At 40.1% G+C, this 72089-nt stretch overlaps 5 protein-coding genes across 6 annotated transcripts in view; all 5 read left to right on the top strand.

Annotated features, from left to right (window-relative positions):
• LOC113568674 (microfibril-associated glycoprotein 4-like) overlaps positions 1-396 on the top strand; it is a 3129-nt gene extending 2733 nt beyond the window's left edge. The window contains exon 4 of the mRNA XM_035535180.1: positions 140-396. Within this exon, the coding sequence (XP_035391073.1) occupies positions 140-396 (257 nt within the window). The remainder of the gene's footprint in view (positions 1-139) is intronic.
• A 13221-nt stretch (positions 397-13617) lies between these two features.
• On the top strand, positions 13618-17758 carry LOC118242762 (microfibril-associated glycoprotein 4-like). The gene is made up of 6 exons (XM_035535182.1): positions 13618-13690; positions 13967-14010; positions 14311-14520; positions 14989-15081; positions 15896-16067; positions 17502-17758. The coding sequence occupies exons 2-6, from the start codon at positions 14005-14007 to the stop codon at positions 17756-17758; spliced, it is 738 nt and encodes a 245-aa protein (XP_035391075.1). The 5' UTR covers positions 13618-13690; positions 13967-14004.
• A 5857-nt stretch (positions 17759-23615) lies between these two features.
• Positions 23616-32873, top strand: LOC113569202 (microfibril-associated glycoprotein 4-like). Its single transcript, XM_035535181.1, has 6 exons — positions 23616-23681; positions 23950-23993; positions 24211-24411; positions 24880-24976; positions 25993-26160; positions 32380-32873. The coding sequence occupies exons 2-6, from the start codon at positions 23988-23990 to the stop codon at positions 32634-32636; spliced, it is 729 nt and encodes a 242-aa protein (XP_035391074.1). The 5' UTR covers positions 23616-23681; positions 23950-23987; the 3' UTR covers positions 32637-32873.
• A 2373-nt stretch (positions 32874-35246) lies between these two features.
• LOC113589559 (microfibril-associated glycoprotein 4-like) lies at positions 35247-55865 on the top strand. The gene is made up of 5 exons (XM_027029276.2): positions 35247-35332; positions 35469-35669; positions 54688-54784; positions 55079-55246; positions 55624-55865. Exons 2-5 carry the CDS (start codon positions 35472-35474, stop codon positions 55863-55865), a joined length of 705 nt encoding a protein of 234 aa, XP_026885077.2. The 5' UTR covers positions 35247-35332; positions 35469-35471.
• Positions 55866-62179: 6314 nt separating this feature from the next.
• LOC113589566 (protein GPR108) lies at positions 62180-70376 on the top strand. 2 transcript variants are annotated; one of them, XM_027029286.2, is made up of 18 exons: positions 62180-62387; positions 63055-63177; positions 63512-63562; positions 64423-64508; positions 64658-64725; positions 64893-65026; positions 65125-65190; positions 65466-65567; positions 65749-65882; positions 67748-67823; positions 68326-68399; positions 68564-68681; positions 68892-69022; positions 69262-69305; positions 69401-69450; positions 69726-69809; positions 69975-70096; positions 70226-70376. In XM_027029286.2, the coding sequence occupies exons 1-18, from the start codon at positions 62295-62297 to the stop codon at positions 70311-70313; spliced, it is 1644 nt and encodes a 547-aa protein (XP_026885087.2). In that variant the 5' UTR covers positions 62180-62294; the 3' UTR covers positions 70314-70376. The 2 variants fall into 2 exon arrangements, with proteins under 2 accessions (XP_026885087.2, XP_026885086.2); XM_027029285.2 differs by having other exon boundaries at positions 64890-65026.
• Positions 70377-72089: the final 1713 nt, after the last annotated feature.

Here is a 72089-nt window from a genome sequence, read left to right as displayed (position 1 = left end):
TAATATGTAGTACAGTGAAACTGCAGCACTTTATAGTACTGGAATCTAATCATTTGTGATGTTATTGCCTTCGTAATGATTTTTGGAAGGTTTTGAATATAGAAAGCAAGTCTGTACAGACAGCTCTGCTTGTGCGCAGGTGACTCACTGACCATACACAACGGACAGAAGTTCTCCACCTTGGACAAAGACCAGGACACTTATGCGGATGGGCACTGTGCTAGATCTTTCCTTGGAGGGTTTTGGTATGGCGCTTGCCACTATGCTAACCCCAATGGAATATATCTGTGGGGAAGTGATGGCACTCATTACGCCATTGGAAATGTGTGGCGCCATTGGAAAGGTTATGATTATGGTCTTAAGTCCATCATTATGAAGATCAGGCCTGTGGCTTAAATCCATGTCACACAGTAAAGGTAATTTTATTTGCTAATATGGTGAGGATGGTATGTGACAGTCACACTTTATATTGTATGTTTCTTTTAGAACATATTTAACCCATTCATTCAGTTCTGGAATACTGGTCCACTGCAATGCTCAGCCAGTATGGCCACCAACATTGAGAAAAACAAGCTTATAAATCTGATACCAACAAAATCATGACTTTATCATTTGGGCTTAATCTTAATGTTCATATACCAAGCTTAATTTATAGAAGACACACACCTTACTCTAGCCATATAGCTAAAAGTAACATATGACAAATTTGCTGATTCAAGATGTGTTGGCACATGCACATTCAAGCAGCTTGTGGTAATTATCTTCAACAGTATTCACAGCAATTACATCTGCATATATATATATATATATATATATATATATATATATATATATATATATATATATATAAAGCCCTATAACAAGGCTTAAATAGAATTTAATATAACATAAAAATGACCGACAACATTCATGAAGCTAAACATGACTTAAATAGAATGAAAAGTAACGACATAAGAACCCCCAGGTGGGATGCATACTGATATTCAATACACACCACCTGAGAACACCACCACAAACATAAACAAAATATGTGACAAACATAATCACAACATAAAAACAAGTCCACCTGTGATGCATTCCAGTAGTGACAGCAGGAGGGGGCCAGCACTGAGACAAGGCTCTTGTGGACTTTGAGTTAAAAAGTTCTTCATAAAATATCCTGCAGTTTTTTGTCACCATCCATAAATGTATATAAATGTAAATAAAAACTTAAAATTATATGATGCTGTTTTTGCTTGCAAATTAATTTATATTCATTTTTACAACACAAAATATCACTCAATGTCACGTTCCAGAGACGGAGTCGAATGCAGTTTGGCGAATGCAGTTTATTAGAGAACATGGGTAGGCCATACATGTAATCCAATGAACAAGCAAAGGTCTTAATCCAGAAAAGCAGTCAGTGAAGTAAAACAAAACAGACAGGGAACAGGCAAAGATGGTAATCCAAAAGGACATGCAGAAATCCAAATAACCAGAAGTAACACACAAGAACATATGGCTCAGAAACATACCAAAAGATGACAAGACTTTGGAAAGTCACAGTGAACACACATGGCATAAATATAAAGACTAACAAGATACAGGTGAGTACAATAACAGACCTAGATACTAACAAGGGGGCAGAACAGAATGAAACCAAAACAATGGAACACAAAGAAACAAAACCATGGAGTAAATAAACAATATACATTGTAGCATTGCCATGTGAACCATGTCACCAGGAAGGGCAAACCTGGCACTCAAACTTACATTTATACATGTATCTAATCATCTAAGACAAATATGGATACAGAGAAAAAAGAAATATATAGACTTGTGGCCAAGATGGCCAAAGATTGCCAAAATGAATCAAAATATTACCCTATCCCCTTTAGTTTTGAATATTGGCAAAAATGGACAATTCTACAATAAATGCATTACAAAAGTTAAAAACATTCTGTACAGTATGTAATCGTGGCTCATTCTAGAGTTTAGTACCATGTATCTAGATCAGCAAGATGCTCTCAATCCCAAATCCAGCATTCCATCTCCTTCTTAGCTTTCCACTTGTTAACAATGCAATTAATACATTTTTAATGTATTTTTACATTTCTTAAAGTTCAACTTTAAGTGTATGTTTCTTTACTCACCTGATGAACACGTCTCTGCCTGTGACAGATGATCCTTCTGGACTTTGCCTGCAACAGTTTTCTTGCATATTATGCAAAAAGCACAAGACCACAGGACCTACACAAGCTAGAGGCAGGTCTGTCCTGGACCAAGCTTCTTAGCAACTCAAAAATGCCAGGTGAACCTAGTTATTTACCTTCAGGCAACTCGACTGGCTGTTTTCCAAAATTACCTCTAGACAGAAGACATGACATTACATAAAAGATGACTTCAGAAGGACAATGGCAACAGAACAAGACCTGAGCAGTCACAGCAACAGACCCTGAAGTCTTCCAAACTGCACAGAGTGAGTGTTGTACACCATCTTCCCAGGAAGATGGCTAGCTATATAGAAAAACTTTAACTTCGAAGTAGGCAATTCTATTTACTTAAATTAAGCATTAAATGATGTAACATCTATTTGTTCTGGTAAAGAGGATACCATCAGGACGATCTTGCTCACGGTCTATAATTCTGTTCTATATATTTCCGTATGTTCAGATGAACACGAGTTCCTTGAATCTGTGGAGAGAATTGCCGGCCAAGGTTATTTCTAATTTGTGAACTTTTTTACATTTTAATTTTATGTAATTTATTTATCATTTTAATTTTTTGTTATTTTTTATCAGCAGATATAAGGACACAAGATGATGATGAAACAGTTTATATACTGAATGAGTTGATACAAGGTATTACATTCTAGAGGGAGTCTAACATGTTAAAATACCGCATTTTGTCTAATAGATTATGCAGTGGATTAATTTGTCACACAGAGGCAGAATGGGTGAACCCCTCTACCGTCAACCACTATTCATCGAGCCCTCTGGCTGAGCTCACAATTTTTTCAGGGGACCTTACACTACCGGTGACATCTTTAGAAACGAATGCAGAGTTCACCGTGGCTTATAACAAACGTATAAATAACTCTAGGCCTGTTCAAGTTGTTGAGCCACTAACCTGTAGGCCACCATCACCTCGTAAGTATAATTTTAAAAGCATGATTATTAATCACATTTATACTAGAATAACTGAATCAATTTTTTTTTTCTAAGATGGCTCTAATGATGGGGATCAGGAGTTGAGTCTGTTTGACTAGGAGGATGATTTAAGAGTGCCTTCCCCATCATGTGGGTGATCTGATAAAGAATTCTAACTAATTACTGAAAATAATCAAATTTTCCCCACTCAGTTCCTAAAAGCTGTTATCAATTGTCTTTAGTCAACAGTGACACGTCCTTCCAGGATCATACACAACAATCGGATGTGGGAAAAGCAACAGCTGCAGCAGTATCACCTCCTGACGATCTTTTACAACTGGAACGTATGTTGTCTGACCTGTTATGAAAAAGAACTTCTGGATCAAGCATTTGCTAAACTGATCTCTACACCTGTATACGGTTCTGGGTGTGGGTTTGGTTCTGCATTATATGATGTGTTGAGATTTCTAACTCAGTGTACATCAGAAGGAATATTGCTGTTACACATGCACAGTGAATATACGGTATCATACTATGGTTCAGAAACGTCTGAATAATAACTCACTAGGTAATGCTTCAAAAAAATCTGAAAACATACAGGTTAGTCAAAATGACATTTTCTATGAACTGAATCAAAGTTTAATAAATTTACAAAATAGTTTATGCCAACAAAATTCTTTGAACCAATATGTATTACACGCTGTAAATCAGATGAATGAAAGTCTAGCTTTAACGTCAGAATCTGTTACTCAAAATGAATACGAACTGCAGAGTCCTGAAAACACACAGGTTCGTCAAAATGACATTTTCTATGAACTGAATCAGTGCTTGGCTGCGTTAAATGAGAGGCTCTTAAGTGATGAACGTACTGAACAGCTGGGTTCACAGAATTCTTCAACCAGTTTTGATAACGAAGAACAGAGTCCTAGAATGTATGAAACTGATGTAGAACTTCTCCCTTCAGATAATACTGAAAACCATATGGAAACGGAACAAACGGCGTATGGTGTAGATCCTGACATTAGAATAATTCGTAGAGAAAAGTTCAATAACACAGAACTTAGGAGGAGTGTTAATTTAGCCTTACTGGGTAACATTAACAGTTTTGCAGAATTTTACAGTCACGTTCTAGAGGTTATAAATGGCATGACGGATACCGTTAATGAAATAGCTGGTCTGAGAGGTGCTGTAAATTTTCTAATTCAAGGTCCTAATCTGAATGTTTCATCACATCTTGGGTTGAATAACGGGGTCGTGGAACTAGACTCTTTTCTAACCAGGCTCGAGAAAGGTATGCAGAGCAATCTTGAGATCCTGGCAAGTGATAGGTTGGAATTTGTGATTCAGATAGTGTACCCCCCCCCCCCCCCCCCCCCCACAAAGGCGGTGTTAGGAATAAATTATCACGCCTCTTCAGATCAGACATTTTATGAAAGAAGATAAGACATCTGTATTTTTTTACAACACTGACAGCAATCTGTTTTACCTTATGTGTCGCACAGCTTTTGAATCGTTAGGAAACACCTATTTGAGAAGTTCATGAATTGTAAAATAGTTGTGTTGTATCAGACGTTCAACAAAAGCGGTTACTCTTTTTTTTTTTTAACTAGCAGGAAATCCCATGAGAAAACCATTTTCTTATTCCTACACGACAACCATTACTACGGTGTTAAAAATATTGAGGGTCTTCTTGGGTTTCAATACGTCTGTCATTTTTGTTACAAAGGATTCACAAGTATGAAAAAACACAAGTGCGAGTATTACTATAACGTATGTCTTGATCCGGAATGTTATAGTTATATTCAGAATATGTTGCAGTGTTCAGATTGTCTAAGACTGTGTAGGTCAGATTACTGCTACGAAAAACACAAAGAAGAGATGGGAAACTTGTTGGGCGATACATATCCATTATGCAAAATAGGTTTCTACTACCCCAAATGCGGAACGGTAGAACATCTGAGCCCCTTTACCACAGGTAAAAAAAGAACATAAATGTGCTCAGCCTCAGTGCAGAGTTTGTAATGAAAAAATAGAATCGGAGGTCAAATATGAATGTTTCATACAACCGTTACAGGTAGAGATGGCGGACGAACGTTACATATTTTATGATACAGAGTCCAGACAGGAAACGGGGATACATATAGCTAATTTTATATGCTGCATGGGGTTTAATGAGGGTGTGAACGGCTGAAGGGGATGGGTGCATCGAAGCCTTTTTTAAAATGTTCCATCAAAGAAAATTCAAAGGATACACATTCGTAGCACATAACGCAAGGGGTTATAATTCCTATCTTTTGTTGAATTATCTGGTGAAAGAAGGGGTTACTCCTACTATCATAACGCTAGGGGGGGAAATTTAGTGCTTTGAAGATACCACTTATCAACAGAGATTTATTGACAGTCTCCCATTCCTACCTATGAAACTTAATGCCATTCCAAAAGCCATGGGGTTTACAAGACTGTTGCTTGTACACAGACACGGATAGCATCATCTTCAAAAGTCATAAAGGTGATTGGATAGTTGCCTCTCTGCTATGGCAGCGAAGTGTTTCTGTTAGTCAGGCAGCAGGTGGGGAGGACATAGCAGGTCTAGAGGAGAGAGGGCACAGAAGTTTATTCATGAGGAGGGTGTAGAAATGAAAATTTGTAACTGTATCCAAAGAGAGAGAAGACAGAGAGTCAGGGTGAGGAAGGGTGGACAAAATAGTAGAAGTAAGGGAAGAGGGAGTTATGGAGTGCAGATTGCGGCAGAAGGAGGAGGAACATGTCGTTGCCAACTAGTCAATCACAAATTCTACTGTTAACTGAGCCCTAAAACGTATATATGTTATATGTGACTATGGTTAGAGAACATCTATCAGCTCAAATGTAAGAGGAAATAAGAGCTGAGAGTGGACCTGGAGGGCTTTCAGGGGGGAATAGTTCATGACAAATACTCATCTTTCTCTGTGGATTCTGAAGCTGATGGTTACAAGCTCCATGTTTTTGGCTACACAGATGGAGGAGCAGGTGAGGTGCACACTGATAAAGTGACTGATAAAGTATTCAATACAAATACTTACCTTCATTGAAATTTTAGGAGATGCTCTGTCCTTCCAAAATGGACAGAATTTCTCCACTTTTGACAAAGACTAGGATGCCTGTTCTTCAGAGAACTGAATCTGTATTTTGGAGCATTTTCGTATAACAAATGTCACTATGCCAGTTTTAATGGCCTTTACATGTGGGGAGCAGACAGTTACTATGGCTGTGGTGTCATTTGACTTCAGTGGAAGGGATCCTACTATTCACTTAAGTCTGTTACCATGTAGATCAGACCAGTATCTTAAGCCTCATCAGAACTACATTTCTGATACCTCACTGAAGAAGGCAGCTTACATAAACTGTGGTTTTTGCTTGCTTATTCCAGTTTTACTGAGTCTATTAAATGTAGGCTTTTAAAGTCCTGGCAAAATACTTTATATAAATATTTTATATATTTATATATTTTTTGTAAATACCATGACTTGCGCAATACTTTTATTTTGAAAGTCATAATATTAAGAGTTATTTTCCACTTTGATTTCTCTACATTGGAAGACTAGGGAAATAATTGAAAACCCAAGTTTATAACTTAAGGGATTGTCCAGAGGAAGACTAACCTCTCTGCTGACCCGCCTCTCGCTTCCATTTACCCGCCGTCGTCACAGAATGTGCAGTCCAAGGGAAGCGAGGTGAGTAATCCCGAGTGGGCCCACCTGCTTGCTGCCAAGAAGGCGGCTATGGAGCAGCAACAGCAGGAGATAGGGGAGATACGCTCCCTTGTTCCGTCTCAGGCAGCATGTCAGTAGCCTGACTCCCAGCACAGAGCAGCGAGTCGCCCCTCCCCTCTCCCCACCTATGCTGGAAAGGATGAAGTGCCTCATAGCGACCCCTGAGACCTACAGAGGAGACCCAGAGGAGTGTGAGGGCTTTCTCGTGTAATGCGATCTTTTGTTTTTGTATCAGCCCCCCCTGCCTGACCACGCCAAAGTGGCTTTTGTAGTCTCCAGGCTGACGGGGAAAGCCCGCGTCTGGGGAGCCGCTCTCGTGGCTAATGCCTCCCCGCTTATGAGTGACTATGCCGGCTTCGTTCAGGAGCTTAAGGCGGTGTTTTATCACCCATGCCAAGGGAAGGTTTGCGGGCAGTCGCTACTCAGTCTGAGACAGGGACTCCACAATGCGGTGGACTACGCAATGGAGTTCCGCACACTAGCGGCTGGTACTCAATGGAACAAGCCGGCCTTAGTGGACGTCTTTGTGCACGGACTGACAGAAGACTTGCAGGAAGAATTAGCATGCAAACCAGAGCCTTCCTCCCTGAACGACGTGGTGCGCCTTGCAATTACACACGATCACCTACTACAAGAGCGGCGCAGACAGCTGCATCGGGGTTTGACACAGCGAGAGAACGATTCCCTCGCGGTACAAGGGGACAACCCCACAGAGCCCATGCAGCTGGATGTGGCAGGAATGTGAGGCAAGCTTCCGAACCAAGGAAAAGGCGAGCAGTCAGTGAGTGATTCTTTAAATCTATCACTGTGCAAGCTACCAGTTATGGTGAAACATCAGCATCATCAGCTCTCTGCATCTGCTTTAGTTGATTCAGGGGCAGCTGGCAACATAATGGACTTTGCTAGGAGATTGGGGATAAAGGCCATCTCTCTTCCTACTTCGCTAAGTGTGCGGGCACTAGACAGAGGACCCATGGGAGCGGGGGTCATAACCCATGTCACTCATGGGTGGAAAACCCATGAGTGGAAAACCGCTTTCAGCATGTCATCCGGACACTACGAATATTTAGTCCTGCCCTATTGTCTAGCCACAGCCCCTGCTGTCTTCCAGGCCTACATCAATAGTTCTTGGGTAGATCTGTTGTCACTTATATCGATGACATCCTGATCTACTTCCCCTCCCGGGACCAACATGTGCATGACGTAAGGGCTGTCCTTGGCACCCTCCTACGGAACCACCTCTACTGCAAACTGAAAAAGTGAGTTCCTCTGCAGAGAGGTGAGTTTCCTAGGTTGTGTCATCTGGCCTAGACCCCAGAATCGTAGGGAGTTACTATGTTTCCTAGGGTTCGCTAACTTCTACCGCCGATTCCTTGATTCCTTTAGCACGCTAGCTCACACTCACAGACCTGTTGCGTGGCCTCTCCAAGAGGATCAGATGGAACCCAGAGGCAGAAAGATCCTTCACGGAGCTGAAAGCTGCCTTCTGCACCGCTCCAGTTTTGTAGCAACCTGACCCGAGTGAGCCATTTGTGGTAGAGGTAGATGCATCAAATGTGGGAGCGGGCGTGGTGCTGTCCCAACACAAGGGAGCAACAAGGAAATTGAAGCCCATTGCATGCTTCTCTAAGAAGCTAAGCCCTGCGGAGAGGAACTATGGCATGGGAGATCGCGAACTCCTTGCCATGAAACTGGCGTTTGAGGAGTGGAGGCACTGGCTGGAGGGAGCAAGGCACCTCTTTTTGGTCATTACAGACCATAAAAACCTGGAATACCAAGTGAGGTAATACAAGGTAAAGGCCTTGCTAGACTCTAGGCGGCGAGGTGCACGAATGTACTACCTTGTGGACTGGGAGGGGCACAGGCCAGAGAAGCGGTGCTGGATACTGGCTTCCCAGATCTTGGACTCCAACCTCATCGCCTCCTTCCAGAGGCTGCATCCCCTGAAGCTGGCGCCACGGCGATGGGGCCTGCCGCGTGCCAGGAGGCTGGCGGGGTCTTCGGTGGGGGGAGGGTTTCTGTCACGGTTGATCAGCCAGCTAGCAGGGGAGACACACGCACCCCTGCTAAGGACTACTTATCGCACCTGCCCCGTTCACAATCTCCTGATTACTAATTGCTTTCACCCATTTCGCATTCACTCCCTGCTCTTTTTAACCCCCAGATCCGAGGAGATGGGGCTGCACATTAGCGGTCCTACTACGTCAAGTCGAACCACGCATAATTAATTGTCTAAAGGAAGACTAGCTCTTCTGCACTTTGTATTTGAGGTCCCGTGTTTCCATCATGGATACCGATGGAGAATAAAGATTACCTCTCTGCTGACCCGCCTCTCGCTTCCATTCACCCGCCGTCATCACAATATAACCAGGCAGACAATCCAAAAGGGGCAGACTAAATACTACAACATCAATAAACACTTAAAATATGTGAGTACATAATACAACATTTAAAATTACAGGAAATATAATATAATGTGTCATGTAACATTTTAATCACAGTCGTAGTTCCATGGACATTAACATTCTTACATTTGTGGTTTTACAATAGTGTTTTGCACTGTTAACCGTGCAGCCGGTAACTAGCGGTATCTAGTGGTTTAAATGCTTGCGGTTTAAATGCTTGGTGGACATTAGATTGTATGGTTTACTGAGCTGATAGCTAGCTAGCTACTTTACTGGGTATGATTCTGTGACCTCCTGGGCTTGGAGGTCTGTTTCTAGTTTTGGTTAAAGGGTCAAACTGCATGGTCTGCCCAGGCCCATAGCAACTTTGCTGGGCATGACTCTGTGACCTCTTGGGTTTGGAAGTCTGGTTATAGTATTATTTAAAGGCACAAAGTGCATGAAGTGTGCCCTGGCCCAGCACTACTTTGCTGGGCATGACTGTGTGACCCCTTGGGCCTGGAAGTCTGTTTCTAGTTTTATTTAAATGGTCAAACTGCGTGAAGTGTGCCCAGGCCCAGAGCTACTTTGATGGGCATGATTCTGTGACCTCTTAGGCCTTGAAATGTGGCGCTTTGAATGATTTAAAGAGTGAAACGGTCTGAAGTATGCCCACATTTAAAGCAAGGTTGCAAAGTAGCTAATAATACTACATATAATAATACTAAAATAATACTACAACCAGACTTCCAGGCCCAAGAGGTCACACAGTCATGCCCAGCAAAGTAGCTCTGGGCCTGGGCACACTTCACGCAGTTTGACCGTTTAAATAAAACTAGAAACAGACTTCCTGGCCCAAGAGGTCACACAGTCATGCCCAGCAATGTAGCTCTGGGCCTTGGAACATTTCATGCAGTTTGACCTTTTAAATAATACTACAACCAGACTTCCAGGCCCAAGAGGTCATACAGTCATGCCCAGCAAAGTAGCTCTGGGCCTGGGCACACTTCACGCAGTTTGACCCTTTGACAATTTTTGGCAGATTTCACCACGTTATTACGAACGTGGATACGTTATCTTAGAATTATAAGCAGTGTGAGATGTGAAGCTAAGTGAAGCACATGTGCAGAATTTCTAACAATAGCCTGTTTTGTATAGCCTGGCTAACTGAACAATCAGTGAAATTAAATGTGGTTGCTGAGCCTGTTGCAGCTGGGTCAATTTAATTTGATTTCATTGTGTTTAATTTTAAACTCAGCTGCGTGCCATGAGACACAAGTTTATCTGAGCATTTTTTGTTTTAATGCCGGCTTAACCTAGCCATGTTTTACAGTTATCTTGAAATAATTGAGGTTCATCGCTAGAGGGTGCTGTTCATCTTTTTTTTCTTTTTCTTTTTTGTATTATCGATCAGGAAAAAACTATAAAATAGATGAAGTGGACGTTTTCTATGTATCATATGGAATTTGAGTAGATGAGTGAATGTTACTATGTAAATGTATAAGAATTTGTGGATAAGATTATTATGAGATTATTTATAATCAAATGACTACACTGTACAACCACATCTTCCTTTTATTTACATATTATACAGATATTTACAGATATTTATATTTTACTTGCAGAGCAGCTCCTCATTGGTTCGGCTCAGAAGCTTCTTTTCGATGTCCTCTTTCTCCAGGTACTCCTGCAGGTTAGGCATCTCTTCCGCCAACCGCCTGAGGGCAGAAGAGACGTGGTGTGACGCGTAGCCTGCTGTTAAAGGCTACAGATATAGTACATCTGTGAGGCTAACAGCGCTTATTATATGAAGCCTTATAGAGGTGATATGGAATGATCTCATTCGATCAACCCTAATGTAACCCTTACAAACTTTCATGAACTCATTTGAATAACACGACCATAGCCCTCAAGAACTTTCCTAAAATATTTTAGGATGTTCTGAACAGATTATCTCTTAAAGGTTAAATCCCTTGCAGGTCTTAGTCCTGCTCGTCCCACATGCTCATGTGTGAGTGAAACAGTGCATAGGTGTAGAGACCTGGACTTGGCGAGATGCAGGCCTATCCTCTCAGTCTGGAGCTATTCTGTTACTAGAGGACCTGAACACGCTCCAACAGCATGTTCTTCTGGTCCTGATGAGCATCACAGGCTCCTTGTAAACAGTGTTGTTCAATTGTAGTTTTGGAGACATGATGAGTGCAATATGCAACCAACTGCTTTAGCTGAGTACAAGATGTATTTTTCCAATGCAGTTACAATTGTATGCTTTATGTTTCTGTTGATTCAAAAGGAAAACATTAATTTAGTTTAAAATTTATGCAGGTGTAATTATGCTGTTCTAGCAGAACATTCTGATAGTAATTGGTGTGTAATTACCCTCTCCTGGCATGACATTCTGTTAATAATTGGGGTGTAATTTACCCTCTCCTAATGTAACATTCTGTTAGTAATTGGTGTGTAATTACCTGTCCTAGTGTAACAATGTGTTATTAATTACTGTTTAATCATCTTCTCCTAATGTAACATTGTATTAATAATAGGTGTGTAATTACCTTTTCCTAGTTTAACAATCTGTTATTAATTGGGGTGTAAATACCCTCTCCTAACATAACATTCTTTTTGGAGGAATTGACTGTCGTGAAACAAATCAAACAAATGATGCAAAAATTTTAGTCTTTCATTTATTTATTGAGGAAAATGATCCAATATTACATATTTGTGAGTGACAAAAGTATGCAAACATTTAGGATTAGCAGATAATTTGAAGATGAAATACAAAACAGCTTCAATTTAGCTTTCTTTACATTTTTGGTATTTAGCAGAGTACTCAGTGTTAATCCCACGCAGTTCACCATGAGCATTGTTTGGTTCATTTTTGTTACGTTATAGCTCCATCATATAGAATTTCATACCTGTGGTCCTTATTTACCTATCCGTCATTCGGTCTATCATTTAACACATTATTTACTGTGACGGGTGGGGCAGAAACAGATGCTTGCGGACATAAGACAGCAGGTTGGTTTAATCGTTGTTCAGGGGTTGTGCAATAATCCAGTGTGATGACAAAAGGCGAAGATAAAGGACTAATCCAAATAGTAGAGATCTTAACAGTCTGAGTCAGACACCAGAAGATCAATCACAATATAACCATGCAGACAATCCAAAAGGGGCAGACTAAATACAACAACAAGGAATACTAAGAAAACATACGGTACACAAAAAGACAATCCAAAATAATGCTTGGTTTGCTTCTAGAGACTTTTGGCAATACTTGAGCAATGACTTAGTTAGAAACAGTCATATATAATCCAATAAACAGGACATACAGTTGAGTTCAATATTCTGGTGACACTGATCTGATTGGATGCCTCCGATTGGTTGAGTCGTTGACTGGGTGACAAACGGGTTGCTGGATATTGCAGTCTGTCAGGGGATTTGGCGTTATGACATTTACACTGTTATTGCTGGTTTATCAATAATTATTCCATTAATTGTAGAGTTTTGGCTTGTGGGTGGTACTTCTAATTTTTGGTAAATGATCAATGATGACATTGCATAGCAATTATGCCTACTCAGACAAAAGGAGTACAGGTCATAATAATGAAAAGTTTAATTGCTCAGAATTTGACTTAAAAAAATCTTGTCTTCAGAGAACACAGGATCTTCAGGAAAAGTAAAAAAGAGAAAAATTTTCTTAAAAGCAAAAGAAGCCAGAAGCATCTACACATGCTACAAAAAATGCCACCCAAATCCAGCCGCAAACGAGGATGTTTTCTAAAGTCCAGCCCAAATGAAGCTGTTTTCCTTTATTTATCCAGACTGCAGTTCAGGGAGGTCCATTATTCTCTCCAGTTCTAGACCTTCTCATCACTACAGCATATGTTAAGCTTCTGCTTCTTTTCAGTGCTCAATTCCACCATTCCTGTCCTCCTTCAGTTTCAGTAACATCCACTGTAACATCGCAGTCTCACCAACCATTCACTCATGCTATCAATAGCTTGGCTGCTCAGGAAGAAGTCTGTTTTGTTGGTTGTCTCGACTCTCTCTCTCTCTCCCTCTCCCTCATGTCGGTTTCTCTGTCTTTCTGACCAGGCTTGTAAACCTACATTCAGACGGATAATAGCACACATTAACACCATAACACCTTAACAAAAACAATGATATCACAGGCCTAAAGGCATCTCTCTCCGCAGGAGTATATTTGAGGACTGGGCAGCACAAACTGGAGATTTAGTGTTCAAAGGTCATATTCCTAAAGCTGACTCTTATGATGATGCAAACTGCTACTGGCAGCTGTGCAATTCATGAGCAAATATTCTGATCTGATCACAAAATGTGTATAGACTTTAAGGTAGGAAGGATTTGAGAATCTGTCAGGGATGGGAGTGTGAACATTTGAGACAGGGTGAGAGAAACGCTACAGGTGAGTCACACTTTGATCTGTAATGTACCAGGATGTTTTATTGTTCTGTGTAAGATAGCAGGTATTATAGGCAGCACAATTTACCTCATAATGCACTTATTAAAACTGGTAGATTTTACAAAATAAAAGACTAAGCAAAGTAAACACACACACACACACACACACACACACACACACAGAATTTAGTTTGTGTTTTATTTTTTGTCACAGGTCCAGAGTCTTAATTTTAAACAGACATTCAAGTTTGCATAATATTACTGTTTATTTGCCATCAAGGTTCAGATTGTGAAACTCTGCATCAGACTTGGGCTGAAATGACAGTAGGTCACAGTGTATTTTCATCTTTCTAACTGCTTATTCCAACTTGCTCTTTTAACTGGCCCTGAACTAATTTAAATTCACTATGTTGCAAAAATGGTTTATATTCTAAAGGTTTACTTGAAACTCTTGTAAAACAAAGAACAACTTCAAATGTAATTTTTTATTTGACTGAGTATACGAATATGCAGTTAATTTTTTGTATGTTTTGGGCTGCAGTTGAATTGTTTACAGTTGGCCTTTACTGCAGTTTCTGTATTCCAGTATCATATTTCTCAGTCTGCCTGTATGTCTTTCCTTAGGACATGGTGTTTCTGGGTCTAGTGCTCCCCCTCTTGGTGGGGAGCACCCCTGTTTCTCAGGAACTGTTTCCAACAGACTGCTCTGATGTCTATGCTAATGGACAAACACTGAGTGGAGTGTACACCATCTACCCTGCAGGTGAAACACCTGTACAGGTGTACTGTGACATGGGCTGTTTGATAAATGATTCACAGGATGGGAGATGGACGGTATGTTACAATGTGTCTCTCTATTAGAATAACTACAGTGTTGATTTTAGTGGACATCTAATCCAGTCATTAGAAAATAATTGCCATTAATGGTTATTATTGATATTTTTATGAATAGTGTCACTTCAAATGAAATGGGTTGTCTGCCTCAATAATTTCTGCTCACTCTGCTCATATAATGTTAGGTTGGGTGGTGTAAGTGGTGTCTGCCCCAAGGATGAAATAACCTACACCACTGCTTTAAAAAAAATTTTTTTTATAGCAGTTCTTTAATAAAGTAACATATTAATATGATCAAATCTGTGATACATTAGGACAAATAATTATAATAATAGAATATTTAAACTTTTCAAAAAGCAATCTGCTGTGTAATTGTTTATAATAAAAGATAAGATAAATCCTTCACAGTTTCTTACAGTATGAGAGTGTGGAGTCCATTTACATACAATATTACAACTTTCATATCAGGTGTTTCAGAGGAGAATGGATGGCAGTGTGAATTTCTACAGACCATGGAAGCACTACAAGAACGGTTTTGGGAACAAATACGAAGAATACTGGCGGGGGTGAGAATTTACAGTGGCTCATGCAGTTCAGTTGCTTTGGATAAAAGTGTCAGTTAAATGCCAAATAATAAATGTAAAATGGGTAATAAATAAGTAGAAAATACAATACAAATCTGTATTGTATACATTTTTGGAATGTTAATAAAAATGAAAGGGACACAGTAGGGCAGTTGAAGCAACAGTGTACACTGGGTTAAACAGACAAAAGACAAATATGAACAAGGATACAAGGATGACAATGAAATACAGGTGTGACACATTATGGGCCAACAATGGATGGGCATGAGGTAAAGCCACATCAGAGGAAGAGAAGGAGTGGGTCCATGCCATGACACTTGCTAAACAAGAATTATACCTTTTTAGAAAGACTCACAAGTAAAAAATAATAATTATAAATAAATACATAAATAAAAAATGTAGAAAACTGGTCTCAAGGACCAAGGAAAGAACCATGATACTGAGACTTCTATTCTACTTTCCTGTTTGTAATGCTACTTTCAAAATATATATATAAACAGATCCACACACATTGTTCATATTCATTAAAAAAAATTATATTTTCATAATTCTGCCACCATTTCGACATGTTTGTGAATGTCATTTAAAGGTTTTTTCACATAAACAATTGTCACATTTTATTAATCCCAGAGTGAAATTCACTTACAGTTTACACTGTGTTCAACAAAACAGCAGCAATAAATAAAAAAAATTTAAGTGTTCACATAACTGTATTGCTTCTTACGTAGAATACTGGCATTTTCACCTGAAGCTTCATTATAACCTTTATAACATGTGTATGTCCTACACCCTCAGGATTAGAAAACCTCTATCAGCTCACACGCAAGAGGAAGTATGAACTGAGAGTGGACCTGCAGGACTTTGAGGGTTTGACGGTGAACGCCCGGTACTCCTTTTTCTCTGTGAAATCTGAAACTGAAGGATACAAACTCCATGTTACCGGCTTTGTCAATGGAGGAGCAGGTGGGTGAGGGAGAGAGTGAGATGTTGAAGATTAGTTTAGGTGTGTAGTTATGGTCTTACTTTTCCCAATTTAATTCTAAACTGAATATATAGACTACATGCACTTTAAACTTTATGTAGAAGACTTTATAGAGAATAGGAAGACATTTCAGATTTGTCCTTCATGCTGTTCTAATAGCCTTTGCCCAAGCAAAATGTCTCTTTGAAATACGAAAAATGCAAGGCAAGGTAGAGCAAAAAAATATTCAGCAAAAATTGTTTCCCCAGTTGTACTTAGTTACCCCAGACATGTTTGTTTATATTACATCTTTGAATGTATGAGGTTACTGTAATCGCAAAAAATTTGAAGCTATCATACTCATAACCCTGGCCTTTTATAAATACATACCCAAATTCACTTTTTAAATGTATTTTTATGTAACGGCCCGAGTGCCGCAGGGCAAGGAGCAGGACGTACAGAATGACGAACATTGAAGACATCGGCAATCGCATCTAACACAAGCGGTGAACACACACAAAGGCACAAACATGAACTTTAATAGGGACAATAACTGTGAACATGAACGTGAACAATGACTGACAATAACGCACACACTGACAAGAGTTTAAATAATTACAAACATGACGAGACTAAACCGATTCAGGTGTGCGCTTAATAACGCAGGCGTGCTTATAAATATACAGTTAACGACGAACTCCCACTGCACGCGCCGGGCGATACCACGTGACCAGTGGTAGGGGCGCATTCCATGACATTTTAAGTTTAAGTTATTTATGAAATAAATTATTTTGTAAAAAATCTTGGATCTATTTAAAGTGAAGCTAGTTTACAATTACTTAGAATTTTTCAAAAGAAGTAGATTTGTTTATCCCAGATGTCTTCACAGCATTATAGTTCCTTTTTTTTTTATATTACAGTATCAGAACCACAATGACCTAAACCACAGAATGAAATCTGTGTGGTATCAGGGAAGAATGTGCTGATTTGGCCATGGATTTATATAAAATATTTTGGGGATGCTTGCTACCTAGATTAGCCTCATGGCTCAGTGCAAAACTACCAAAGGTGATGCTGAATTTGTCTCAAAGCTGACTGACTGCATTTGAAGGGAAAAACTGTAAATATGATTTTAAAGTTTTGTTTTAAACTGGATAAACTGGATTTAAAATATTAATAGTATTCTAAGTTTGTAGTAATTAATAGTATTACTCTATTACTATTCGTGGCGCTATCCACGTTTGTTCATATATACATAATTACAGTTAGGGAGAAAAAAAAGACTTTTACGTATTTATATATGTGGTAAGAAATAATACTGTAGTCCTTAAAAATACCTGCATTTATTATAATATCGTAACGTTTTTGTTATTGATGATGTGATAATGTTCTGAATGTGGACAGCATGTCCATACTGACACTTCTTTTGATCTCAGGAGACTCTATGTATGAAAGCAATAGACAGAAGTTCTCCACCTTGGACAAAGACCAGGACACTCATAAGGAGTTGAACTGTGCTAGATCTTTCCTTGGAGGGTTTTGGTATGGCGCTTGCCACTATGCTAACCCCAATGAGATTTATCTGTGGGGATGTGATGGCACTCATTACACCATTGGAAATGTGTGGTACCATTGGAAAGGTTATGATTATGGTCTTAAAAACATTATTATGAAGATCAGGCCTGTGGCTTAAAGGGGAAGTTCACCCATGATTACATCCGATAACAATAGTAACAATATTAATAACAATAATTCCTTTTTTTGTATCAATATATACAGTTTAACATTTTCAGTTTTATTCTCACTATCAGTAAGCATTTGGCAAACTAATTTGTCATCATGTTATACCAATAAGTCACTGGGCAAGACTCAACATTACATTCACCTCCATCTAGCAGAAGCATCAATATCAACCTAATAAAATAGCAAAAATACAGTCAACCTCGGGGATTTGAAATTAAGGCAGATTTTGTGTTTTTGGGCAAATTCTATAGGAAAGAAAACACAAAAGCATAAATGGTTCTTCACAAAGCTTACCAACTGCTCCGAACAATAAAAAGTATGAAATAAATTTCTTTGCTGGTAGTCTATGATTCAAAGATAATACAAAGTGTTTTCATTAAAAACATTTTAAGATTATTTAAGGTTATTTATTTCAGTTCCAACAATAAGTCCTTTCCTGTCACCATAGAGGATAGTCGAGTATGTCCAGTTGTATATCTGGCATAAGTTTTAATTTGCTTGAGAAAGTCTGCTCAACAGAAGCAGTGGATACAAATTGCAAACCAGTTGTGGCTCCAAACACCAAAAAAATCAGTTGCAAATAACAGGCATTCCCAGCAATACAATTTGCAGCGTTCCACAGAGGCTGTAAACCAAAAGGTGCCACTCATAGTTACTGAATTGAAAGTAACAGACAAACCCTTTTCCTGACTGGTACAGGTTTGCTAGCTTTGGGGTTGGGCAAATTTCCTAACAATGTCCAGCTTTTCTTGAAAAGTCCGTCTTGAAAATAGCTTTGTAAGTATGTCTGTGAACAAATCAATTCAATTTCTTCTCCTTTGTCAGCCATTGTGGGTTGAAAAAACAGCTATTAAATATGCACAAATAGATTTTAGCTTTGCAGGTCAGTGCAGATGCAGTTTGCAAACTCTGATGGTCTCTGACCATCAAATCAAAGGATGTGAAAATTCCAACATTATATTATGCCTGATAGATGGCCCTGGAAATTGATTAAAGCAACAGTGTCACTGCCATTTATTTTAAGCTACAGGTAGCCACACTGATTCTGAAGGCCTCAAGGCAGATTTCTTAGACCAAGGCAATGCATAATGGCTGACATATGATTGGATAAAAGCTCTAATATAAACATACACCACTGGAAGCAGCACATCCAAGAGAAAAACTATGAAATAAAGATAAAATATTGTAAACATCCTGTAATCCTTGCTGCTTAAAATTTAAAAAAGCCTCACAGAACTGAAAGGAAGAGCCATTGTAACTAGCACTTAGTAACTGATTCCCTTCTGGTCCCTCTTTCTAATTTTGTTGTTCATTTCATCAAGCCATATGTTCCTAGACTCTACTGATGTTAGTAAAATGTCAGGAATTAAAGCTATACCTGGGGATAATGGTCAATTTCAATGTGGAAAGTGTTTATGCTAATATAGCTCAAGAGAAAGTATTAGATGTATGAGGATTTATCTTCAAGTTCAAATTCAAAGAGGTTTTATTGTCATTTCAGCTATATACAAGTACACAACAAAAACGAGACAGTGTTCCTTCAGGACCATGGTGCAACACAAAACAACAGTGCAACAGACAACATGCTACACAAGTGCAAACAGTCCAATATAGTGCAAAAATGTCATTAAATAAACATTAAATAAACAATAATAAATACAGAACAGGACAAATACAAAATGAGTAGACAGTGCAATTATTTAGTGCAGTACACAGTACTGGGAATATGTAAAGTGAGTTGTGCATAGGAGTCAGTGACATGCTACACTGAACATAGCAGTCACCGGTAGCAGCCAGAACAGTTCAGAGTACAGTGCTGGTTTAGTACAGTACTCTAGCAGCAGGTAGGATAATGTGCAAGACTGCAACAGGAGTGCATAGTTTATTTGTGTGAGGTTTGACTTCAGCGCTAGTCCGATGCAAAACAATGTGTGAGTGTGTGTATAGATGTGTGTGTGTGTGTGTGTGTGTGTGTGTGTGTATGTGTGTGTGACTGTGTATAAGCATGTATAAAAGTGCCGATTTTGGAATCTGAATTGGAATTGGAGTTAGCCAGAGTTCAGGAGTCTAATGGCTTCTGGGAAGAAGCTGTTGCACAGTCTGGAGGTGCGGGGCTGGATGCTGCAGTACCTTCTTCCAGATGGCAAAAGGGTAAACAGTTCATGTGAGGGGTGTGTGGGGTCTTTCACAATGTTGGTGGCTTTCCGGATGCAGCGTGTTATGTAGATGTTCGTGATGGAGGGAAGAGAGACCAGAGAGACCCCAATGATCTTCTCAGCTGTTCTCACTATTCTCTGGAGGGTCTTGTGGTCAAAGACGGTGTAGTTCCCAAACCAGGTAATGATGCAGCTGCTCAGGATGCTTTCTACAGTACCTCTGTAGAAGGTAGTGAGGATGGGTGATGGGAGATGGGCTTTCCTCAGCTTCCGAAGAAGGTAAAGACGTTTCTGGGCTCTCTTGGTGGTGGAACTGGTGTTCAGGGTCCAGGTGAGGTTCTCCGCTATATGAACACCAAGGAACTTGATGTTCTTGACGATCTCCACTGAGGAGCCGTTGATGACACGGTCATGACACGGTCGTGTCATCAGCGAACTTGATGATGTGATTCGAACTGTGCATCGCTGCACAGTCATGAGTCAGCAGTGTGAACAGCAGAGGGCTGAGTACGCTGCCCTGGGGAGCACCAGTACTCAGTGTGGTGGTGTTGGAAGTGCTGCTCCCAATCCAGACTGACTGAGGTCTACCAGTCAAGAAATCCAGAATCCAGTTGCAGAGGGAGGTGTTCAAGCCCAGTAAGCTCAACTTTCCAATCAGATGCTGAGGAACAATGGTGTTGAATACTGAACTGAAGTCTATGAACAGCATTCTGACGTAGGTGCCCTTTTTATACAGATGTGTGAGTGCCAGATGAAGTGTGGTAGAGATGGCATCATCTGTAGAGCGGTTGGAGCGGTACGCGAACTGCAGGGGGTCCAGAGAAGGGGGAAGCTGGGTCTTGATGTGTCTCATGACGAGTCTCTCGAAGCACTTCATGTTGATGGATGTGAGTGCGATGGGACGGTAGTCGTTGAGACATGACCGTGGGCTTCTTAGGCATGGGGACGATGGTGGTGGTCTTGAAGCATGTTGGGACCACGGCGCAGCTCAGAGAGATATTGAAGATGTCTGTCAGGACATCTGCAAGCTGGTCAGCACATTGATTTCCCTCCTGTTGAATTTATCTGGGAATTAGCTTCTTTAGTCTTTAAGCTAAATTATTTCTCCTTTATAGGAGAAGTAGTTATTTTAGACTAAAGGGCACTTCTATGAGATCTACATTTGCTCTGTAATGTGCCTATCACTATATTTTTTTGACATAGAATTAAATGGATTTGATAACTAACAATTCAGACACAGCCAGATGCTTGCAGATTAAAAAGGTCTCAGTTTTATTTTGAGATGGACACTTCATGCAGCAGTCAAAAAACAAGAATGGGTCAGAACCTGAACTGTGTGATTACCAAAACCAGGGAGAGTCAGAGAATAGTCCAGGACAAAAGCCAGTAAATCATACATCTAGGCAGACAAATCCAAAAGAGATATAGCAAAACTAATAGCAAGTAAACAGAAGGCGACAGGAATAATGCTTGGCATACACTATGGAATTCAGTGGCAATACTTTGCAATGAGTAAGAGAACCAGGAAGGTATAAATAGACAGTGTGAATAAGCTACAACTGGAGTTAATAGTCCAGTGATGACGATTTGGTGAATAGGCGATGATTGGTTGGGTGTTCCTCTGGGGTGTAGTGATCCAGGGAAAAGAGTGGCATGAAAATAATAATAATCCTTTTTGTGGAAAAATCTTTACTGGTATCAATATTTAAATTATGTCATTTGCCTTTTTCATGGAAAGCATGAAAAATTATACGCTTAATTTAATTTCTAAATGGATGTCATCCTGATTGAAAGTTTTGTTAAACTTTTTTCCCCCAACAATGAGTGTCCATCCTTGACATGTGGATTGGGTTACATAATGATAGCCTTATTTCCACATTATACAAGAAAGAAACAGATTGCTACAGTTTTCTTTTAGCCAGCAATCTTCACCCTAGTGCCCTAAAATACAGTTTACCAAAAGGTTTTATAGACTGAAACGTTTCTTCTATGCTTACATTTTTTTCTAGAGAGAGCAGCAGTATGAAACAACACTTTTGAAACAGCTCACTGTGTAGCGGAGGCTTATAATACTGATTTCTCTAAATCTAGACCTGACCTATTTATATATGTGTTACCACATATACTTCAAATCGTTCATAATACAGTTTTGAAACATTGGCATATCCTGACCTCAGTTCAAGCCTTTATTGAAAGATTCATGGATGCGCCTCTTATTGTTTCCACTGAGAGTACACTTTGGATGGCTCATGGCAGTCTACCTGACACTGTCCTGACCTCTAGCCATTTTAACATGTTCTTGCTTTAGGATTGCACCTACCCCATTTCTCTTCTCATACACACCATGATGGAACAGTTGGAACCCTCCGATGTTCCTGGCTTGGCTTCCCATCCACCTGGTCTCATACACACAGTATACACAGTCTCTCCCTTTGTCACTCATGGTGCCAACATTCAAGGACTCTCACCTCCACCTTCCTGTCCCTCCCCTCTGCCTCTGGACACCCCTCCCCTCTCTTTCTCCTTCCAACAGTAGCACGGTCTCCACTGACCCCTTCTGACCAACAGTGTTGGTGACAGTCACGGGAACTTGGGCCTCGACCGATCTGGTATGGAAATATGATTGATGATCTGCATGTTTGATTTGGCAGCCTATTTATGCCGGATGCCGGATGCCGGATGCCGTTCCTGATACAACCCTCCCCATCCTCATTGGAACCTGTGCTGAGAATGCACTGGGCTGTGTCATATTATAATCTGTCCAAAACAAAACTACACCACTTAGTTGTTGGCTATAATATTACAGAGGTAGACATCTTGGATTATTGGAATTGCTCTCTTCCTTTGAAAACAAAATTGTTTCAGAAAGCTCAAAATTATTTGGGTGCAATGGCTTCTACTTCCTGCTAGATACAATATCTTTGCAGCTCCAGTGAAAAACTAATCAAGGAACTGCATAGCAGCATCCTAATCTGATACATGATTGAATGATGTATCTCGGTATCTTTGCACTTAAATAAAATTGGTGGTGAGTGATTTGTTTTTATAATCTTATTTAGAGTATAAAAAAAAATCACTGTTTTTATTTCTGGCATTTTTATTCTGGAATGTGTTTAGAAAGCACAAAATATTTGACATAAATATGAATTGATTAAAAAAAAGTAGTCTTTGTTTACTTACAAATAAATAATTTACTAAAACATTTTTATTTCTACCATTGAATGGATTAATTTGTTTAAAAGGTGTTACAAATTTAAGAAAAATTGCTTTTATAAATGTATAGTTGTATAAATGTATAGTTGTATATGTAGTTAATGGGATGAGCACAATCCTTTGTGCTATAATTTTTGTGTGTAAATGTGTGTCTTTAAGGCTACCACAATTGCAATGTTGCAATCACGAAACAGATATGTTGCAAGAGACTCCACAGAGATTTAGCAAGGTCAAAACATCTGTTAACTGTGCAAGTGGTAAGCAAATACTTCACTCTGACCCGAGAACGCAGGATGTTTGTGTGTGTGTTTGTGTGTTAATATAGTGTGCCTGCAGCTAAATCACATGTCCACACTCCACCCATGATGTCTCCACTTACAGGAATTTCCTTAAGAAATTTCCTAATGCTGGCACACATGCTGTAGTTAGGAGGGGTTTGAGGGTCAGTCAGGGTTTATAAGCATGTGAGTGAGAACACTTGAGACAGTGAGTGAAACGCTACAGGTGAGTTACACTTAGACCCTTAATGTACATGTTCCAGACACTTTCCTACTGTTTTGTGTAGTTTCGAAGGTAACTATGGTAACAAACTGTACCTCTCATAAATAAAATCACTTACAGGCAGCAGAGTTTACTTTACAAAAGGTATTAAAATACTCTAGTGGACAAACTGAACAAGGTTTGGGGAAAAAAGTGTGTTTATGTAACAATATTTCTTCATGTTAAATGGACTATCTGATTAACCCAGTCATTTAATTTGACTAACATCCAGGTCCAGACTGCTAATCTCTACTTTAGGCTCAAACTGAAATGACAGTAGGTCACATTGTCTTTGCATCTTTCAAACTGCATATTCTAATCTGCTCATTACCTGCCATATTCAAATATTTAAATTGACTTCTAATAAAATGTTACAAATTATTTTAAAAACATTTCTTATTAAAAAGGTTTTATGATTGCCTTTAATCAGTATGCACATATGCAGTTTTATTGATTATTGTATTTCTAAGTCTGCCTGTATGTCTTTCCTCAGGACATAGTCTTTCTGGCTCTAGTGCTCCCCCTGCTGGTGGGAAGCACCCCTGTTTCTCAGGAAACAGACTGCTCTGATGTCTATGCTAATGGACAAACTCTGAGTGGAGTGTACACCATCTACCCTGCAGGTGACACACCTGTACAGGTGTACTGTGATCTGGGCTATTTGGGAAGCCAATCAGAGGATGGGAGATGGACGGTATGTTAGAATGTGTCTCTCCATTAGAGTACAGACTGGATTTCAGTGCACATCTAATCCAGTCATTATAAATTAATCACCATGCTTGGTTATTACTGACATTGTCTTACATTGTATGAAATAAGCGTAAGATGTCACTGACAGAGGTACTTGTTAACTTAAAAGTTTATAACTTACAATGGCAAAAATGTAAAACATTAAAATGCTTTAAAAGTACATTAAAAGGATATTAATACAAAATTAGAAGAAGAATCTGATGGAAAAAGATAAAAAGATAATATTTAGTATTTATGATTGCTACTTATTAAATTGCTGCTTACTAAATTGCTGACTGTTGTATGTGTTGTTGAATTTTTATGTACAGCAGGTCTTGAATTTCAGCCTTTGTGGGAACCATGGCTGGTAATGATTAAAGATGTATGGTTAAAATAAAGTTATAATTATGAAATATTAATGTCTTTACCCTAGGTGTTTCAGAGGAGAATGGATGGAAGTGTGAATTTCTACAAACCATGGAAGCACTACAAGAATGGTTTTGGGAACAAGGATGGTGAATATTGGCTGGGTAAGCACTTACAGCAATGTGTATCAGGGAGAAAGGGACAGATCAGATAAGGGACAGAAAAGAAAAAATATAGATATTAATTAGATTGACAGAGCATTATCATTAGTTTATTGCCCTGTAGGCTTGTAGTTTCTATCTCCAGTTAAACTTCACTAAATCCCTCTTGCAGGTGGGCATATATTTAGCTTCACCCCATGGCCCAATAGAAAACTTCACTTTGTCTTCCTGCTGGTTGCCTCTGTTATGTGGCGGCGGCCTTTTAAAGTTCCGTCTTGTGTTCCACGTTCCTTGTTCCTCGTTCCTCCTTCAGGTGGTGTGTGTTGTGCTTCATTCGCCACAACAAATGGGCATTGTTATGTTATTGTGCTGTGCCTTTTATAAGCCCTTTTCGTTTCCAGGACGGTCGTCGGTCATTAAAGTTACGTTGGTTAGCTTTTGTTATCATTAGTGCACTTTTATGGTTTTTCTTTTTGGTTCGTTGAATTGAGCTCTTCGCTTGGAGACTCGCAATTGCTTGCTCCTTTTTTTTCCCTACATGTTCTGCACCCATGACATGACTTTATACGTTACAGGAAAGGGCCAAAACACCAAGTAATTATACTTACTGCGTTATCATTTCTGCTTTAAAATTAGTGTAAACATTTCCATTGGATCTGTACATAAATACATTAATTAAAATCTTTCCTCCTGGTAATATATACAATATAACAAATAAATAAATTGTGAGTTTTTAAGGTTTTTTTAAAGTTTTTTTTTAAGTTAGCAAACCTAAAAAATGTATGTGAAATGGTGTTAACATTTGATCACATTATGTAAAGTCATTTGTCTGATTAATTTTTCACTTGAATAATCACCTCTGGTAAGATTTATGTATATTAAACTAATAAAAAATCTGGAAAAGCACAGGAAGTTCTTACAATAAGAAATTAAGTATTGCTTCTTATATAATATACTTGCATTTTCACATGAAGCTTCATTAATAACCTTTAAAACATGTGTATGTCCTACACCCTCAGGATTAGAGAACCTCTATCAACTCACACGCAAGAGGAAGTATGAGTTGAGAGTGGACCTGCAGGACTTTGAGGGTGTGACGGTGTACGCCCGGTACTCCTCTTTCTCTGTGGAATCTGAAACTGAAGGATACAAACTCCATGTTAGCGGCTTCATCAATGGAGGAGCAGGTGGGTGAGGGTGAGAGAAAAAAAGTGGTTGAGGTTTAGTTGTTTTGCTTTTAACTTACCTATTAAGACATAGTTCACACTAGTTCACACAAGTAAATTGGAAAACACATGAGAGAGAGAGATGGAAATAGAGTAGTATGGATGTTGATTAGTTCAAGGGCATAGTTATGTTCTACTTTTCATGTTTAAGGCCCAGACCACATACACAGCATACTATCCCGAGCGAGAGTGGGGAGATATATATATACACATACATACATTCCCCACTCACGCTCTAGGAATCTGCTGAAACCATTCTCCCACTTTGAGGATCACAGCCCCTAGTGCTCCAATTACCATGGGAACCACAGTTTCCTTCACCTTCCACATATTTTCTAGCTCTTCTTTCAGCCCTTAGTATTTCTTGAACTTTTCATGTTCCTTGATCCTGATGTTGCAATCACTTGGGATCGCCACATCTATCACTTCAGCCCTCTTTTGCTGTTTGTCCATACTATGCCCAGTTGGTTAGCCAAAACCATCTTGTCTGTCTGTATTTAAAAGTCCTACAGGATCTTAGCACTATAATTTTCCACCACCTTTGGGGGTATATCCCACTTCCAGTACTCTGTTCTAAGTGCAGATGTTTTTGAACACTATATCAGCCACTTGGTTTTGTTGTTCCATGTACACCCTGCCTGCTGGCATCTTGCACCCTGCTGTTTTGAGCTGGATTGTCTCAGGGGCATTTTTGCACAGCCTGCCTCTGGGGGCCTGACTGGTGTGGTATATTCCAGCCTCTACTGAGCTCATGTTTAGCAATTGTTCCTGTGTTGCCCTGATTAGTGCCTCTGTGCTGTCTTTCAATCCAGTCTTTTCCAGCCTTTGGAAGGATTTCTCCACTATCTGCCAGTGGTACATACCATGCAGGTGTTTTTCCTCCCATGATGGACCCTGCTCCTCCTCATTTCTGTCCTCCGTGGGTTTCTGCTGTCTGAGTGACTCACCAAGCACTTCATCATTTGGGGTCATTACCTTGGTGTATTCCTGGATATTGGTTGTTTCATCCTGGATAGCGGCTCTAGTGCTCACTATTCCTTGGCCACCCTCCTTCTGCTAAGTGTACAGTTTCAGAGTTCTAGATTTTGAATGTCTAATGGATGGAACCCATCCTGAACTGTTAACTGAAGGTCAGACTGTCCTGATCCTGAAGGACCCCAAGAAAGGGTAAGTTCTGTCCAACTACTGTGCATTAACCTGCCTCTGTACAACATTGAACCTCCTATAAGGCATCACTGTGCCTAAGATAAGTAGGCACATACCAGCTGCTGGTCACTTGAGACAGTAAGACCAGCAAGACCAACCTGTGCACTGCTTGGCTTGATTACAAGAATGAATCAGTGTCCTACACATGAATCCTGGAAAGCTTGAGGCTGTATAACATCAACAGGAATCTTAGAGACTTCATCAAGAATGCAAGGGAGCTGTGGAAGACAACCCTAGAGGCCAACCGCAAGCCAATAGCATGGGTCACCATTAAGTGCAGGATTTATCAATGAGATACTACTGTTCTGCACTAGTGTGAACCCACTCAGTGAAATCATCACCAAGAGTGGCTACAGATACCAGCTATGGAATGGAGCAACTATCAGCCACCTCCTGTTCAAAGATGACATCAAGCTGTATGCCAGAAATGAATGAGACATTGACTCACTAATCCATCTTACCAGGATATACAGCAATGACATCGGAATGTAATGAAGACTGGATATGTGTGATGGTATGGTTACAAGGAGCGGGAAAGTGGCTAGAACAGAGGGGCTCACACTACCAGAGGGTAATATGGCAGATGTTGAGGGTGGCTACAAGTACCTTGGTGGAGAAAAAAAAAATTGTATGTATATGTGTGAAGTACACATACTTGTGCAACCAAAGTGCTTCTGAATTAGTAGTTGGTTCCACCTCCTCCTACTACTAATTCAGAAGCACTTTGATAAAGTGATAAAGAAGGATCTCTGTCTGAAAGTTACTGTAAGGCAGGAGGGTTGGTGAGCGAGGGCGAACACACATGCGACGTGCCAGCGTTATGCAAAAAGGGACTAACCTGGAATGCCATAATGAATGTGACAAATAGAATAGACTAAATAAATAATAGGTTTAATAACAAACAAACAAAACAATCACAGAACAGAACCAAAGACAGACAGCATTAATGGGTAAGGCAGCATAGACAACAAACAGTGAAAGTACAATAGTGGAGCAAACAGCAGAGAATTAAACAAGGAAAGCAATAGTGACAGTGAGGGTAACTAAACAGGGAGCGCGGGGAGAAAGTACATAGAAACGAGGAGCGAGATCAAATGGGAAAATACTAAACATATGCGAGTGCAGAGCTAAGACAAACGGGATCTTACCAGAGACACAAACATGAGCGAGGACAAACGAGATCTAACTAAACACACATTACCAAACCAATGACCGACCAACAAGAGATGCAGGAATGGGGTATACATAGGAATACAATCAGGGACAAACTAGGAACAGCGGGAGACAAAGGGGAGCAGACATGGAACCATGGAAACTGACATAAACCCGGAATTGACTAGGTTGCCCAGGAAATGGGGAATGCTCCGGGCTGTGGACGTGACAGAACCGCCCCCTTATCATGTTACTCCTGAAGTGTGAAACTAACCAAATTGGAAGGGACAGAAAAGAAGTCAGAAGCCGGGAAAAGACAAGGGACAAACGAAGGATCAACACGAGCAGTAAGCAAAGGGGCAGAGGGTGAATACCAGGAAGCAAAGGGTGAATACCAGGAAGGCGATGGGACCAGACGGTATCTGCGGGAGGGTCCTCAAAGCCTGCGCAGATCAGCTAGCCCCGGTATTCACCGACATCTTCAATCTCTCCCTGACGCTCGGTATCGTCCCGTCCAGCTTCAAGCGGTCCACCATCGTCCCCGTCCAGAAGAAACCTCGACCCTCCGACCTCAATGACTACTGCCCTGTCGCCCTCACATCAGTCGTGATGAAGTGCTTTGAAAAGCTAGTCAGAGACTTCATCACATCTTCACTTCCAGCCTCCATGGACCCACTGCAGTTTGCATACTGCTACAACCGCTCCACTGACGATGCAATTGCACATCTGCTCCACACTACACTGACTCACCTGGACGAAGGGAGGGGAAATTATGTTAAAATGCTATTTGTCGACTACAGTTCAGCATTTAACACTATCATCCCCTCCCTACTCACTATTAAGTTGGGAGATCTAGGACTGCACACATCCCTGTGGGACTGGATCTCCAACTTCCTAACAGACAGACCACAATCAGTACGGGTGGGCAACTGCGCCTCATCCACCCTCACCCTCAGCACTGGAGCTCCTCAGGGTTGTGTCCTAAGCCCCCTGCTCTACTCACTGTACACCTACGACTGCACAGCCACTTCCAGCTCCACCATCATTGTCAAGTTTGCTGACGACACCGTTGTCATGCGTCTGATCTCGGACAAGGACGAGAGGGCCTACCTGGAGGAGATTAAACACCTGGAAAACTGGTGCCAGGAAAATAATCTCCTCCTAAACGTCAGTAAGACAAAGGAGCTGATCGTGGATTGCAGCAAGAAGCAGGAGCGGCACTACCAACCTGTGAGGATCAGTGGAACCACGGTGGAGAGAGTAGATAGTTTCAGGTACCTTGGAGTTCACATCTCGCAGGACCTGTCCTGGTCCTGCCATACCAACTCCCTGGCAAAGAAGGCTCGTCAGCGTCTTTACCACCTCAGATGCCTAAGGGACTTCAGACTGCCCTCCAAAGTACTGCGGAACTTCTACACCTGCACTATCGAGAGCATCCTCACGGGGAACATCACAGTCTGGTTTGGGAATAGCACCAAGCAGGACAAACAAGCACTCCAAAGGGTAGTGCGTTCAGCAGAGCGCATCACTCACACGGAACTTCCTGACCTGCAGACCATCTACTACAAGCGGTGCCAGACCAAGGCCAGGAAAATTGTGAAGGACCCCACCCATCCCAACAATAGACTCTTCTCTCTGTTGAGGTCAGGGAGGTGCTTCCGCTCCCTGAAGACCAAGACAGAGAGGCTGAAGAGGGGCTTCTTCCCACAGGCCATTCGGGCCCTGAATCAGGGAAACTGATAAACTGTGGGGACCACCACCACCACCATGTAACATGACTGTATATCTGTACATCTGTATATATAGATTTAGATTTATACTCAATTACCCTGTTACACAACAACTGTAGATATGTTATTATACAAAATGGATCTGTACATTCTGTAGATTGTGTACATATATACCAAACCATATACATTGTACATTGTGTATATAATCATAATATACATATATTGTACATACATTGTTAATATATTTTTGTACATACATAGAATATATATATTTATCTGCATATATATATTTTTCTCTATGCACCCCTGTTTCTCTTCCTCAATTTGGGCAGAGCACTCTCCACCATTTCACTGCGCGTTATACTGTGTATGACTATGTATGTGACGAATAAACCGAACTTGAACTTGAACTTGAGAGACAAAGCGAGAGGCAGACAGAAGAGTAGGGACCGGTCCAGGGCCAGGACTATGGGCAGGGTTCTGGACAAGATTAGGGGCACGCACAGGACTCGGGACCAAACACTGGACAGGAACAGGGTCGTGACAAGCAGGGGAACAGGAAGCTCCCCCGTGACAAGCGGGGGAACATGGTTGCTCCTGGAAGCCCTCCTGCTGCCTCCACCGCTGGGTTCCCGCCCTCCCCGCCCCGGCCTGTGTCTCCTGTTCCCTGTATGCCTCTTATTTCTCCATTGTTGCCTGCTCCTACTGCCCCGTTGTTTTTGCCTTCTCCGTTGCCTGGTTTTGTTTTTGCTCCTGTTGTGTTGTCTGTCCGTGTGTCCATTCCAGTGCCCGTGTCTGTTTTTGTCTTTGGCCTGCTCTTTTTTGCATTTTTGTACTCCTTGTCCTGCCTCCCAGCACTTTTCTCGCTTTTCCCTCAGGCTGTTTCTGTTGTGTGTTCTGTTTCTGCTCCTGCTTCTGCGTCCGCACCTGCTGCTGTTTCTGCACCTGTTCCTGTTGCTTCTTTTCCTGTCACTCTTGTTCCTTTGGTTCCTGTGTCTTTGCCTGCTTTTTCTCCTGGTTCTTGTCCTGTTCCGGTGCCTGTTCCTCGTCATGCCCCTTGTTTGGCTCCTGTTTCTACTCCTGTGTCTCGTCTGGGTCCTGTCCCTGTTCCGCGTCTTGCCCATTCTGTTCTAGTTGGTGTCTCGTCCTAGTCCTGTTTTGTTTTGGTGGTTCTTGTTTTTGCGCAGCCCTGGTGTTGCACGCTTTGGGGGGGGGGGGGTACTGTCATGATCAGTCCCTCCCAGCTTCCATGTTCCGTGTTTTCCCACTCTTGTGTTTTTTAGTTCCATTCCATAGTTTCGTTTTCTCCTCCCCTCGTTTGAACACCTATCCCTCGTTTAGTTCATGCATTTAAACCCTGTCTTGACCCCTGTGTTTTGGCTGTTCATTGAATGTGTTAATGGTGATGAATGTATGTTTAAACTAATGGTTGTGAATGTGTTTGTATGGTTGGTTTGTACTCCATGTATCCTAGCCAACATCTTCGTGTTTCTTAGCCCTGAGTTTTCTTTAGCTTGCTTCTCCTGTTTGCCTTCGTGTGTTTGTTAATCATGTATCCACGTACTCTCCATGTTGGTAATATGACCCTGGACCGTTTTAGTGACTCTGATTTTGGATTTGCCCCTATTAAATCTCGCTCTTCTCCACACATGCGTCCGCCTCCTTACTGCTCAATGTTACAGAATGAACAGCTGGAGACAAAGGGGAGGAGATGGATACTGACGTTAACCCAGAAGTGACTAGATTGACCGGGAAACAGGGAACGCTCCGGTCTGTGTATGTGACAGTTACTCACCTGGAATTTCCTTCTTCGTATATATATATATATATATATATATATATATATATATATATATATATATATATATATATATATATATATGTGTGTGTGTGTGTGTGTGTGTGTGTGTGTGTGTGTGTGTGTGTGTGTACAAAATCAAGAAAGACCACATACCACATACAAGTACATATGTCCACATATTTTAGGCCCTATAAATATCTACTTTTATGTTGATAATTGTGTAAAGTTATTGTTTTGTAAAGTTTTGAATATAGAAAGTATGTTTGTACATACAGTTCCACTTGTGTGCAGGTGACTCGCTGGCCATAAGCAATGAACAGAAGTTCTCCACCTTCGACAAAGACCAGGACTCTAACAAGGATGGGAACTGTGCTAAGTTGTACCTGGGGGCATTTTGGTACAACACTTGCCACTCTGCTAACCCCAATGGTATTTATCTGTGGGGACGTGATGGCACCTATTTTGCCATTGGAAATGTATGGTACCATTGGAAAGGTTATGATTATGGTCTTAAGTCCATTGTTATGAAGATAAGACCTGTGGCTTAAGTCCTTGTGACACCCTAATTTATCAGACATGGAAAGGAATCAATTTATCAGACATGGAATTAGACATAGTGACACATTATATTGTCCTGTTTTTAACACTGATATTTGAAGATATACACAAACTTGTAATATTTGCATGTAATGAATTTTGCTTTGTCCATTGAAACAAGTGTTCATTGTTTCATTATACTTTTCATTATTTGTTCCTTATTCATTTGAAATATTCATCCTATTCAATTCAGTTGTCATTGTGTTTATTAGAAATCTGAGCCATTAGACAAAATATATTCAAGTAAGTAGTTTGTAACTTCTAGAAAATAAGAAAGGAATTAAGTTGATTATCCAATTGCTCCACCCATCCTAGGGTTTGATGCTTTATGCACAAACTTTATTCTACAACCATGAGCTAGAAATTGGTAATAAATATTTAAAGATTTTCTTGGGTTAATTGATTCGTGGTCCTACAGGAATACTTTCCCCCCATTTTAAAAGCAAAGGCTATTGAATATGCAAGAAACAAGGCATGCCATGTCTCCAAAATATATGTGGGGTGTTGGAACCCCTTACTCAGTCTAATCTACAAGGTGTGCAATAAAGATCCACAGAAAGGGGCAACCCCCACCCCCCAAACCTCTTTGAGGGGAGATCAAGTCTCAAACTGTAATGAATTAGCCTCTGACACAGAAGACGGATCGTTTATTAACACAACATAGACATAGACAACAACGGTGGCACTCACATATAACATTTATGGGGAACATGACTACACACTCAACACATCACAAGGATAACCTACACATTATTAAAGACAATAGAAACAGGTGTTACCACTTACGCGACATAGCGACAATGACCAACGGGGAGCATAAACTGACCGGGGTTTAAATAAACAGACAAACATGTGATATTAATCCGTGTATGCAATCCCCAGGGGGGCGTGGTTACAAATGACACACACGTGAATCCCCCTGCACGTGGTGGGCCGTACCACGTGACTCATGGGAAGAGGCATATTTCATGACAGAACCCCCTCCCAAGGGTCACGGCTCCTGAAGCATCCCAATCCAGGACATAGAACTCCAGGCCACCGTGCACACACACACACACACACACACAGAGACATTGCACTGCTATGCCCGGTGCCCACCCAACACAAGAGTCCCTGCCTCTCTCGGGGCAGTCCGGTACGCTCTACGTGACATGGGGGGGAAGCAATATTCGACGGTGATCCCTCCCCAGGGGCTCCTTGTCCCAAATGGACATGCGGGGGTGCACGTCTGCCCCAGTTCCAAACGTGCCACCTTCCCTAATGGTTCTCCTTTTGCCTGCTGCTCTAGGAGTGCCCCCGAGGAACTCTGAGCCATTAGACAAAATATATTCAAGTAAGTAGTTTGTAACTTCTAGAAAATAAGAAAGGAATTAAGTTGATTATCCAATTGTTTTGGGCAGACCTTTCCAGTCCTCCAGGTGAGTCCACAGAAGCGGAAGAACCCGGGCTCTATCCTCCTTGGCTGGAGACCTCGCCGACTCCACCTTACTACCCTCACTGCAGTCCTCATGGATCACCTTGGCTCTCCATGGCCTCGGCTCGATAGCCCTAGGCCCGCCGCAAAAATTTCCAAGGGGCGTTTCTCTCCACCTCCGGAGTTTCCGCGACCCTTGGTCGCGGTACTCTCTCCAATCTCCTGAGATCCAGGCAGCAGTTTGGGACGTGCGTAAGCAACTTCTTCCGGGAAGTCCGTTAATTGCCAAGGGAGTAGCATCCTGTGGTGCTTGGCCATTCTGTAACATTTGCTCATGGGGGGAGGAGCATTCTGTGACAGTTCTATTATTTGGTTTCTATATACTTTTATCAATTTTAGTAAGTCATTATAATGCACCAAATGATCAGAATAAAAATGTTTTTATTTAATTGTCAAGTATCTCACAAGTGGATTTTCTGACATTAAACCAAAACATAACTAAAATTATATTTATAAAAGTATTTACAAAAATTATACAATATTAACATCACAATTTACTGACAGTATGATTAACTTGGTCTGGAACTCAATCAAGTTGATTGTGCTTCATGAGACCAACCCCAGGTCTTCATAGATCTGGAAATTTAAACAAATTGAAAGATAACCCAAATTACCACAGCTCAAACACAGTGTCATCCTCACAGGAAGTTCCAGTTTCCCAATGCTGGCACACGTGCTGTAGTTAGGAGGGGTTTGAGGGTCAGTCAGGGTTTATAAGTATGGGAGTGAGAACCCTTGAGACAGGGTGAGAGAAACACTACAGGTGAGTTACACTTTTACCCTTAATGTACATGTTTCAGACCATTTCCTATTGTTCTGTGTAGTTTTGAAGTTAACTATGGTAACAAAACCTTTCAGATCCTGTTCTACTGTGTTTGGTTTCACTACTCAGTGTAGTCCTAAAGGTGGCTGTGGAGAATGTGATGGAAATGAAGTGTACATCTCAAGCTAACATGACTTGAACTCGCAGGTTGAACGAGGCAATATATGAAGCAATATGGCAATATAAGAGACTATGGTGAACAAACTGAAAAATGTTGCTGTGGAGGGCAAAAATATGTTTATGTAACAAGTCCATATTGTTTCTTCATGTTAAATGGACTATCTGATTAACCCTATTGTTTGCAGTGACTGCCATCCAGGTCCAGACTGTGAATCTCTGCTTTAGACTCAGTAGGTCACACTGTCCTTTTATTTTTTTAACTGCATAATTTGCTTTATTGCTAAAATGCCATTAATTAACACAGATTGCAAGATGCAATTATATTGTTTGTTGGATACTGTATTTCTCTGTATGTCTTTCCCCCAGGACATGATGTTTCTGGTTCTAGTGCTCCCTCTGCTGGTGGGGAGCACCCCTATTTCTCAGGAAACAGACTGCTCTGATGTCTATGCTAATGGACAAACACTGAGTGGAGTGTACACCATCTACCCTGCAGGTGAAACACCTGTACAGGTGTACTGTGACATGGGCTGTTTGGGAAGCCAATCAGAGGATGGGAGATGGACGGTATGTTAGAATGTGTCTCTCCATTAGAGTAACTACAGTATTGATTTCAATGCACATCTGATCCAATCATTAGGAAATAATTACCATTATTGGTTATTACTGTTGTATATCACTTCAAACAAGGGTAAGAAATCACTAATTGAGGTGAATGTGATAGAAGTTATATATACAGAACACTTATATTACATTTACCTGGCACTTTTATCCAAAGCAACTTACAATTATAACTGAGTACAACTTAAGCAGTTAAGGGTCTTGCTCAGGGGCCCAACTGTTCCCAACTTGGCAGTGGTGGGGCTTGAACCAGCAACCTTCCGATTACAAGTACCCTAACCACTGAGTTAACACTGCCCCAGTACCAGCCACAATAGCGCACCATAGCCAGGAGTCCAAAAAAGCAAAAGTGCCTTTGCTCTGTAAGTCAGAGAAATTAGCTGGTCAGTCCTGGACATCTGGCTGTGCTCTTGTGCACCAGCTTGACTTGTTCTCCACTCCCTGATTGTGCATCTGTCCTTATGATGATGCACGACTTGGAAAATACACTATGGGTTGTTTAACATGTACGGAGGGAGAAACAAATTCAATGCCAAATTTAATGTCATTTGAATTCACAACAGTTGCTATGATTTTCATTTAGTTGGCCCAAATCAATGAGAAATAAATGTTTAATGGCACCACCCTTGTCTGTGTTGCTCCCCCAAAGTATCATCTGTTTGTTTTTGTAGTCATGTGCTCTCTGTTGTCCCTCTCCTTGCTCCAACCACCATTACTGCCACGCCAGATACTCTTCTCACCTGTGTCCAGTTACTCTCTCGCTCGTCTCACCTGTGTCCAGTTACTCTCTCGCTCGTCTCACCTGTGTCCAGTTACTCTCTCGCTCGTCTCACCTGTGTCCAATTACTCTCTCGCTCGTCTCACCTGTGTCTCATTGCATTTCCTGTTTCACCTATGTATTTATTCCTCCTGTTTCCACTGCTTTCTGTCAATTGTTGCAGTCATGTTGAATGTATCTGCTTTACATTAATTTTTGTTCAAATGTCTTTGTGTAACAGATTTGAGCCTGCATTCTGCTCCTTTTAAGTGCTACATGCTAATCACAGTCACAAGATGTCTGTTAGACATTCACAATGCTAAATGTTTTAGCGGACACCTGGCATCTGGGGCTAAAGGGGAAATCCATGACATTTGGGCACGAATATGATTATGGGGAATGTAGTCCACAGGAGGCAGTCCACATGACACATTAGATCAAGTATTACAAATAACTCCTTCATAAGATATTTCCTTGATAGAAGTGCATTAGGAAATAAACTTACATTAAGAAATAAATAAAGATACAGGCATGCCATTAAATGTCATCTGTTTACCAGGAAAAGTGCAAGAAGACTTATTTTTATTATCAGGAATCTGGATCAAGTTAAGTCTCTTCAGTTCAGGTTATGGTATTATAGAAGCCCATTGATTATTATATATTATATATAATATATTATAGATTCGTATATATTATTGTAACGATGCCCAAGTGCCACAGGGCGTGAAGCAGGATGCACAGACTCTCTCGACGTGGTGAAACATTTAATGACACAAACATTTAGACAATGGTGGCACTCACACGTAACAGTTATGGTGAACATGAAGACACTTGTGTAAATGATTAACATAGGCTAGACAAACATATACAACGGCTAGACACTAACCTGAATACAAACATACAACTTCAGACACTAACAGGCAGACAAATAATAACCAATGGTGAGGCACGCACTGACGGGGGTTTAAATAGACAGACACACATTAACACGTAACCCCGTACAGGTGCGTGCCTTCACAGGGGTGTGGCTACAAACATTAGTGAACCCCCCTGCACACGGAAGGCCTTACCACGCGAGTCGTGTTGGGGAGTGTCCCGTGACAGAACCCCCTCCCAAGGGGCACAGCTCCCGATGCGTTCACTCCAGGACTGCGAGCCCCAGGCTGCCATGTACACATAGTATGGCTTTGCCTGGTGCGCACCCAACATGAGGCGGGCTAGGAACCGATGTCCCGGGAGAACTCAACAGGAGGGAGGAGGGCAGGATCTCTGCCTCCTTTGGGGCAGTCTGCCATGCCCTTCGTAACATGCGGGGGGGAGACACTCCCTGATGGAGACTCCTGCCTAGGGATGTGTTTCCTGATGCTTTCCCCTTCCAGGATAGCAAACTCGAGGGTGCCATACACACACGCACACAGTACGGCCATGCCTGGTGCCCACCCAGCACAAGGCGGGCCAGGAACCTCCCACCTGGGAAACCCTCACAAGACAGGGAGAGAGGCAGCGCGCCTGCCTCTTTCAGGTCAGTCCTACAGTTTTCCCACAGAGTGATGTGCCTACAAAAACAGACAGACAATGGGCGCATACATAGATAGACAAACGCGCCTTCACATAAACACTTTCGGCGCTGTGCTGCAGCACCTGCAGTCCACGCAGGTGCTGTAACCATGTCCCAAGCCTCGAGGAAAACGCGGGGGTGCATGTCCACCCTGGTTCTGTCCGTGCTCCTCCCCCGAACGGTCCTCCTTCTCCCAGCCACTCTAGGAGCGCCCCAGAGGTGGTTTGCTTCCGAGGCTTTGAGCGGATACCTCCAGTCTCACTGGTGAGTCCGCTGAAGGGAAGGTACTTGGGTTTCAGCCCTGCCCTCTGGAGCTCCCATTGGCTCCACCCAACCGCCCTCTTTACAGTCGTTGTGGGGCACATCGGTCCTCCTCAGCCGGGGATCGATATCCCCAGGGCCCCCCCAAGAAATTCCTGGGGGTGTCCCCTCCACCTCAGGAGTGAATGCAGACACCGGTCAAGGTCCTCTCCCAAATATCCACGGATCCAGGCGGCAGTGCAGGGAGTGCCTATGCACCTCCCACTAGGAAGTCCGTCCCAGGCTGAGAGAACTGGCATAATTAGAATAAATAAACAGGTATGGACTGTGTGAGGAGTTGGTGGGATCAGCATCGGTAACCGTGAGATTGCGATGCAGAGAGCAGTAGGTCATATCCAAGGTCAGAACTGGTAGGCAGAGTCCAGAGTGATCCGAAGGGCTAGGAGACAGGCGTAGTCTAGGGAGGAAAAGGAGGTCGGTAGCCAGGAAAAGCAACAGGGGAAGAGAACGCTCGGTAGGCATACTAGGAAAGCAATACTTGGCAAAGTGGCCCGGGAGAACGGGAGGCTTTAAAGGAAGCAGATGGAGATAAACAGGTGTTGCCTATCAGTACTCAGGAGAGGGGGATCTAGGCCTGGCTGTGGTAAGACTAGTGGGCTGGAGTGAATTCGTCATATCCTAGAAATGGCCAAGTTAATGACTTACTTACTTAATTATGTGTATTTTCGCACATCCTTCCAGAAAGTCCAGTTAGAGCAGTCTGGGTTTGTGGGAAGTCACCCAAATACTATATTTTAAGACCTGTTAAAGGTATTATAATTGATAACTGATGACAGATGACTGATCGCTGATGTGAGAGGGACAATGACAGAAAAACAATGCCATACGAGAAACGACTGCGATATGATGTGATATTTTCTCTTGACGTGAATACCTTTGTTTGTTTTTGGAGTCATTAGTAATTTAACCTGGGGTGTACAGATGCAATCTAAATCTCAAAACATTCACTGTACACCATGTTTCCTCATACTTTAGGAGATTCTGTTTAAGGTTGATTTAATTTCTGTGCTTTTGTTTTGTTTTACTTTAATCAGCCTAATAATTCCAATAAAGAAATATTTGAAAATAGGGAGAAGCATATCATTTGATACAATACACTGCGTGGCCTGCTGTAACGTTGAGCAGTAAGGAGGTGGACTTATGTGCAATGTGGAGTGAGATTTATTAAGGGCAAATCCAAAATCAGAGTCATTGTAGTAGTCCAGGGTCATAGAGCACATTCAAGTAAACAATGAACAGCCAAGACACAGGGCACAAGACAGGGTTTAAATACATGGACTTAACAAGACTAGAAACAAGGGACAGGTGTGGAAAATCAGACGAGGGGCGGAGAAAATGAAACTACATGGAACTAAACTACACACAACAGCACCTGCTGTCCTCCTCCCGTCCCTGCATCTCTTCTGTAGATAAACCCTCCTCTGGGTCATAGCCTTTCTATCGCTCAGTGCTTGTGCCTGTGGCTTTATGTAAAATAGCCTTTCTGCTCTTGAAGCTTGTAGGAAACCCTCTTAAATTCTGCTGATGGGATGGATTTCTGAACATCTCTGCCTACATGCAACATGTTGTTCTAGAAAGGTCACAGAGTTTGTCTTCATAACCGAAAGCAATTTTCAATTTGCGTGTCGAGGAATGTTGAGTTTGTGACACCATGCAACTTAATACTACACTAAACCAAATTTTGGCACAGCTAATCTTTTGACTCATTCTGTACACAGTGTGATTTGGAACAGCAGAGCTTGTCAGAGTCACGTTATCTGGAAATGATAAATTCCATCTAATTACGCATTAGCACAAGACCAATAGCTAGCTTGTATTGTAAGGGAAACTTGAACACAACTTTGTAGAGACACTTCATTAGGGGGTAAAATATAAAGTTTGCAAAATAAACTAAAACTTTAAACAGGTGTTTAACTGTCTTGAATGTGCTATTCCAACCACAAAGGCAATGGGAATACAGCTGCAGTGATGGATCCAGGGCTGTGCACTGACTTGCCGGAAGTTAACTTAATTTATGTGATGCACAATATATGTGTTAGCTTGGTTCTGATTGCAGACCAGTCCTTCTAAGGTCAGCATGCTACATTAGTGCCACTTGTGTGGCAAAACATAATCTGACCTTCATCATCTAATCTCTTTACACATATTACACTGTAGAAGACCTTCAGTAACAGATAATCCACCAACAGATTTGTTTATGAGCTATTTAGCGACCACTCCCTGTCTTCCAATCACTTAAAACCCTTATTGAAATTATGTACCATGATAACTCTAAGGTTGTAAAATGACAATGCATGCAAGAATCTACTCTTAAATCCACCTCATGAACTATGTGTGCATATTTACTGAAGCTGGAATGCTAAAAATTGTGGTCACAACCTGACACAAGAGTCTTTGAATCGCAGGCTCTTTGCCAGCATAGCAAAAGACCATATATAAAATAAGGATGCATTGCTCTGTACAGCTGAACGAGAGAAGATCTGTGGAGTGAGAGAAACTGTGGACTCCTTAGCACAAATCTTGCTAATAAAATAACATATAACGATTGATCTTCTGGATAATATATGACCAAGTGCTAATATCCCTGATAATTACATTTATTCAACCAAACATATTTAATCTTAATTACAAATAGTTTGAGTGATATGAGCATACCATGGTAAATATGTGAACTTCCACAATGGTTTCTCTGACCATTGGTCACATAAAGGTGAAATATTATTATCTGACAAAATTAACAGTTTAAAGCCAGTTTAAATTATAACCATTCTAATTTTGTGCTATAACAATTTACATACAATTCAATAAGAATGTAGTTTATCTTAATTAGTCATTATATTAGAATTATATTCTAATTATATATTATAGTTATAATAATTTTCTATTTTCCATAAGAATGTAATTTAAGTCTTTAATCACAAGTAATTAATTATATTTATTTTTTTATCTTCCTTATTTTTCAGAAGAAAATTGTTACAGATATGGTAAGTTTATATAATTTCCCACTGAAGTTCATTGTTGTCAGAAAGACATCTCAAAACCTCTTTGTTTTCTCCTCTGTCAGCGGCTGCTGCTGTGTCTAGTGCTCCCCCTGGTGGCAGGGTCCGTCCCTGTTACTAGAGGTGCCCTGCTGCTGGATTGTGATGACATTTTCAATACATATAATAGCTGCACAAACAAAATCAATGGCACCATCAGCAGGGGGATGTACACCATCTACCCAGTAGGGCCTGATTCCAATGCAGATGTACTGTGATATGTCATGTAATGGAGGAGGTTCTGACAATGGCAAATGGACTGTAAGTGCAAACATTAAACAAAGTAGACATTAAATTAAATGACTGAGCATTAAATAATCATGTGTGACTGAGCATACTCTGTTTTAGTATGATTGCAAATACTAGTGAGATAATAGGCTGTTGTAGCTTCATGTTTTGTGTACTGAATGTTTCTTGTTCCATTTTTGCTGTACTGCTCAATCTAATCTCAGTTGATTCAGCAGAAAGGTCATGGTAGTGTGAATTTATACAGGCCCTGAGCAGATTATAAAAAAGGCTTTGGGAATGCAAGTGTAGAATTCTGGCTAGGTGAGAGTCAGTAAGTTACTATGGAATTGTGTGGTTAAAATTAAGAAGCAAAGAAATACATTTTACTGTTGCTTCATCTTCAGTGTAGTTTTTGCAATATTCTGAAGACTGAAATATGTCAGCTTGAAGTGATATCAATACGAAACAAAGTACCTCAGTCATGACAGTAATGTTGCTCTCTCAATAACGGTTGAGAGGCTGAGGATGAACACATGCATGGAGTGATATTGCCTTGGAAGGAGTATAGATCATCAGAGTCAGAAAGATCGTATGAAACCATGACAAGAACATGGAAACAGACAGACAGGATTAAACAAATAATTAGAAGTTTAAGAGAACCAAATGTATAGAAATGAACTAACTCAACAAAAGACTAGAACAGGATAGGGCTGGGTATGAGTATCAAAAGGAGTACAACAGCAAACAAACAAAACTAAACATAAGAGAACAGATAAAAACTAGAAAGGCAAAGTTTGTGAACTAATTTTAAGTTGGCTTGACAAAGCGGCTAAAAATGGGGAAAAGGCTGTTTGGCTGATAATGTTTTGTCATTTTTCATAAAGAAAAAACTTTTTCATGTTTCTTGACAATTTTACGGTATAGCTTTGGATATGGCTACAGTCATGTGAACATAGGACTCGAGAGGTCTATAATGAATGAGCTGAAATTGTTTATAATTTGGCTGAAATTCATTATATTTGGTCTCCAACAGACTTTAAAGTGCAAAAATATAAACATTTATTTCTCTACTGCTGTAGAACACCTGAACAAGCAAATAAAACCCTATGTCCTGTTTTTTTAGAAAACATCAATACAGTTGAGACAACAGTTTTGCATTAAATACACTTTAGTTTATCTGATTATCTGATTAAATTCTGCTGAAAAAATCTGATGTTGCAATTTAGTTTAGGGCATTTAACATACCAATCTAAATAATTTGATCTTGTTGTTGTCATGGTTGGTCAGCCAGTTAGGAGGGGAGACACACCTACCCCTGCTAAGGACTACACATCGCACCTGCCCCATTCACAATCCCCTGATTACTAATTACTTTCACCCATTCCACATTCACTCCCTGCTCTATTTTATCCCCCAGATCCGAGGAGACGGAGCTGCACATTAGCGGTCCTACTATGTTGAGTCGAACCACGCATGATCAATTGTCTAGAGGAAGACTAGCTTCTCTGTATAGGTTCCGTGCTTCCATCGTGGACTACCAATGAAGAATAAAGATTACCTCTCTGCTGACCCGCCTCTCGCTTCCATTCACCCGCCGCCGTCACAGTTGTTTGTATTTTGTTTGTTTGTTTGTTTTTGTTTGATTATTCGGTCCAAATGGTAGGACTGGACAATTTATATACTTGATGACAAATCTGGGGCACTATGAGAGTGTAAATGACATTTTAAAAAGGGCCAAGCCTTTGCCCATTACTTCAGTTTCTATACTGACTCTGAGGTCAACAGCTACCAGCTGCATGTAACCAGCTACACTGATGGAGGAGCAGGTGAGTAAAACACTAAAGCCCTCAGCTGTACCCATTGATATCTACTTTCAGTCCCACTTAGCTGGCACCTGTAAGGCCATCCCAGAAGGTGCCAGCAACCAGTAATGCAAGCAACATTCATTAACTTTTTTGCACATTTACATTGATTGAGAAGTTAACTTTGCACAAATTTTAACTTTGCAACACATATTTAACAGATTACTGAGTCAAATGAAAAGGTGTTCAGATTTCACGTTATGTAAAATTATCCCTCTGTCCAAAATGTCCTGTATCTCAGGACGCCTTGTGTATTTCCCGGCAATTTTAAACAACTATGTTATTCTGGCACATGTCATCAGACTACAGAGAATCATGGTTGTTTGTTGAGAAACCTGTCAGGATGCCAAAATTGCAGCTAAATGGTGCATCAATCTCTGCACAATGCTCATTATATTATTCCTACCTGAAAGTCAGTTTACACTGTTGTTAAAATACATTCTTGTTAAAATACTGTTAAAATCATATGTACTAAAAAATAAATGTATTCTGCAGATTCTTTGTCCTTCTTGATGGGGCAACCATTTGCAACCTATGACCAAAGTCCATATGGTAGCTGTGCTAATGATTATAATGGAGGATTCTGGTACACCTGCTGGTGGTTGTGGTATGGCTTTCTTTACAATCACAATGGCAGGTACTACTGGGCAGATACAACTCCTCCAGGTTCATATAATGGAATTGTGTGGAGCACCTGGAAAGGTGCCTACTACTCCCTGAAAAGCACGCAGATGAAGATTCGATGAGTGGCTCTCAGATATTACAGGCTAGCCTTATCTGTTCAGAGCAAAACCAAGGCCAGTTCAAATGTCACGTATGAAATTAGTAAATTCAATTCGGTTAATCTGACTTTGATAATGTGTACTACTGTAAAATATTTAATTTGACTAATAATGCGTGTCTGAATCTGTACTATGTATATCTGTGTCAAGGCAGGGTAAATATATAATGTGACATATCTCTCTGGGGTAATGTATACTTTTGTCTTAAATATTTTTCATTCAATAGTTTAAATTGTATTATTGTGATTTGGAATCTCAGTCTCTTAATTTTAAATAACCACATAAAAATTAAGTAACACTAAAGTTGTTATATCTAGGTAATTCATTACTGTGGTGTGACAGATACTCCAAAAAGTTAGCAAAATGGTGTCTCTTATTGTCAAGATGCCTTGACAAGTGTGCAATAAATAGTTATTCAATAATTTTTTTTAATTCTTATTATTTTTCTGTCAGATTCATGACTGCTAATTCTTCCTGCAGTGAAATATCAACACGGTACCTACTCTGTAATATTCAGTCTGATCGGAAAAGAGGTGCTTGTATACAGCTTTTACTGTACATTCGGTTTCCACATAGCAGATGTTTTGTTCACAATATATTTCCCATAGGTAATGCACTTTCATTCACACACTACTGGTAATCAAACATTTGGGACTCCAGTACAACTATTTAACCACTTAGCAACAACATAGCAACAACTTGCGGTACCATAGCAACCACCTAGAAACCACCTGGAACTCCATAGAAACCATCTAGTAAAACCCTACAACCACTTGGGTGTACCCTAGCAACAACTCGGAATTCCATAGCAATCACCTAGCAAGATCATAGCAACCAGTTGGTAACACTCTAGCAACCACCTGGGATACCATAGCAACCATCTAGAAAGACCATAGCAACCAACTGGTATAACATAGCAACCAGTTATCAACTAATTTGTAACAGCATAGAAACCATCTAGCAACCAGCTGGGACTCCATAGCAACCACTTGGTAACACCATAGCAACCACCTGGGACACATAGCTACCACATAGAAACTACCTGGGAATTGTTTAAGCTTCACAATTTGCATTTTCTTCAGGAAATGCACTTTTTCATTTACAGTTATGGCATTTGACAGACCCATTTATCCAGAGCAGCTTACAAAACTGCTTTGTCATTTACTCATAGAATGTATCCCAGCCAATACAATAGGTTAGATTCCAAGATATCATTGAACTAGAGTGCTGTTGAAATAAAGATCAATGCTGAAACCTAGTGCAAAACACATAACATGCAACTATAACAGACAACAATAAGTGCAATAAACAATACCCTACATTAAGTACTAGAGTTTCAGTTACTCAACATAGGTGCAGGATCAGTGTTCATTTAAATATTCCACAATTAGATGGGTCTTCAGTCTGCATTTGAAGACTGCAACAGACTCTGCTGTCCAGACAGCAAGTGAAAGTTCATGCCACCATCTGGGAGCCAGGACAAAAGAAGCCAGTGCAGGGAATGCAGCAGCAGAGTGACCTGTGAACTTTGGAAGTCATGCTGTTGCATTCTGGACAAGTTGTAGAGGTCTGATGGCTCTTAGAGGAAAACAAGCAAGTAGCGAGTTGCAGTAGTCTAGCTTTGATATTACAAGAGACTACACAAGCACTTGGGCACTTTCCTGCGACAGAAAGGGCCGAATCATTTGTATGTCACAAAGGAGAAATCGGCAACATCAATTCAGACTGGGTCACTTTTCTAGATATTATTCTTCCCACACAAAAATTATAATGCTATTTCCTCTACAGTTTTAAAGACCCACCAAACCCACCAAACTCTCTAGAAACCTTTGTCCTATGGCTGAAAGAGTTATGCTTTCTAGAGCGATAACCTCATTTGTCACTCTTTTTTTCATCCCTCTGCCTGACCACTTTTCCCATAAACTTTTACGAGGCAATTTTTCAAACTGCTTCTATTTTGCCAAATTTCAAGATATGTCCAACAAACATGCTATGCATGTTTTATATGCTATAACCACCAGAATCAGTATATATAGTATATTTGCTCTGATATCACCTCCACTCATTCTTTATCCCTTCATCCTCTTCAGCTGTGGAGTTAGAACAAATAAATTGTATTGATTGAACTACTGGGCCCAGTCCCCAAACTGCACTTCATACTAATGACACTCGTATGTCCACCCCTTCTATTCTTTTATACATCCCGCCATTATCCCATAGAAATCCACTGATTTTATAACTCCTTCAGCTGTAGAGACAGAATGACAAAATTTGCTGTACCGATTGAACCGTTAGGTCTATTCAGTCCCCAGACTGCACTTTACACTGATGGCTCTTGTATATCCACCCCTCTATCATTTCATTCATCCCTCCATTTTCCCACAGGAACCAATTCATTTAATATCTCCCTGTTTTTACAGCCTGCTTTTTTTATTGGTTGAAGATGAGACGGTCACACTGAGAATGAGGAATTAAAAAGAGTTAATCTTGAAGTCTGTTTTTTGATAAATGCCTGTTTTTGTTATATATTGTTGCTACACAACCACCCCCCAAGATCATTAAGAGGAGGGTTATGAACTTAACTAAAGCCAGAAGGAAGTGGATTCATTCAGAACCATATACTTATCTGGTCTAAGTTTCAGTTCAACAATACATGCTCAGATTAAATTGAATAATTATTAAATAATAATTATTATTTATATTATTTCATTAAAAACAAGCACTTTAGATGACAAATAGAGTGTATGTTGGTGTTACCATAATCTAGTATAACATTAATACATTTCTTATCAAAGATTTTATGACCTTTCTTTTGGAAAATGTGAGGAATAGACACAGTGTCAATAGGTGGGAACCCAAGTGGTGTCTCAGTGCAGCTCACAGACAGTCGGTTTAGCCTGTTTGTCCACTGCCTGTCTCAGCTCTGCTGGGTGTGTGTCAGATATCTGATACACCTGCTTTTTTCTGAGCAGAGGGACTTAGGGATTTAGTCAGTTCTCAAGAACCCTAATTTAGGTCAGGTGAGACAATTACCGTCCCTGAAAAAGGTTGCCAGATTAATTCATATCCAGGACCTTTGAAACTGAAGCTCTCTGAAAACCCACATTGTCATAAATGTACTGCTAGTATGAACACAATCTTTATCTTTGGGTCAACAGCCCTATCACATTTCATTGTCCTGTTCTCTTCACTTATCATTATAAGCTTTTCACCTCCCAAGTGACTCCTGATTCTGGCAGCATTACCCAGATTTGTGATGACCGAAATACATATGATCAAAATTGCATTGCATGTCATTGATAGTCTTCTCAGCAATGTGAGACAATCCAAATGTGGTGAGCTTTTTTGGGAAATCCAAAAGGAGAAATAAATACCCAAGGGAGGGGTCAGAGATAAGCAAACAGGCGAAACATGGGCAAATCCATGAACAAATAAATTCATCTTAAATGTTAAAGTGAAAGGTTGTACAAACTAATGAGGCACATTAGGAAACATGGCCAAAAATGCATTATAAATGGTGGCAAAATGCCAGAGAAAAATATAGTGTATGCCAGTATGCATGTAAAATGAGCCATGTCCCAAAGAGCCAACTGTTTCAATCACATTTCCTGGCATTTCAGTTGAAAAAATATCTTGTATCTCTTGTAAAGTATGTTAAAACATGATCACTATGTAACATGTAAACAGTAAAGCCATGCAAACCCTCTGCAAAACATGTTCATTTCATTGAGTTATAATCTAGCTGTTAATAACATAGGCTCAACTGAATTAGCAAATTAGCTACCTAGCTAATGGAATTCTAAAACTGCCAAGTAAGCTGGACAACATTGATTGTATGCCTGCTCTTTAAGAGTAATGATGAGTGGTTTGAACCAGTTCACTTCCTGAAGAGCTGTTCAGTTGCAAACAGTCCTTTTTTAAATCAATCTTCATATGCATCTCTGTAGTTTTGAAGCATCTTAACCGATTAAGTGTAACTGAAAAGTGCCAAGTGTATGTGTGCAATACAGGACTTATTTAAGGAACAGTATCAATTGTGTCAGCAACTGCAACATGAATTGATATTTCAATGGTTTTTACTGATTTTTTTTTTTTGCAAATTGTTATTTACTTACTACAAAACTACTGACACATAATGATATAGAACATTTCTTTATTAACACAAGAAGTGCAGCTCATTTCCTTTCAAAGTTTCAGTAACACATACAATAACACATGGTGTGATGGCCTGTGCAGAAACAGTACCTTGCAGTCTTGGTGTGGTTCAAGTAGATGTAATGTGACAGAGAGTTGCTGTGACATTTGTGTGGCTGATGTGAATTCATATTTGTGACAGCATAGTGACAGAGGAGCTGTGATGATGTCTGCTCCACCTCCAGATTAGTGACATGTAGTGGCCCCTGGGTAATGTAGTTAATATAGGGTATGATATGGTCAGAAGGACTACTTGGGAATCTTCTCAGGTGAAAGACCTGTTGAGTGATGTTATGTCTAACCAGTCTCATGGCCTTAGACAGTACCTGTACTTATGAGAAGGCAGGAAAATTCCCGTTATATTACAGCAGCAGAAAGACTACAACAATTCCTATACTAAAAAAACTGTTATTTACTTAATTTTCCTTTTTTATACACTGTTTTTCTTTTTTGTGAGAATATTTACATTTACGGCATTTAGCAGACGCTCTTCTCCAGAGCGACTTACAAAAGTGCTTTGCCATTTACTCATAGAATATCCTAGTACAGTACAGTGGGTTAGAGAATACTAATAAATACCTATTGAGTGGAACCTACTGGAACCTTGAATGCAGTATTCTTACCCTGCGAACCCCCTGGTCTTCCCTCCCTTACACTCTACCACACATAAAGCAGCTCACAGGAGTGAGGCAAGTTTATTAAAGACTCTGCAAAGTTGTTGTTGTTGGGGTTTTTTTTATCCATGCAGAAATAAATATTTCTGCAAAGAATATTTTGCAAAAATATATTCCAGTTACCTTCCAATTTTTTTCCAATAAACTGACATTGACAGAAGTGTTTTCAATTTTCTTTATTCTCTGTCACCTTTACTATTCTGCTTGTGGGTAGGGACCCCAATTAGTAAGTATGGCACAGGGTGGAAATCAGATCACATCAACACAGCTTTACATGTCTGAACCTAAAGAGGTGAAAAGCTGTTAGGGGTCTTGGTCAACAGTGGAATTCATACCATGTTTAAACAGAGGCATATAAAATTCTCTGGTTAAATTAGAGGGTTAACCATCTTGTATTCGACTGGTTAACCAGGTCTAGCTAAACGCTTTGACTATACATGGCGGGAGCTAGTCAGACTATTAGCAATTTCAACTTATCAACTTATCATACACATTGCCTCCATTAAGTATAGGGAAATCTGTTGCTTTAAACTTTTCTCATCTTGAAAATCAAGAGGTGTAGTGAATCCAATTTTCAAATGAATTCACAGTAAAATGCCTGCAACAAATTTGTATTTGGTGTCAATTCAACCCCAGAAAGAAATATGAGCCATTTTGATTTGGCCTAATTTTCTGGAATAAAAAATAAATAGTAATTTTCTCTCACTTGCATCCAAAAACTGACCATTTGTATGCTTGTGCCATCTCTGTAACTGGAGTAGATCTATGCAGAGTGGAGTGAAGTGTGGGAGAGTAAGATGATTTCACAGTTCATAAATTTGCAATATAAGGTTGACTATGATCCCCAACAGTCAATTAGTGTTATCTGTGATATCATAGATAACACCAAATAAAGTGTAATTCCTAAACAGACATTAGGGGGCAGTATACAAATAATACAAAATGCAGAGATTAATTTATACACTGTGCCATGCCAAATAAAGCAGAAGTATGAACATAATCACATACCTCCTGCTAATATAACATTTTGAGTAAGGAGTGCAGGGCCTTTAACAAAAATGCGTTTAAATGACCCTGAGTGGCTCAGACATTTCTGAAGATTGTAGAATGATCAAGGGTTTAATCTTGAAGGAAGCTAATGCAAAGCGCTGTTACCTGTGGGTTTAAATTTCAGAGAGAAACAAGGAAAATGTGTGAGTGATTAATGATCAGTAAACAGGCGATTCGGACCAGGGAAGTGGTGGTGGAGTGTGAATGGTGGAATTGTGTGTACTGTATTCCAGCACTTTGAATTCAGAATAAGACACACATTTTTATAATTAAAATGTGTGACTAGGACTTTTCTAAACCTATGTATAAGTAAATCATTAAAATTTAAACAATGTCATTCAAATTTGATTTGAATTTGAGAAATTGAATTCTTCACAGTGGTGGCAATAAAAAGTCTGAGACATTTAATGCCCCTAAAGTCCATCACAGAAGCCACATATGAGTGTCCTTTTCAGATTTAGGACTTTTTTGCTAGTATCAACATTACATATAAAAACTCAAAAGACATGTAGGTTCACTGGTAGATAACTAGGACATAAACTGGCTATATTTGTGGGTCATCACCCTTGGGTCCATCGTTGTAAAGAAATCCGAGTCACTGAGCTTCTCTACAATGCCCCATTTCTCAAAACACTCCAAATGACTCCTCCTTAAAGGCAAGAGGGCTGAAGCACTGCTCTATTCCTGATAGTGACCATTTTAATAATCGGACATTTACAGTTTATCTGTATTTATTTTAATGTATGTCTGTGCGAACTGGAGTGACACATTTGGAGACAACATTTAGCAGAGGTGAGTATTTGACATATTTAATAACCTTTATTTTAAATGCTTTGCTTTTTGGTGGCATGTAAATTTACATAGTAATTATTTATATTATATTTTAGTTATTTAGTTATAAATTGAAATGTAGTTATAAATTAAATTGAAATTTAGTTATAAATGAAATTCTCCTTGCATTTCTTATTGATAGAAAAATGTAATATTTTAGATGTTAAGTTTCTCCAACAAAATGAATACCCCTCAAGGACTACCAGGGTGGTTTTACGTGAAGTGTAGAGTGAAGGTGTCTAAAATCCTGAAAAGAAATAATACTGAAGAATTTATTGACAGTTCAGTTCTAACACACCTGTTTCCTTTTCTGAAGGACTTTCAATGAGGTGTTGGATGGATGGATGGATGGATGGATGGATGGATTTATTTTGGGGGGTTTATTTGAGCTCTAAATGTTTTAAAATGATATTTTGAGTCACTAAATTACTCAATCTGTAATTTAAGACAAATGTAGTTATGAATAACTAATTGAACACACTGTGATTGAAATATAAATCAGACGTAACTCACATTTAGGGAAAGTGGGACATGTCATCAGGCTAGACCGATCTTCCTAAGACTTGTGTGAATGTTTTAACTGTCCAATGACATCTCTCTTTGGAAGTGGAATTTGCTCTTGCTATTTGAAAAGGTATCAATTGTCAAAAGGAAACAATTTTCCAAATGTTCTCCTTGTCATGAACAATGTTATGAAACATGTCTGGCTGTTACTATCTTAGTATAAAACTGTTTAGTGTTGTGCAAGTACATGAAATTCAACATATGACAACTTTAATATTTTTCTTATGTCTAAATCTGTTATTAATATAAATTAAAACCCTTTCACAAATTATACTGAATGATCTAACTTCAATTTTATGCTATTCATGTTCTAATCCTAAGACATTTGCTTAAAAAAGACTGCATGTGTAATTCACAAATTACTACTATAGTGCTGTGCAACTGTAAATTCCAATTCCTCTCTCCTCTCTGTTTTTACAATCCTCTCAGATGATTGGGTTGATGACTGTAGTGCTCCCCCTGTTGGTGCAGTCTAGTCCTATCAAAGAGAACTCTCTGCCATTGGACTGTGATGACATTTTTAACAATGGCTCCAATAGCAGTGGGGTATACGCCATATATCCAGCAGGATCTAAGAGACCGGTGAATGTGTACTGTGACATGGGCTGCAATGATAAGCGATGGACTGTGAGTGGAATAACACAAGCTTATCATATACATTGCATCCAGAAAGTTTTCACAGCGCTTCACTTTTTCCACATTTTGTTATGTTACAGCTTTATTCCAAAATAGATTAAATTCATTTTTCCCCCTCAAAATTCTACACACAATACCCAATAAGGTCAAAGTGAAAAATGTTTGTAAGGAATTTTTGCAAATTTATTAAAAATAAAAACCCAAAAAATCACATGTACATAAATATTCACAGCCTTGGCCATGGCACAAAAAATTGAACTCAGATACATCCTGTTTCCATTGATCATCCTTCAGTTGTTTTGACAACTTGATTGGAATCCACCTGTGGTAAATCCAGATGATTGGGCATGATTTGGAAAGGCACATACCTGTCTATATAAGGTACCATAGTTGACAGTACATGTCAGAGCACAAACCAAGCCATGAAGTCCAAGGAATTGTCTGTAGACCTCAGAGACAGGATTGTATCGAGACACAGATTGGGGGAAGGGTACAGAAAAATTTCTGCAGCATTGAAGGTCCCAATGAGCACAGTGGCCTTCATCATCCGTAAATGGAAGAAGTTTGGAACCACCAGGACTCCGGAAGCCACTCCTTAGTAAAAGGCACAAGACAGCCCACTTAGAGTTTGCCAAAAAGCCATGAGAAACAAAATTCTCTGGCCTGATTAAACAAAGATTGAACTCTTTGGCCTGAAAGCCAAGCGTCATGTCTGGAGGAAACCAGGCACCACTCATCACCTGGTATAGTCTTGAGCAGTAAGGAGGCAGACACATGTTCGGAGAGAAGCGAGATTTATTATGGGCAAATCCAAAATCAGAGTCGTTTTCGTAGTCCAGGGTCATAGAGCCAACGCGGAGAGTACGGGGAAACATGATTAAACAAAACAAACACATGAAGACACACGGGAAAGCAGGCTATAACTAAGGCAAGGGAAACACGAAGGCTAGGATAAACACAAAGGCACAAAGTGCCTTTGTACAAAGGTACAAAGAAACAACCATAATGAAACACATTCAAACAATAATTCAAACAGTCAAACATCCAAACAGTCAAACAAACAAACAATGAACAGCCCCAACCAAGGCACACAACAGGGTTTAAATACATGAAATTCACAAACTAGAAATGAGGGACAGGTGTAAGCAATCAATGAGGACAAAACAAAACTATGGAACAGAACAAAACATAAGACATGGAAAACACAGAACATGGAAGGGACTGATCATGACACCTGGCCAATACCATTCCTACAGTGAAGCATGGTGGCAGCAGCATCATGCTGTGAGGTTGTTTTTCAGCAGCAGGAACTGTGAGAGTAATTAGGGTCGAGGAAAAGATGAATGTAGAAATGTATAGAGACATCCTTGTAGAAAACCTGCTCCAAAGCGCTCTGGACCTCAGACTGGAGTGAAGGTTCATCTTCCAACAGGACAATGACCCTAAGCAATCAGTTAAGATAACAAAGGAGTGGCTTTGGGACAACTCTGTGAATGTTCTTGAGTGGCCCAGCCAGCGCACAGATTTGAACCTGATTGAACGTCTCTGGAGAGATCTGAAAATGACTGTGCCCCAACGCTCCCCATCCAACCTGATGGAGCTTGAGAGGTTCTGCAAAGAAGAATGGGAGAAACTGCCAAAAAATAGGTGTGCCAAGCTTGTAGCATCATACTCAAAATAACTTGAGGCTGTAATTGCTGCCAAAGCTGCTTTAAGAAAGTATTGAGCAAAGGCTGTGAATACTTATGTACATGTGATTTTTGTTTTTTTTAATTTTTAATAAATGTGCAAAAATTCCAAACAAACTTTTTTTCCTTTGTCATTATGGGGTATTGTAGAATTTTGAGGGGAAAAAAATGAATTTAATCCATTTTGGAATAAGGCTCTAACATAACAAAATGTGGAAAAAGTGAAGCGCTGTGAATATTTTCTGGATGCACTGTATAGTAGTTTATTATGCAGTAGTTATTATACTAAGCTTATTATTATAAGCCCCAAGGTTTTAATTTCAGAAAAGTAACCTGAACACAGTGCTAAGATAAATGAGAAAGCAATGTTCTAAACAAAGAAGTTTGAGTTAGGTGAATTTTGATGCTCTCGAATTAACAAAAAAAAATGCATGATTTGCTCATTTTTAATTGACATATCTGCAGATTTTTTATTTTATTTTTTTACATTTTTAAAAATCTTTTTCATTATAGGTAATGCCAGTGTAATTATCTTCAGATGTAAAGTTAAGCAAGTTAATAAAACAAATACCCAGCAAACCAAAAAATGACAATACCAATTGTTAAAGTAGTGCTACACTATGTTGTCATTTAATACACAGTGTTTTATGTATACAGTCATTTAAATGATGCTCAGTGATCCATTGTTCTTTTCTTAGCATCAGGTTCCTTCTATTAATGCCTGGATTTCCCCTTTCCTTCCTACTCTCACTCATTCTCTCTCCCTTTCTCTCTTTTGTAGGTCATTCAGAGGAGAATGGATGGCAGTGTGAATTTCTACAGGGCATGGGATGCATATAAAAATGGCTTTGGAGACATGAATGGGGAATACTGGCTAGGTGTGAAAGGCATTTTTGGGACTGTAATGTACAAATACAAATACTGAGAGAGCTGGGAAAATGACATCCAAAACTTCATTCAAGATACAGGAATAAAAAACAATGCTATTCATGTGTAGACAAACAGTTTTCATTACACCTAAAAGCACAGACTTCTCCAATGTATTTTTGTACATATGTGTATTTGGTTGTTTTGAAATAATAGCAATTCTAGGATTTGGTCCCAACTCATCAAAAATGTAATTTACTAACTATTGTTTTTGTGATGGGAATGTTGAAACGTGTTTTTTAAAGGTCTGGAGAACATCTATCAGATAACATGGAGTCAGAGGTACATGCTGAGGGTGGAAATGGAAGATTTCGATGGTGGCCGAGTCAATGCTGGATATGCATTATTCTACATTGATTCAGAGCTGCAGAAGTACAGGCTGCACATCAGTGGATACATCGATGGAGGAGCAGGTGGGGGAGGCGCTCTGTGCCAGTTTTAAGACAATGAGAAAACAAGATGCTGATTCATAGAGGCCGAGCTTTACAATTTTAGATTCAATGTATTTAATGGAATTTAAAAGGGTGGAGCATCCTTGCAAATCCTTGCAAATGAACAACTGGTTCTGCTGGTTTGTAATAGTACTGAAGGTACCTCCACATTATAAAAACACTTTCAGCATCTAATATTTGGAAACAAATATTAATTCACATATTTAATCCTTAGCAGTTGTTAATAAAAATGGGAACAACATTTACAGAACACCTGGGTTATGCAACTTTGTGTAAATGTTAACGTTTTTCTAGGCTTTTTAATACTAGTTATTGTTTTTATTTTTTTTTTCCTGTAGGAGATTCCTTGATCAACTCCAACGAGAAAGAGTTTGGAACATTTGACAAAGACATTAACAATTGTGCAAAGACTTATGAAGGAGCCTTTTGGTTCAACAACTGCTTCCAGGCACACCCCAATGGTGTGTATAAATGGGGAAGTGGTGTGGCGGCATACACTGGAGTCCATTGGTACCACTGGAAAGGCTGTTACTACTCACTGAAATCTATTGCCATGAAGATCAGGCGCGTGTCTCTATGAAATAATACATGGAAATGCCAGTGGTTCAGATTCCTGAACTGATAGACTAATAACCACTCATTCATACACTAATTCAACACTCAGTATCAGGAATATGTGGCTGAAATAAATGTGACTGAACAATAACTATAAATTACTTTTAAAGTTAAACTCTTACATTATTATACATTACCCTTAAAGTTATTGTTCAACTTAATTTCTTTTGGGCAGGGATGGATAGGGGGAACTTAATGGCTTGTACAAAACAGGGTTGAGCAACTTTCTTCCTAGGGGCCACCACAGGACACAGCTGGCAATTTCTCTGATCAAACACCCCAGTCTAAGTTATGTCATACCTGATATGTTAATGATTTGGCATGAAAGCTGTGAGAAATGTGTGCCATGCCAATATTATTTGCTGGAATCTATCAGTATAATATCAGGCTTGTGTTTTTTGCTGGAATTAGACTACAAGATATTTTTGTCTTTTTCAAGGAAAGCCCTATGATTTCTTGTTGTTTTTAAATATCTTTATGTTTCATTAAGGTATTTTTTCCTTGCACAGTCATATTATATTATGTGGCATGTGACAGACAGACCTAATATTTGTTTCCCAAATTTTTTCCATTTTAAGAGAAGTTAGAAAATGTAACCAAGTCATACTGTTATATTGAATATAGTGCACTATACTAGTTCTGCTATTACACTGAGTATAGTATACTATACTAGTCCTACTATTACACTATAGTATAGTATGTAGTATAGTATACTAAACCTAATATTCTGATTATAATTGCTATATGATTACATTTATTATAGCATGCAATGTTTATTGTGTGTTTTAAGTACTTTATGATGGCTAGAAAACAAGTTATACCAGAATAAAACTACTGCACAGATCTGAATAAGTATACATTTTGGAGATATTACTCTAAAGTGTTTGTGAACTGTGAACTATGAACATTTTGCATTGTGTTGCATATTTTTTTGCAAAGGATCTTTTTATTATAACTTTTTAAGACTAGTTAGATAGATAGATAGATAGATAGATAGATAGATAGATAGATAGATAGATAGATAGATAGATAGATAGATAGATAGATAGATAGATAGATAGATAGATAGATAGATAGATAGATAGAAAGTTGATAAAGGATAAATAAGTTAGACAGAACTGTATCCAGGAACCCATCACTGGTTTGCAAGTGAACAGGCCTATGTAAACTCACAGTTAAACAGACATTACCAGTGCTGCAAAATCTGAGTTGCTGGGTTCATTCTATTTACTGAACATGAAGACCTGAGCCTCTAAATCAGAGTTCTAACTAGAGGGATGCTCTTACCATGTAACATACAGGAAATCCACATCCTCGCCACATTCACTCTCCATTGGTGAACCACAAGGTTCCACAGATTATCAACATTATCTCCTTGGGGGGTCTACATCACACTACCTTTCCCTATGGGAAGCACACCCCTGTGCTTCACATATTCCAACTGTCCTTCACACATTCGCCCATCATCATTTATGAAAATGTAGCAAACACATGACAAGAACAGCATGAAAAGTGGCCATATTAACAGAACTGAGATTGGTTCAATAAATAAAGAAAACTATATGGGAAAACACCCTAGTCTAGGTTCATTCCAGTTACTAAAAATTGACAGTGAAGCTTACAATTTGCATGTTGTATAATGAAGAACCTTTTAACATACTTTAAATATTGATATACCATCCTGACACTAGGGGCAATATAACATTTACTTGCTATGAAAATGTGTAAAATCCAGAAAGTAAGTGCCTAGTTTAAAGTAAGAAGTTAAAAACAGCTAGTTAATAAAAGTTACATATATAAATTTCACCAGCAAGTATTTTAAAATACTTTAAAACCCATGACTTAAATGTAATACACATGAATCATTTGTGGAAATGGGACAATTGCGCTTCAATCAGACTGACTAAATATCTACTTCTAGCCTTTAGTCAGTTCTTTAGAGCTACAGATTGACTTAGCCTATACAAGTACACAGCAAAATTAAACAGTGTTCCTCCAGGACCATTGTGCAACACAAAACAAGTGCAACAGACAACACACTACACGAGTGTAAACAATACAATACAGTGCAATAATACCATACAATAAATAAATACAGGACAGGACCAATACATAATGAACAGACATTGCATTATTTTGACCAGTACAGTACTGGGAATATGGTTAGGATAAAGTTGAAATTTTATGTAGCCCCAGATGTCAGTGAAACGTTTTATCGTAAAAAGACGGAGACAGGAGGTCTCACACATCAAGGCAGTTTAACACAAAAGTGTTAGTATCACATTCAAAGGTGAGTAGGAGGAGTGTATGTGTGGTTCAGATCAGGTGTTATTTTATCTGCTCTAGAAACCTAAATTGGCACAGGTTTTTAACTCGGTGTGTGTGTGTGTGTGTGTGTGTGTGTGTGTGTGTGTGTGTGTGTGTGTGTGTGTGTGTGTGTGTGTGTTTTTGTGTGTGTGTGATCCTCTCTAGTCTATGCTTTTTAATCTGTTTAAACAAAACCATTAGGATCACTTCATTGGCCAGTCAGGGATTTACTTTAGATGCTAGAAGCTGGAGGAAATGGATAATGACAGAGTTACACTGAATAAATATACACCCACAGCAGGACAAATGAAATGCCACAATTCACAGCATATACATATGGATGGACGGATAGACAAAGCAAGCAAGCTAAACCTGCAGTGACCAGGTAACAGAGCAGAGAAAAGAAGCCAGCCCAGGAGCAGCAAATTTATTTTCATTGCCTTCTCGCCAACAAGTATCGGGTGAAGCTTATTCCCACTGGATATCAGTGCTCAATCATTTTATTTCCACTGGATATCACAGTTCCATCAGCTGCACCTCCATGCGAGCAAAGAAAGCAATTGGCTAGTTATGCTAAATGGGTATTTCTTATATATCTGATAGACCTGCTTTTCTGTAGCAAAGGACTTACAGTAGCAAAGGGTTGTAGTCAATTCCAAAGAATTCTTGTTTTGGGCAGGGGATACAATTTCTTCAGAAAGGCTGCGAGATTAATTTCATATCCAGGACTGAAAGTGTCTTTGAAACTGAAATGTATGAATACCCTCATTGTCATACATGTAATAATAGCATGAATCCTTGGGTTCATTTTATCCCCATTGCCCTTTTCATATTCAATTAACTGTGAATAGTGGAAATTGTTATTTAAAAATATGCCATTATGACTTAAAAAGCAACAATTACAGGGAAGCACTGTTCTTCTTTCTCTAGCTAGATTCAGCCAGGTAGTTGAGATTTCTTGGATTCTTTGAATCTTGGGTGTCTTATAATAACAGACTTTGGGTGGGGATTTATTGAGTTTCCCAAAATAAAGGTGTTCTTAGGCATAGGTGGGTGTCTTTAATTGCTTGTCTTTGAATTTGAAGAAAATTTCCTATGTTTTTGGTGGCTTATTGTTCCAAATGATTTTACAGCATATTATATTTTAGATATTACATTTAACTTACTGTAATGTGGAGCAATCACTAGGCAGACACATACGCTGAGAAAAGTGGGATTTATTATGGGCAAATCCATATTCAGAGTCATTAATACTGTCCAGGTTCAATGAACCAACATGGAGAGTATGGGAATACACAGTAAACAAAAGAGACAAAAAGCACACAATAACAGAATATGGAAACAGGATACAATAATGAACATAAATTACACAAATAGGCTAAGAAACACCGGCAGAACAAATATGACAGGGATTAGTACATCCAACTACAGAGAACACAAGGGCATTGATAACAATAACAGGCCGCACAAACATGGCATGAAATCACAAAGACCAGCAAACTAACAGGGAAAAACACAGGGTTTAAATACACAGACTGATGAGGGCTTACAAGGAACAGGTGATAACTAATGAAATCAGTGAAAATCAAAACAAGAACCGGAACAGGAACAGAGAAGGTTTAACTAAAGAGGATGCTAGGAGGGGCCAACCATGACAATTACAAAATGGAAATCTGGTATGTTACTTACACAAAAAAGAAAATTAATTTTAGATTGTGGCTCTGGCGCTCTCGCTCTCTCTCTCTCTCTCTCTCTCTCTCTCTCTCTCTCTCTCTCTCTCTCATGGTCATGAGATGCAAATAAAAATGGATTTGGAGACATGAATGGAGAATACTGGCTAGGTGTGAAAGGCATTTTTGGGACTATGATGTAAAATATTCCACACAAGGGCTACAAATACTGAAAGAGCTGGGAAAATGAAATCCAAAACTTTCTTCAAGATACAGGAATAACTGTAATGAGCGGTTTTGATTACAGCTAAAAGAACAGACTTCTTCAATTTATATATGGACATATGTCTATATGGTTGTTTTGATACAATAGCAGTTCTATGGTTTGGTCCCAAATCACCAAAAATGTCATTTACTGTTGATTTTGTGATATGAATGTTGAAACGTGTTTTCAAAGGTCTGGAGAACATCTATCAGATAACATGGCGTCAGAGGTACATGCTGAGGGTGGAAGATTTTGATGATGGCAGTGCAGGATGCGAGCAGCATACAATCAATTTTCCAATGTTGATTCAGAGCTGCAAAAGTACAAGCTGCACATTGATGGATACACTGACAGAGGAGCAAGTGAAGGAGGAACTAAGGAGGAGCAGAACTCCAGAGGAGGGGAAAACATCAGCCTGTTTCATGCTGTGGTCTGCTAGGGCAGTAGCATCTCGCCTGCTGACACGAAGAGACACAGCAAGCTGTTCAAGAAGGCCAGCTCTGTCCTGGGATGCACCCTTGATCCAGTGGAGAGAGTGTGAGGTAGGAGAATGATGGTTAAGCTGTCATCCATGTTGGAGAACATGTTCAACCACATGCAGGACACTCAGAGTTGATTGTACAGGTCCTTTAGTGACAGGCTGATCCACCCATGGTATATGAAGTAGAGATACTGCACGTCCTGCATTCCTGCTGCTGTTAGACTTTTAAACCAAGAGTGCTCTCACTAAGACCACACATACCAAGAACACTAAAACTGATAATACAGCTGCCAACATGCAATTGTTGATTTTTTTTTGTGGAATCATTGCCTTTATGTTTGCAATTAAAGGTGTGTATACACCAAACTGTGCAATAGTGTATCTACTATACAATAGTATATATATTATATCAATTATTTTATTTTACCCTATTTTATTTTTAAGTATTATTTAAATGAAAAATTCTTGTATATACTCAATGCCACTGACACTATTGTACTATCCCCTTTGCTGCTGTAACACTGCAAATTTCCCCACTGTGGGATTCATAAAGGATTACCTTATTTTATCTTAATTCCATAGGATGGGCACAATTCCAGGGTAGGGCAGAATTTCACGAGATTGAACTATATGTGATTGAACTAAATTAATACTACACAGAAATTGGTGAGGCTTAGAATACACAAAGAATTGCAAAAGTTATTACATTTAGTTCAGAGAGCCAAACCTCAAAACTTCATAGCCAAAAAGTATTTGGAGTAGAGCTATAGGGTTTTACAAGTTCTTGTGAATATAATAGAAGTTTTCACATAATTTTGTTTCAAACAAATCCATTACCTGAACCAGGGGGCCTAAGTGAGTTGGCAGGGAAATACCCTATTATTAATGAGGACGTTATCTCTTTATTGATATTCTTTTGGAGATGCTGCTCATAAGTATTGATGTATTATGAATAATGTTAGATATCTGCTGCAGAATTGTTTATATGCACAGTACTTCAACAGATGTATTACAGGTGTCACAGATTTTACTAGAAATTATCCACACAAAGATTCTTTACTACATAATGATGGATGGATGGATGGATGGATGGATGGATGGATGGATGGATGATGGCCAATGTAAAGCTGCTAAAAGGCTGTTGCATCGACAGAAGCATACCCTGTTGCCCTCACATTGGTTGTGATGAAGTGCTTTGAAAAGATGGTCAGAGACTTCATCACCTCTTCACTGCCAGCCTCCATCATACCATGTATGACTATGAATGTGACAAATAAACTTTGAACTTTTATCCTGGAAATCAACATTAAGCAAAAGGTGATCACTAGAGTCTCTAGGGTCGTTGTTTTCTAAAAATAAAGATCTGAGACTCTAAACTCCATGTTCATTACGTTTACCAAAAAAGTGACACTGAAGCTTAAGATTCACTCATGTTACAGAAATAACTTTTCAGCATTCTTTTAATTTCAATATACTCTCCCGACACTAGGGGCAGTATGTCAGTTTACTTACTGTGATGACGTGTAACATGTCAAGCATCCAGGAAGTAAGTGCTTAGTTTAAAGTAGCAAGTTAAGACAGCTAGCTAGTTAGCTGATGAAGTAAAATATATTCATATACGATTCAACAACTAATTCAGATCCAGTTGTTTATTGACTTATCGCCTCGACAATGATTCTACACCGTGTCTTTAACTTGACATTGCTCGTTTTTGCGGTCCTTGTGTCGCTAAGCAACGCTAGAATACACGGTCTAGTTCTGAAGGTAAGTTGTTGTTAGCTAAGCTAAGCTAACCAACTACCGCTGCAGTTTTAAATACGAGGTGTGCGACATCACTTACAAGTTAGCCAGTTGCGTAGCTTATTGCTCGCAAAAGCATTGCCAGCGAGCAATATGCGTTAAAACTTATGACTTGCATGTAATGTAGACGAAATATTGGTGAAAACAAATGTTTAGATGAGCGCATTTCCGCATAAATGTCTTAAATACTCTTCATTGAAACTTTAGATAGCTAAGCTAGCTAGCCTTGTTGGTTGGTGACAGTCGGACAGCTAACCTACATCACACTGAATGTCTACTGCAAGTCCGGTCGAGACATCTACGGACTGACTTGGAAGATGGCGTGCCTCTCCTATTGCGTTGTTTTTGCTTAACGTCCACTTGACTAGCCTGAACAGCACTTTTAACATGTATCAGTTTGTTCTTGGTATGGAGATGAAGTCGAAACTTGTGGCGTGACTTTGTGTAGCCAAAAATTCCGGTAAACTTTTTATCGTACGGACATGGGGACAGAAGTCTCACACGTCAGGGCTGTAGCGTCACTTCGTCATAGTTGTCGTGTCAGAGAACCACTGAATAAATTTCCCTCAGCATTGCATGTAATCAACATGAACATTCTTCTATTTTCTCCCTCTGTACTTTTCTCTTCCAGAATGAAACACGGTTTGTGGTCCACCTCAACACATTTGGTTACTTTGCAAATGGAACTCTGGAAGTCAGACTCAAATCCCTTTATCTTCCACAAGAGAAGAAGAGTGATTATGCAAACTATGCTGTGAGATCTATTTGTGTGTGTGTGTGTGTGTGTGTGTGTGTGTGTGAGAGAGAGAGGACGAGAGACTGTGACAGCACTTGAAACAGACATATGTATTAACTGGCATCATTTGTGTTTGAGGAAAAGGGTGTGTGGGTGTGTACATATGTATGGAATATTGATATTTTGCCATAATGTGATAATTACTGTTTGTGTGTAAGGGTGGTCAATGCAGATATGTTGACATATATAAAGTTTATAATACCAAAGTTTGTGTGTGTATATGTTTAAACTTTGACCTGTGCTTTAAACATGTATGTGTGCATGCAGTGTAATGTAATTTTGCTCTATGCAGGTGGGCTTCAGCCTGTCCAGGGCACGTGTGAATGGTGTGTTCTCCTACCCAGTAAGTTGAGCTTGTGGTTGTAACATCAATTACTTCACACCACCACCATGTAAACAATGGCAATGTACTTCATCCCTTTAAGATGAAAGTTCCTTAATAATACAGTCAGTTTCAGTTACAGCACCATTTGCCATTTGATTTATAGTCCCATATGTGGCTGAGTCCAGTTACCATTGCAGCACTTTCAGATGCTCACGTCCTCTCTGTTGCCTCCATGAAAATGATATCTATACTAGTACACTAGTTCAGAGTGTAAGGACACCCATCAGCTAGAACCTGATCAGGAAGAAAACACACAAGTAATAGGAGAGCTCTTTTTAAAGACGTGTTTCACTGAGAGTGTTGTTTTTGATGGATCACTGGACTGTGATACTAATAAGATGCTGTCTCCAGTTACATGTGAAAACCATGTTTTTTCTGGGTGCACTGAGGTCACCATGATGGAGTCTGAGTTGGTCAAGATTCATCGGTTAAGCATACTGGGTTTTGTTGGTTGGTAGGCTGTTTTTTCCACATTATGATAATATGGTAACCCATGATGAAAGACAACATAATTATCGTGATTAATACATTTTTGTAACAGCCCACGCCTAGTTTTGCGAATAAGCGACTTCACCTGGTGTTCCAAGTTTTATTTGTTTTTGTGGCTTGGCCCATCCTACAAAGATCCTGACTGTAGTCACCCTGTTACAGATGTTTTCAGGTTGTTAGGGAGTGTGTAGTGGAGGTGACCTTCACAACAGATGGAGTCTTTGCTGGGTTAAGTAGTGGTGTCCAAACCATAGATGTTTGCAAGCTGTTGGGTCTAATGAGTAGTCTCTCAATGGTCACCATCAGGGTGTCGTTGACCTGTCCCACAGGCTGAGAACATGGATCGGTGCACTCTCTCCAAAACCAAGAGTGACGATAACCTTATTCTCTTCATCATCGACACACGCAATCTCAGGTAGGAGTGGAATGTGGGTGGGTGTGTGTGTGCTTTAGATCAGGTGTTGGATATTTTGCATAATCCCGAAAACTGAACTGGCACAATTTTCTAACTGTGTGTGTGTGTGTGTGTGTATATCTGGTGTGTCTGTCTATGCATGTGCTCAGTGTCCATGTAACGTCCTTCGGCAAACTGGACGCCATCTTAAAATCTGACTTAAAGAAAGAGGAGAAGCGTGAGTACATGTTCACAACAGAGCCAGATTCCCTCTTTAACTCCATGTACACCCAGTACACTTTGACAGCAGATCCAAATTCCCCCAAATTTCCCTTTTCTGAGGCTTTCAAATCTACATTGTTAAGTATGTAGTAAATCCACACCGGAAATCATTCTTATTAGAAGTGCGGAAGAGACGGGAAGATACTGACCCAAAGCCTGGTTCAGATCAGAGTCCCAGTAAGTCTGTTGGGGGAGACAAAGTTAACAAGAAACCAGAGGAGGTGGATGAGAAGAGCAAAATGCCAGTCGCCAGTCAGGTGAGTGTGTGGGCGCATGCGTGTTTGTATGCTGAAACTGTTGTTCACCACTTACTTTTCAAAGCCACTCGTAAGTTTACATCTTGGATCCTGATCAGGTGAACAGCTTGAATGGAATGACACTGGCCCTGAATAAGAAAGAAGATTACTCCTACAACTTCACAGTGAGTAGAGAGAGAGAGCCACTAGAATAACTCTGAGTCACCATGAATTTGCTGTTACATTTACTGCTTTAATGTGTCTTGTTCTATGTTCATTTCGCAAGTGCACAACCTGTAAAGGACTTGTAGCTGCATTTTGATTAGATGAAAGGTTTAGACAAAGTGATTGGTAGCCTGCGAAATGGCAGCTCTGTTAAAATCATAATTAAAAAAAACAAATTGTGATTGAAAGTGTAATTATACAGGTCAAAACCTATCTCTTCCTATCTCTGTCTCAGTTTCACATCACCATGGGCGACCTTTCCCAAGGCCTGTACAGTCTGGCCTTCCATAACTGCTACAACATGAGGCCGGGTATCCTCAGTCCCTACTCTATCAGTGTAAGTATTCGACCATGCCCCATCTGACCACCCATCCTGGACCAGCTCGAAGGCACAATCGTTAAAGTCTTTAAACAGTGTATACAGTCATCTTGCACTCAATCAGATCTAGTAGCTTCTAGATCTCTAAAGCCACTTACTGAAATTTTGACATTAAAAAAATGTGTTTGTGCATGCGTAGGTGGAGATTGAGGAGAAGAATCCAGCAGGCTTCCTCTCAGCAGCGGAGATTCCACTACCACGACTGTACATCTGCATGGCTGCCATGTTCCTCTCTGCAGCCATCATCTGGACATGCGCGCTACTGAAAGACAGGTACCCCCCCACCCCACACCACACACACACACACACACACACACACACACACACACACACACACACACACACAGACAGACAGAGTCATCTGGACATGCACCCTGCTAGAAAGACAGGTACACTGTGGGCACAATTATTAGGAAAGTTGCATTTTTGAGGATTCATTTTATTATTGAACAACTACAGTACTCTCGGTCAATCCAAAATGTTAATAAACCTCAAACCTGAGTATTTTAAAAAGTAAAAGTGAGGTTTTGGCTTTCTTAGGAGAATATGTGTGCAGAATTATTATACAACTAAATGAAAAACTGAAATTTTCCCTTGTCACTTGTTTTTCATCTGTTAAAGTGAGAATAACAAACAAAAAACTCAAAATTTACAAATAAACATTTCTGACATTTAAAAAAATCAGTGACCAATATAGCCACCCTTCTTTTCAATAACCTTTAAACCTTTCAAACATAGTTTTCTTTATATGTTGACGATCAACTTTTTGTAAGCAGCAACCACAGCGTCCCAGACATCCCAGCTGTGCTGTTTTCCTTTACTGCAAATCTCCTGTATAAGAAGGGCCCACAAGTTCTCTATAGGGTTTAGGTCAGGTGAGGAAGGGGGCCATGTTTTATTCTTTCATCTTTAAGGTCTTTAGTGGAGTACTTCAGTGCATGCGATAGAGCATTGTTCTGCCTAGAAATCATGGTCTTCTTGAAAGATGCAGACTTTTCCTGTACCACTGCTTGAGGAAAGTGTCTTCTAAAAATTAGCAGTAGGTTTGGGAGTTGATTTTGAGTCCATCTTCCACCTGAAAAGGTCCAACTAGCTCATCTTTAATAATACCAGCCCATAGCAGTACCCCACCTCCACCTTGCAGGAGTCTGAGTCGAAGTGGAGCTCTATGCCCAGTACTGATTCAGCCATGGGCCCATCCGTCTGGTCCGTCAAGAGTCACACTCGTATCATCAGTCCATAAAACATTTGAAAAATCTTCAGATATTTCTTGGCCCAGTCTTCATGTTTCGCCTTATGTGTCTTGTTCAGTGGTGGTCGGGTTTCAGCCTTCTGTACCTTGGCCTTGTCTCTGAGTACTGAACACTCCAGTACTGAAATCTTTGGCAGATAATTTATCTTTTTTTTTCTCACCACATTACTTGTGACCCTGTTGACTAGTTGCAACAAAACGTTTGATGGTTCTGTGATTACGCCCCAGTATCTTATCAATTTTAAGAGTGCTGCATCCCTCTGAAAGACTTTTTACAATTTTTGACTTTTCAGTCAGTTAAATCTCTTTTGGCCCATTTTGCCTGAGGAAAAGAAGCTGCCTAATAATTATGCACACCTTGATATAGGGTGTTTGATCTCTTTAGGCCACACTCTCCTTCATTACACAAATACACATCACCTGATATGCTTAAATCCAATAGGCATTCAAGTTTATGCAGCCTGGAGTTGGAAAATATGCATAAAATTATAATATGGTCAAATTACTCTCTTGCCTAATAATTGCACACACAGTGTACACACACACACACACACACACACACACACACACACACACACACACACACACAGTCTTCTGTATATGCACCCTGCTCAAACACAGGTCCACACGCACACTCACTCAGTCATCTGGGCATGCGCCCTCATGTTACAGGTTCAAGAAGACAAACATGCACACACTGATGTGCATATACACCCTTATACAGTCCTGAAGCTATACACATGTATCTGAACTGCGTTTACGTGTGCGTGCACATATGTGCATGTGCTTGGTTTGTGCATGGGGGGTTTTTTTTTGTTGTTTTTTTTGTTTTACAGATACAGCATGTTTAAGATCCACAGGTTGATGTTTGTTTGTGTGTTTACAGGTACAGCGTTTTTAAGATCCACTGGCTGATGGCAGCTTTGGCCTACACTAAAGCACTGTCACTGGTTTTCCACAGTGTGAGTACAGCCAAATCCTGTTACACAGGCATCCTCAGTTTATTCTGTGTGTGTGTGTGCGGGCGGGCGTGTTGGCTTTCCTTTCCCTCCTATTCAGACTGTGTAAACACACTCGGCCTACAGCGGTTCATACGGTCAGCGTTTAATGTTTTTGTAATGTTTTGTTTAATTGTAATGTTTACAATTAAAAAGATTATTAATAGGTTTTTAATAAAAATGAACTGTTCATTGTTGTATTAAGAGATGTTGCTGTTTGTGAGGTGGTATGTGTGAGTGTGGACCACAGCCCTCTATCTGCACCTCTGTTGGTTAAACTAGGGTCACTTTGGGTCACATACCAGTGTAAATCGCAGCATATGTTATGCATGTTTCTGACTTATGCTGTATGTCTTAAATTAAGAATTTCCTCATATTAATCATACTAATAACTGAACAAGTTTGAGCTGCCTTGATAATTCTCACTGTCCCTCTACCCCCTTCCCCCCACCCCCTCTCTCTCCAGATTAACTATCACTTTATCAACACAGAGGGACATCCAATAGAAGGCTGGGCAGTCATGTACTACATTACCCACCTGTGAGTGTTTTCGTGTCTGTATCCGTTTGTGTGTGCGTGTGTGTGAGAGAGATCTTACACTCTTTTCTAAGTCAGCTGCTGATCTGAGTAAAACCTCAGGCTGGAGAAGTTGTTGATTGGCCCTCAATCTCGTCTTTTTTCATGTTGTTTATCTCTCTGTGCAGACTGAAGGGGGCGCTACTCTTCATAACACTGGCTCTTATTGGGACAGGCTTTGCCTTCGTTAAATACATCTTGTCTGACAAGGAGAAGAAAATCTTCATGATTGTCATCCCTTTGCAGGTGTGTGTGTGTGTGTTTGTCGTCAGATTAGGTTGATCTATTTTTTGGCTTTAACATGTCATATACCCACTATGTTTCATATATAGATTATAATTTGAACTTCCTTTAAAATTATTGTTTATTACTATTTACATTGGCAAAACAAGGTGCTAAATTTCGGTTATCGTATCAACTTGGGAAGTTCATTATTGGTGCATCCTGTGTGTGTAGGTGCTGGCTAACGTGGCCTACATAATCATTGAGGAGACAGAGGAGGGGGCAAGCGAGTATACACTGTGGAGGGAAGTCCTCTTCCTTGTTGATCTCCTCTGCTGCGGGGCCATCCTCTTCCCCGTCGTCTGGTAGGTGTGTGTGTGTGTGTGTGTGTGTGTGTGCGCGTGTGTGTGCGCGCGCGTGTGTGCGCGCGTGTGTGTGCGCGCGTGTGTGTGCGCGCGTGTGTGTGCGCGCGTGTGTGTGCGCGCGTGTGTGTGCGCGCGTGTGTGTGCGCGTGTGTGTGTGTGTGTGTGTGTGTGTGTGTGTGTGTGTGTGTGCGTGTATGTGTGTGTAACCATTATTCATTATTAGATTTTTTATTTTACAGGTCTATTCGACACCTTCAGGAGGCTTCTAACACAGATGGCAAAGGTTTGTGTGCCTGTGTCTGCCTGTGTGAGTGTGTGTGTGCGCGCGCGCCTGCCTGTGTGTGTGTGTTTGCGTCTAATATTTGCTGTGTTTTGCAGCTGCAATGAATCTGGCCAAGCTGAAGTTGTTCAGACATTACTATGTGATGGTGAGTGTGTTGTTAAGCACCTGACACACAAAATAATATACACTGGCCAAACACCACAAGACTCACTTAGTTAACAGAAACACCCTTCACCACTCATATGATACTGATGCACTAATGTAACACTAGTGTATAACGTCCTTCCTATGTCTAAATACATTCCATACACATTAAGTATATTAAAAGCTTATTATGGGTCAATGCAAGTGTACTAACTGGTGACGTGTGTGTGTGTGCGCGCGCGCTGCGCGTCTGTGTGTGTGTGTGTGTGTGTGTAGATTGTGTGCTACATCTACTTCACGAGGATCATCGCTATCCTGTTAAAGATGACCGTACCCTTCCAGTGGCAGTGGTGCCAAGAGGTGGGTTGTTCTGGCCACTTTTGATGAGGTCATGATGTCACAGCCATATCCTTATACTTTGTTTTTGGCATTTATATTGATATCTATCTATCTGTCTATCTCGCTCTCTCGCCCTCTCTCTCAATCTCTCTCTCTCAATCTCTCAATCTCTCTCTCAATCTATAGTTTCTAATAGAGGTGTCCACTCTGGTGTTCTTTGTGTTGACGGGCTTCAAGTTCCGCCCGGCCTCCAACAACCCTTATCTGCAGCTCCCACAGGACGAGGAGGACGTGGAGATGGATGAAGTGTAAGACAGACAAAATTATTGTTGCAGTTTGCCTAACAAGTTGCAATTTTTATAAAAAGTTATGAGCACTCAATTTGGTGTATGTGTGTTCGCATGTTATGATGCATGATGTCTTCTCTCTCTCCCCAGTGTGACAGAATCTGGAGCATTAGAGGGCATCTCTAAGGTGAAGAAAACATCTAATGGACGAGAGAGACAGAGAGAGCCAGCCTTGTGATTATGATGTGACAGGGGAAGGATCTTGGACTGTTAAACTCTCCCCTCGACCATTCTACCTATGGTTGCTATGCAAGAGGTGTAGAAAGGGGAGAAGAAGCAGAGCAGAAGCTTTGGAGCTATTGCTTAGCTGTGTGTGTGTGTGTGTGTGTGTGTGTGTGTGTGTGTGTGTGTGTGTGTGTGTGTGTGTGTGTGTGTGTGTGTGTGTGTGTGTGTGTGTGTGTGTGTGTGTGTGTGTGTCAGAGCGAGAAAGAGAGAAGATGCCAAGCAGGACTGAATAGCACCTTCGTTTCCTACTATTTTTGTGCCCTTGGTTTTTCCACCTGTCCCACAAACCCCTTTGTACATTTTACAGTGAGTGCCTCTCTATTCCACACAGTCTTTTTTTTTTATTCCTCTCATTCTATCCAAATGCTAGGGCTGTGGAAGTCCAAAGATGTACAATCATCTACAGGGAAAAAATGCATTCCTTCAGTTTGTTTTTAAAAATGCATTCCTTAATTTTGTTTTTAATTCAGTCCATTTTCTTCCATCAGGCTTTATTATTTAATAGATTCTATGGTATGTCAGGTGGATGTTGGTCTAAGTTTATTTCTCCACTCTGTTTATTAGTCTGTTTGATGAGCAGGAGTCCATTTGGGCTTTTATTTTGAAGTGTGTGTGTGTGTGTGTGTGTGTGATTCTTGTCTAAAATCTTTACCTCAGCCACAGGCCTGGTGCCACCCCCAGCAGTAGCCCATTTCTGTGTTCCTGACACCATCGGGCTGAGTGTGTTTGTTTGAATTATTTATGGCTCCAGACTAATGTTTGTCCTGTACTGTGTCGCCCAAGGTGACTTGAGTCTTGAACTTTTAGACGCATCTTCGTTCAGTGTTGCAGCAGCTCAGGTGTTGTAGGGTGGCGTGAGCCACAGAGGCAGTACGCAGACATTTTGTAATCATACCTTATTTCCTAAGGGTGCTATGGAAGGTGTGTTAGCATGTGTCCTCTTACTGCATAGCAACAGGAATTCATGTCAGACTGAAAAGTCACAACCTTTCATGGGTTCTATGGTGAGGTTAGGTTTGCTGTTTAGCAGTGGAACTGGGCACTGAGCAGTCTAATTTGCTACTGCTTTGCAGGAGAACAGCAGAGAGCAGTGGGATTGGCTGCTGTTTCACATTGAAACTAAGAAGTGCAGTGATTATCTATTCCTACCTAAATGCACTCCCTACAGGGTGGACTGATGTTGTGCTTCCAGTTCAGATGATGCTCTTTTCTGTGAATCTAGGCTGGAGTAGCTACACAATTATGCACAATAATGGCACCCTATTGGCACACTTGAGCAATACAATGTCAGGAATATAAACTGAAACTCCACACTGCAGCTCCTATGAAGTGTTTAGTCTTCTTCCTGATCTCTGGATTGGGCGCGGCAAGTGGAGGCAGTGCTTGAGAGCTGCAAGCTGTGTGTATTGCTTGCTGATCCTGCACACTGTACCATGTGAAGGGCAGTTGTACAGCTGTGTGATTTACTCCTACAGTGCTGTAAGAGGAAAAAGGTCAGTCAGTTAGTGATGAAATGAAAGAAAGTCGCTTTGTTACACTTCTGTGCACTGTTGTATGAATGTACCCATGCAGTCAGCGTCTGTGTCGTTGGGCAAACACATCATTTACCTTGAGTATTTGTTAGGTTTGTTTTCATCAGCTATCTTTGCATTAGCGTGTATGCGTTTGTGTGTCGCCCTCTTCCATTAACCTGTGGGAACGTTACTATGCACTGTTTATAAACCCTCCC

This window comes from Electrophorus electricus, chromosome 16, assembly GCF_013358815.1.
Source record: "Electrophorus electricus isolate fEleEle1 chromosome 16, fEleEle1.pri, whole genome shotgun sequence".
Taxonomy (NCBI): domain Eukaryota; kingdom Metazoa; phylum Chordata; class Actinopteri; order Gymnotiformes; family Gymnotidae; genus Electrophorus; species Electrophorus electricus.
This window is presented reverse-complemented; position numbering and strand designations above follow the sequence as displayed.

Coding starts and splice junctions, on each gene's coding strand:
- LOC118242762 (XM_035535182.1), top strand. Junction 14,521..14,988: donor CACAGGATGGGAGATGGACG/GTATGTTACAAT, acceptor CTTTCATATCAG/GTGTTTCAGAGGAGAATGGA. Junction 16,068..17,501: donor CTTTGTCAATGGAGGAGCAG/GTGGGTGAGGGA, acceptor TTTTGATCTCAG/GAGACTCTATGTATGAAAGC.
- LOC113569202 (XM_035535181.1), top strand. Junction 24,412..24,879: donor CAGAGGATGGGAGATGGACG/GTATGTTAGAAT, acceptor TCTTTACCCTAG/GTGTTTCAGAGGAGAATGGA. Junction 26,161..32,379: donor CTTCATCAATGGAGGAGCAG/GTGGGTGAGGGT, acceptor ACTTGTGTGCAG/GTGACTCGCTGGCCATAAGC.
- LOC113589559 (XM_027029276.2), top strand. CDS start 35,472: ATGATGTTTCTGGTTCTAGTGCTCCCTCTGCTGGTGGGGAGCACCCCT. Junction 35,670..54,687: donor CAGAGGATGGGAGATGGACG/GTATGTTAGAAT, acceptor TCTCTTTTGTAG/GTCATTCAGAGGAGAATGGA. Junction 55,247..55,623: donor ATACATCGATGGAGGAGCAG/GTGGGGGAGGCG, acceptor TTTTTCCTGTAG/GAGATTCCTTGATCAACTCC.
- LOC113589566 (XM_027029285.2), top strand. CDS start 62,295: ATGATTCTACACCGTGTCTTTAACTTGACATTGCTCGTTTTTGCGGTC. Junction 63,563..64,422: donor ATGGTGTGTTCTCCTACCCA/GTAAGTTGAGCT, acceptor CCTGTCCCACAG/GCTGAGAACATGGATCGGTG. Junction 65,883..67,747: donor TGCGCGCTACTGAAAGACAG/GTACCCCCCCAC, acceptor GTGTGTTTACAG/GTACAGCGTTTTTAAGATCC.